We start from the raw sequence: 72089 nt of genomic DNA, 5'->3' as shown, positions 1-72089 counted from the left end.
AACAGTGTTGAATTACTGTGAATCAATATAGCTCACCTGAGTCATATTTCCAACATCAGCAAAAACCATCAGCTCTTTGCATATTCTTCTGATCATTTCATATAGACATATTGATGGTATTACTGTAACATATCCTAGAAACTTGTACCAATTCAGTTACTAAAATGAAGACATGCATCTTCATGTGTCTTGTTGGTCTGAATTCAGTTTGAAAACGCTATGTTGTGTATGTATCAGTTTTCAATAAACTACAGGTGGTATTTTTCTTGCAATGGAAAGTTAGTGCAGGCAAATTTTATTGGTTCCTGAGATCCCTGTAAATAATTTAAAAGGCCTTATAATGCTGACAGAATTGATGTTTCAAGTTGCAAATGTGATAAGAGTTCTGAAACCACCACAATGTAATAGATATGAATTCCTGTATTTGTGGGCTGCTTCTGTTTGTCTGCTCAAATATAAAAGGCATTGTGCGCTTGGAATAATAATATTGGCCAAGTTGTTAGGAATGTAAATTGTTCATTTCCAACACTTGTCTGCTTCAAACTTTTGCAGAATGTGTCAGCAAGTGCATCAGTTGAAAACATGATTGACCTGCTTTTCTCCAACAAACCATTTCAGTTCTAATCTTCATAGGTGAGAGGACATTGTAGATAACCATTTCACATATGTGGGGGTAATGGTTTAGTGTTTAGCCTTCCCTAAATTTTATAGTTACAAGCAGCCACCCTGTAATGCGAGGGGCAAAGCTGCATTTATGCTTAACAGGAGCAGCAGAGAAAACTTTAATTTTCCAAGTTCACATTTTTGCACCAATATACATGACAGAGGGGTGGCATTGGAGGAATTGTTGCAATTGTTGACACAGGGGAGGATTTTAAAAGATCACAAAAACATGTAAAACAAATAAACACACAGACTCAATTCTGTGGAAAAAAATGTCCAGCTCTTGTTGGCCTTTGGTTGTTTATTAGTCATGCCATTATTCAGTTACCATGCTCTTGATTCAATGAATACAGCTCCATTCATCTAGTCATGCTTCCGAGAGGGGAATGCATTGATTATGGTGACACGTCCAGTGTTCCATATGAAAGCTATGATTGTGACATGTCAATGATGAATTATTTCACCATCGTTCATACATGCAATTAATTGTGTAGCCATGGGCAGAGACATGTAATGGAACGCTAATATCCAGACAGATGGCACTTGTCTATGGCAATATGTAACACATCTCTCGGAAAAAAAAGTTGTGTGTACTTTGTCACACAGTCAGTATTTCCCTTTGGTAACATTAGTCAAGATGACTCTTAATCTGTACAGCTAGCTTTTGGGGCCACCAGCATGGCTGCCATGCTGCTGAAAGTGTTGTAAAATTGATTGTTTCCATCCCTGGCCTAAAGTATGAAGAAAGTTTCCCATATAAACAAAAGAAAAATGATTTTTTTTTGTTGCTCACAGCACAGCCCCTCTTGCTGAAATGATAGATTTCAATCTGTGAATTCCACAAACACATTAATCTGCCAAAGCAGAATAAACATTCATAGTCTAATGTTTCATCTATTCAACAAATAAAATGCATTATTTATTTGTTGGCTGGTTGAATAATTTACTTTTGAGAAATTTTTAGTTCATAGCATCTATAAAAATGTATGATTTCATCTCTCTCGTGCTTTTGTTGCATCAGAAGTATTTTAGAAGCTGATAAGAGAGGGACAGGATTCTATACACAAGGTTATTTCTAGTTTCATAAAAGTATTCAAAAAGATCTGAATTATAGCACTTGCCCACACTTCAAATAAGCAATCCTGTCAGAGGCTATTTAAAGAAAATAGAGTTGGTTAGATGTCTTAACCATATGTATATAAGGCAGGAAGTACATGCACACAAGAATCTTGCAGCCCATGGACAGAAGTGTTGAATCTATACAGCCAAGTAAGTGACATTCCTGATTTGGCTTTCTATCTATACATTCACAGCCTCCAACTCCCAGATTAACAAAGGGTAAACCCAGGGATCAGGGGCAATGTACTGAAGAGTTAAAAAAGCGGTGAAAAAAAAAATCTTATTTCAGATATCAAAGTTATTTTTTGTAGAGCTCCCCTTTAGAGTAACAGTACAGTGATAGACTTTACTGGAGTTGTCAACCCTATTTAGTGGTGATGTCAAACCATCTGTCACCTTTGGTTTGATGCAATGGCCCAAAATATCAGATGCAATTACAACATAATGACCTTCTTTGTGGTGAATCTTGGATATAAACATCCCATCCTAAAATTATCTGCAAATTTAGTATTTCAGTAATATGCCTTCTTTACTTGCATGTTTCAGGTTTTCAGAGATATAAAACATTGTATAATTGTATCTGACATCACTTTAGTTTAAGGGAATGTGGGAAAGGACTGATGGCATATTGCTAAATGTCTGTTTCAGCTGATGATTGTTTGTGCTAAGGGAATTCTGGAAATGATGACTTGACTAAGCCCCCCTCACAGGTCTTTTTCGTGTTCATCATGCATTCAAACAGCTTGAAAGCTCTGCCCCCAGAGGGTCCAGATCTAATCCAAAACACAAGCAGTTTTGACACTCAGAACACAATTGACAGTGATTGACTGGCCAAAAGACAAGGCCATTTTTTTTCCTACCCAGAGCTCAGGCTTTCGGTCAAGTTGGCAACCTCCCCTTCATTGTGCAGGAAGAATCCTGTCTGACTGATGGGGCTTAATAAAGATTAGAATCTCTGTGAGGTACCAAGTGCAATGTGTCAGGCCGCAGCAACCTGTGTCTCCTGCAGAGAGCACTCACCATGCCTGCATGAGTGCATCATAAAGACAGTAACCACAAAGCTGTCAGGACCTCTAATCAAAGGAATGAGGACATTGTGAATTTTTTGTTACCTCTGCACTCTTAGAGCAGATGCCTTGGAGTAGTCACTGATAAATTATGAAAGCTTTGTAAGTTCTGAGAAAAAAAAATCTATAAAGACCCCTTGGAAACACACCATTGCAGAAAATTTGTGAATATTTGGTCTATTCACACCCCTCTGTTTCCTGTTTCATACAGGGAAATTGTACTGCAATTATTCACAAAACATTTTAAAACAGCAGGTTATAACAATTTCTGACAGTTCAAAAGAAGTCAGACAAAGGAGGCTGATGTTCATATTGTTCTCTGCATTAAGTAAATATCCACATCCTGACTGTGCAAATTAATTACACATAATGCTTGCTGATTATAAAATGTACCACAGCAGCTTTTTTTTTTTGGGTGGGGGAGTTGGGGGGCGGGGGGGTGTTGGCAGATGGCAGATGTCCCTCATTCTGGCTGTTTGATTGAGTGGCTTCCACAAGGTAATGATTTTTTACAACTAAATGACAAAGAGGTATGGTATGAACCTACTACAGCAGTCACAGCCTGGGTAACCCAGTGGTGAACTGTGTATTACATACAACACTGGATTGGAGGTAGCTTCTAATGTGTGTGTGTGTGTGTGTGCATGTCCGTGAGTGCGTGCGTGTGAGCGAGAGAGAGAGAGTCTGCAAGCCTGTGTGTCAGTCTGTTTTTCAAGTTATCAAAGCAAAAAAAGAGCAAAAAGGTGCACACTGTATCTGTGGGACCCAAGAGTGTGTTCACAAAATTGAGACACAATGCAGTGGCATATCCTTCCATCCCCAGTCAATTTATTCAAGTAAAAAGGGACAAACATTTGTTTGTGCTGGTGCTGGTAGGTTGCATCACCAAGGCAGGGAGTGGGATGGATATTTGTCTGTGCAGATGAATTTATATCTTTTCAGTGGTAAGATGGATGTGTTTGATTGATATTATATGAGTCTACTTCACCTCATTAACACTTTATACCTCCTTTGGTCTTTAAAAGGGCACCATGATCTTCTTCTACCTTCTCAAGTTAGCCACATGCTACACAGAGCTTTCCCCTGAACTTTCCCTTCTTTTGCAGTCTGAAGTTTAAACAGATATCACAGTAACTTGTGGCAGAAATGTGCTTCCACAAAAGATATTCCCTTCTTAGCATCGTAACCGTAGCTATGGATGCCAATGAATGTGACAAAGCCTTTGTGCACAATAAAGTGTTACAAGTCTTCACAACAATTGAAATCAATTTGCTAATTTCACAGCAAAATAAATGATCACCATTAACCTCACTGTCTGAAGGTGTGGTTTGTCATTTAAGTGATAAAATAGCTCATCATCATGATAAATCACGAATTACAATTTGTCACTGTCTTTAAACAGGCTTCTTCTCACTGAAAATCAGTTACTGATATTGAACCAATCATGAGCCACTTTCCTTTCTTTTTTGTTTTTTTTTTCAGATATATACCCTAAAATCCAAATTTTTGCTATTGTGTAGTGCACACATTAATTATTAATATTTTCTTCATACTCACACCAATTGCATTTTATGTTTGCATATTTTTCCTTAGGTAAATGATAACTTACTTACTTATTTAATTTCTCTATAGTCATAAACACTAGTTGTTCATTGTGATGGCATATGTCTTTGTCAAGAATATTCGTTTGTCCTAAATAGACAAACCAATATCAGAAATAAAAAAAAAACAACTGTAAATTTGAGAAATAAAGTGGTGTTGAAATAGGCATCATCCAACCAGCCCTGACAGTCATACAGCAATACAGTCACTCTGTTCAGCTGTGCCCAGGACCTTAAATTGGTGTTACACCAGAGCCAACTACCTCATTTCCATTGTGTGGAAAATGATTTGTGTCCATATTTTTCCGTAATTATTTTGTGAAACTTCAATGTCAAAAACGGAACTCATTCATTACCATATTAGCATGCCAGTCACAGCAGAAAATGTAAGGCTTCATCAAATGCCATTAATGATGCATTCCTTTTTTTCTCCCAGGTAGCATGCGATAATGGTTTGAGACATGTTGACAAGGAAACAGGTGGCAAGTAGAGTCAAATTATGCAATCTGTCCCACAGTCTGCTGTGAATAAAAATAGGGGCTGTAAAAAGTGCTTATTATTCAGTGATAGAAGTTCAAAAGCATGGTGTGGAACTCTGAATCAATGATTATTTACAAAATGGGATGTTGGTACTGTACAGGAAGCTTTCTCTGTCATCAGAGCACATACTGCAGGTCTGGTGCTCTGATAACATAAGAATTAAAGACAACAGCAAATTCCATATGTATCCCCTTTCACTTTGAAGCTCTCACTACTAAATAAAGGTACATTGTCTAAAAGAATGCAGACACCTACTTGATTGCATGATGGGACCTCCACAAATTCAGGACACAAACTCTATGACAATCATGTCCAGATTTTCCTGGCAATATCAAAAAAGATTTGTTGCTCTGTGGGACAATAAAATTTGGGTTAAAGAAAAAAACAGTCATAGATTAGCTTGCTTTCTGACAAGTGGGAGAGAAGTCAGTTCCACTGAGGTTGTAATTGCCTACAGGATAGAGTTCCCCAGTTACCCAGGGGACATCATGTTTATTCAGTCTGCAATTCCTGTTTGCCCCAGTGGATGCTGTCATAAACCGTTTTTGCCTCTTTCCAACACGGTCTCACCCCGAGTCGTCAAAGTGTAACACTTGGTCAGGACCCTCTAGCGTCGATATGCGAAGTACCCCTTCTGCATCGTATATATATATATATATATATATATATATATATATATATATATATATATATATATATATTGTAGTATATATATATATATATATATATATATATAAAAATATATATATTCGTGTTCCATCAATCAGTCAACTGTTTTGATCAAGTATAATTTATTCAGTTCTGGTGTAGGGGTGCAGGCTTTAAAACAGTAAAAAGAATATATTTTATTATTATTTATTTTGGCTCCACTTCGTGCACCTGTATATCATGTTGGACAATCAACTACTACAACGGTCACACGTCACTGTATGTGACAATCCAAAACACCATTGCGCTTCTCGACTTCATTAAGTAAGTACACCATGCCCACCAGAATTGGAAAATAGAGAGCTTTTACTTATAAAAAAAACCATCAAATTGTGCAAGAAAGCTGTTGTTGCGTTTACTGGTGTCATTTTAACTCCACTGTAACAATTTCAAGGGATAAAGACTGCTATAACTGGTTGCTGCGCCAAATGAAATGTGCCAAGGCTACACTGTACATTAGCTAACCGAGGCTACATCGGGCGCAGAACTGAAGCGCAGCATTTCCGGAAGGAAAAAAATAGAAGACGGGTCTTTTTTTCTGAATGTATGCTCCGCTCTCATTTCTTGCATAACCACTCCCATTGTTTATAATGGAATCGAACTGTTGCAGGGGTTCAGTTCCACACCCGGTGAAGCCTTGGGGTTAGCTGCTATTAGCTAACATAAATCAAGTTCAAGTGTTGCAAGGTGATAGGCATGTCAGTGATCAATGTTATATCCACACACCCTGTTTTTATGATTGATTGATTGATTTTACTGGCTAACACTCTTGCAGTGTCGTGTCTACAAATGTAACTAATGTACCATATATGTCAGCTGTAATATGTGTTGTGATCATGCTTGACTGATGGATGGAATTCTTGGGCCTCTTTGGAAACACTCTCCCAACTCTCTTTCCTACTTGCTTTACCTTGATGTCATTGGCATTGGAATTGGATATTTACTGATGGCAGTGGCTGATATGGTGTATTTGCTTCTAAACAGCTAAATTCTTCTGTGGCGAGTGTGATGTCAGTATACACCGAACACAGGTCTTCCACAACAGGGATGCAACGATACCTGGGTTCTTTCAGCCATTGCCTCCCACGTGGAGAGGGTTCTTACCCAGTGTGGCAAGTTGTAGTTTTTTAGAGTCCCATTCTCAGATATTTTAATTTCAGTTATCCCCTGGAGAAACGCAATACTCTCTGATTGACTGATGAGGTGCCTGTTAAGTCTATATAACGAGACACCTAAGTAGTAGATCTCATTAAAAAATGTATCACACACCATATAAATGCTGTTTTGAATAGTAACTAGTAAGAGTAAATGACAGTTGAACTTGCATCAGCCTTCACAACATTGGAAGTTACTCTTTATTTTCTGTTGTCAGTAACCAAAGTACAACTTTGCTTTATGTCATAGAGTTCTTTGCCTCCTCCTCATCCATTAATTCCATATATCAGGGCACCTTAGCAGCTGTTATCCCTTAGTAATTACACTGTATGATAGGCTTCTAAAGCATCTTTGAGTACTTTATCTGAAATGCAATGGCCTAGCCTGTTATCTTATAGATTTTTAAATCAATGATTTGAAATTATTATCGTTGTAAGACTTTCTAGTAAATACATATGATATTGCAACATATCGTTCTCATATATGATTTTTCTTTCAGCGCGTTTTGTACCTTTGGAGATGCCCAAGAATATCTGTCGTTGTCCACCAGGATCGTTGAATGTCAACACAGGAAAATCCGTAGCTGTGGTTACAATGAATGGTAAGAACGAAATGAACTTGGAGGAATACTGCGGCTAAAGTGGCTGCAGCATCCATGTCTCATTGAGATCCAAGTGTCCATAGGGCCTGGGTTTGGAATTTAACCCAAATTCATTTCCTGATCCCACTCCATATGTCTACTCTCCCACTCACTTTCTCTCACTCTTCACTGTCTTATCTGAATAAAAAAGGTAAAAAAGTATGTGTATAAACTTACCAGCCAAGGTATTAGTTACACCTTGCTAGTACAAGGTTGGACACCATTTTGGCCCCAAGAACTGCCTTCCTTCTTTGGCATAAATTCAACAGGGTGCTAGAAACATTCCTCAGGTGGCAACTTGTGGCTGTATTAACATGATAGTATCATTCAGTTGCTGCAGATTTGTTGTCTGCACATATATGATGCGTATCTCCCATTCCACATCTCAGAGGTGCTGAACTGGATTGAGACCTGGTGACTGAGCACAGAGCACATAATCCCAATAGATCAGCAATTTCAGAAATACTCAGACCATCCCCTCTGACTACAACATTGCCACAGTTAAAGTCTCTTAAGCCACCTTTCTTCCCCATTTTGATGCTCAGCTTGAACTTCAGCTGATTGTCTTGACCATGTACGTTCCTAAATGCATTAAGTTGCTGGCATATGATTGGCTGATTATATATCTGTGTTAATGAGCAGTTCAATTTAGGTGTATCTAGTATTTTGGTTGGTGAGTGTTGTAAATATGCTGTAAAAAAGAAGGCAGTGTTATTGTTTGTGTGAATGAACTGTGGATATATTTCTTGATGTTTCCAGGGCGATATGATCTCAGCTTGCCTGAGATGAAGTGTGAGGTATGCCAAGCCACTTGGAGTGCTGGAGTGGATGACTTGGTCCATAATGACTATTGGCCTGCTACCCTGCACTTTTCCACAGTATACTCTACTGATGTCTTTTTTTCATTTGAAGAGTTGAAGATGGCAGCACCCAGGCTGTCTTTCCAAGCACTTTTAAGAATGCTTGATCAACGGACTGTTAGTCACCTCCGAGAGGAGCGAAATGAGTTTTATTCTGACAAAGAGGCAGATCCGATGTTCGTAGCAAAAGACAGGTAGGTTTATTTGCACAGCCAGCCATGGGAACATCAGCATTGAGCAGAAGTTCAACTAGTATAACATTTCGTTCTTTTTTTTATACAGTTAATAGCAGACACATTTACATATGAGTTATGATGACCAGCAGGGGTGCTGTTTCTGATTGGTTTTTGTGGAGCTGTGCATAGCTAAACAGCTCCCTCTCTAATTGGGTATTTCCTGAGCCCTGTAACCTAATTGGCTCCGTAGGGTTCACAAGAGGCGCCGTTTGGCTCCGGTCAGATGTAGCGACATGTATTCGAATACACATCGCTTGTCTCCAGTGTTTGTATTCGAATACACATTGCATGGCTCTGGATCAAACGCCATGCCATTCCACAAAACTGTCTCCTAACAGGACTTTCCGCTTTGGCCGTGTAAGTATTAGTGGTGATGATGATTCAATGTGGGTGTGGTGGCGCAGTGGTAACGTCACTGCCTGACAATCAGTTGACCTGGGTTTGATTCCCAAGTCTGCTGTTGTGAGTCTGTGTTGCTTTGGATAATAGTGTCTGCTAAATACCAGTCAACTTTAATTTTATAATCACAGAGTCAGTTAGAGTAACTCAAAAAACAATACTATGATTATAGTCTGGGTGTGATAATGATAATATCTCAATATAGCAATCAAATTACAGTACATCGCATGAACAAAAGTTCATCCATTTAATTCAGACCCATTGTCACAGGTGGATAAAAAAATCATGTCATATCCTAGTCACGTGCTAGTCATGCAGTCTGCATTCTCAGACATTTCTGGGTAAAAAAGTGTCATTCTGAAAAACTTCAACTCCATTGAACACCTTTAGGGTTTAGAGATTGAGATCTTCTCCCTCAATTTAATTTCTTGATCTCATAAGTGTTCTTTTAGATGAATGGGTCAAGAATAATACAGACTCACTCCTAAATAGGCTGGAACTGCTGTAGCCATTCTTTGCCTGTAGATTTGAGTATGTAAGAAAATGTCCTGTAGGTTTAATGGCCTTGCGTCCCAATGCCATAGTATGTAGTGTATGTATTTGTACATGCTCCATTTTTTCCCTGTCAGTATCTTCTTTAATGTAAGTATTTTATTTCTTTCATATATACCACAAGAAGTTATGAAATTAGAAGTTGCATAAAAATTCAGCAATTCATCTATTTAGAGTATCATATTTCAATGTTCTGTTTCTGTTCCTTGTTTTGAAACAGACTGGTACTATCATAGCAGACAGCTTTAGAAAAAGCTTTTTGGAGTGGGAGGCTGTTCGATTTGAGGTGGACAAAATATGTAGGGAGGAGTATTTTGAGTGTCCTGCATGCACCCCAGAGATGCTTGCAGTCTCTGTTGATGGAAACCGTAAGCATTATCGTTTCAAGAATGCAGCAAGGTACTTACCACATTTCCTGTGTTTGTATTGATAGCTCATCATTGTGCACTAATAACCTTTGCTGTGAATTGAAAGTCAGTATCTATCTTTCTTTTATTTAGATCTGAGGAACAAGCCATGTTTGATGACATTTTCATCGCTAAAGATGATGAAGTTCAAAGATTTGTAGAATATATATATTCATTCCACCACCAACCATGTACAATTATATTTATACTATACTGTATTTATATGTACTATATTTATAAAAACCACCCCACCCTACAGAGGACTTTGTTTGGAGGAGTTCATACAATATGTAAATCATTTACCATGTTGTAGGTCTCTGGAAGTGGTGCCTGTGGAGGGCAGGGGTCAGCAGCCAGGGAGACATCACAGAAATCCTCAAATAAAATCGACAAGGAGGGACTAGAGTTTGAGGTGTGTCGACACAGGGTTCTGGTGTGTGCCCTGAATATGTTCAGAGGAGAGATTTTTTCTTACCCCCTCTACCTCCAGAGAAAACTGGCAAACAAGCCAATAACATTTTTTTGCCACGGATGAAACTTGTAAATACTGGCCTTATCTGAAGAAAGTGACAGAAAGCTGCCCAGAGCTTCAGCACCTTCTCAGTATGAGGCCATTTCTGTCAGTCTTCCATGCCAAAGCCCACGATTTCAAATGTGAGGTAAGAAAATATGTGATTGTCTTTCCCTGAACACATGCATATGATTGTTGACAGCTTTTCATCTTATTTTTTAGGTAAAATAAAAGGGCGGCAGTGTAGCATAGTGGTTAAGGGGCAGCAGTGTAGCAGCACCTCTAACCGAAAGGTTGCCGGTTCAATCCCCGCTGGGACACTGCTGCTGTACCCTTGGGCAAGGTACTTAACCCACAGTTGCCTCTGTGGTAAATATCCAGCTGTATAAATGGATAACATTGTAAAGAACTGGAACCTGTGTAAGTCACTTTGGATAAAAGCGTCTGCCAAATGAATAAATGTAAATGTGGAGTGGAGCTTACCAGCAAGGGGCTGGTTTGACACTTGGGGAGGAGGTGGAGCAGTGCAATGCCTTCCTCTCTAGGATTGCTGTGACCACCAAACATATGTCAGATGCAGGTAAGGTTACCACACACAGCACTAATTAGATAGGAAGTGTTACAGGAAAAGTCTAGTAACTGCAAATCTTCACCTCTGTCTCACACCATTAACAAAAGTGCTCAAACTTCTGTACATGCTGATCCTGATAACCATGGTGAGCTGTGTTAAGCTTATGTATATTGCTCTGTATTAAACTATATATGCTATCTATTGTCTGAAAATATGAAGTACACCAGATTTAGAGTGTGTAATGCACAGACAGATGGACAGATTACAATACCATCATCCTATTTGAAGTGAGGATAATAAGAAGAAAAGGCAGTAGGACTGTATTCCATGCTGCTTGCTTACTGTCCTTCCCTACTATCCTGTGCCACTCACCTACTATCCTGTTCTGTGCCATTTGCCAATTGTTCCAACCTTAACCATAACCCCAAACCTAACCGTAACTCATGGAACTGATGGAAAGTGGCACAGGAGAGTGTTAAGGAACAGTAGGCAAATGGCATGGGACAGTAAGCGAATGGCACAAGACAGCAGGTGAGTAGCATGTGGTACAAGACAGTAGTGAGTGTCCCAGAACAGTACATTGTACCCAACAACAGGACACTGCAGTTTTTGCTCTTTCTGCTACTGGAAAGAAGGGTAATAATTTTTTTTTTCCATTTGCAGGATGTACAGATATGCTCACAGTCATGGCCATGCACTGGAATCAGCAAAAGTTTGACAATTTGGCTACTACACTTGCCCGCCAATATCACAAGGTAAAGACACCAGTAATGTCATTTTCTTATACTGTAGATACTTTACATTTCATATCAACAATATTCTAAGCTGTAGACATAACAATTTCTTTGTTTGTCTCTGGTTCATTGTCTTTGGTTATTTGTTTTTGAAGGCCACAAAAGCCCTGCAGAGCCAGTTACAGAACCTGGAGGCCATGAAAACTCAAATGGAAGTGACAGAGAATCAACTTGAGGGCTGGGTTAATGATATAAAGGAGTGGGCAGAAGGTGAGATAATTAAACTGTTACTGGTTGATGTATCACTTCTGTTGTCATAGACTTATAGGTGACACGCTATTGTTGTCTTTGAATTATAGGTGACTATGCTAATGTTCCTATTTCTTCTTTTCTTCTCAGCAACAACATCCCCAAAGAATGCTGATGCCGACGTTGTTGCCAACAGAATTGAGGTGCTGGTGGCAAGTATCAAGAGAAGGTCCCAGCATCTTTACAAAGACACTGACTGAAAAATATGGTTCTACATCTTACCCCATTCATCTTTCTTGCAGTAATTCTGTCATATAAGAACTTTTTGTCTGCTACATTTTCAGCAACCTTACATCACAAAGGCAAAAAAGTTTGTTGAACAACAAATGGCAATCAAAAAGTAGTTTAAAAAAATTGAATGTATGTATGCATGTATGTATGTATTGCAAAATCTAAGACCAACATTAGCCATAGCCCTTGTGCTGTGGTGCAATAGGTTACAGTGCTTCCACCAGAAATGGGCTAAGTACCCACGGGAACCCCCTAGACCCACGGGGAGTCCGATCCACTGTCATTTCCTGATCCCACTTCTCAAAGAGAAAGTACATATGCACATTGTCTTTAGTGGGTAGTGTTTGAATGCCAAGCTAAAACAGCAAGGTGAACCTTAAACTGTAAGCAAACATTGTTTTATGTTATACGTTTTATTTCTCTGCAGCCTTCTGTCCACATATCATACTAGCGACTGTGGGCAATTGAAGGTTATGCATCGTACAACTTGCTTTCTGTGCATACACAGACAACACAAAGCACCCCTGTTCAGCTTTGCTCATTGTGCTCTACTCTCTACTAATATTTGCTCTCTGATCTCCACTAGAATGTGTTGACTACTCACAGGTACATGAAAAGCAGAAGTCTAATTATTGTGTATATCACACTGGCAGTTGTAAATTATGCTATACTAACTAATTGAAAGAGATAGATGAGATAAATTGGTGTGCAAAGAATATGGTGTGCAAAGAATTTTCACTTACCCTTTTTTCTTTTCTTGGCAAGTGATGGTGGCTGAGGCTTTTCCTGTACTACTTCCCCAACCTCTTCCAGTTGAGGAGACTGTTGAGGTGGCTCTGTGTGCACATGGAAAAGATCAAGAATAAAGTACTGGTCTGGGTCAGCTCCTTGGGCCTGAGTCTGGAGCTGCTGATCATGGAGCTGAGGCTGTTGAGCCTGGGGCTGAGGCTGGAGATGGGGCTGCTGAGCCTGGGGCTGGAGCTGCTGAGGCTGGAGATGGGGCTGCTGAGCCTGGGGCTGCTGAGCCTGGAGCTGGGGCTGCTGAGCCTGGAGCCGGAGCTGCTGAGGCTGGAGATGTGGCTGCTGAGCCTGGGGCTGAGGCTGGAGATGTGGCTGCTGAACCTGGGGCTGAGGCTGGAGATGGGGCTGGAGATGGGGCTGCTGAGCCTGGAGCTGGAGCTGCTGAGGCTGGAGATGTGGCTGCTGAGGCTGGAGCTGGAGCTGTTCTGTTGTGGAGATCACAGGTTAATGTTACATTTAAATCTGTACACACCATCAAAGATAATACATTTACAAGTATAATGACTTCTGAATAAAACTAATCTTACCTTGTTGCTTCTTCAAAATGTACTCGTATGCTGTTTTCATTGTTTTCAGCAATTCCTGATTTGTATTTGATAGTGGTAGACTAGTAACTATATCTGCCACCCATTTTCCAGAGGCCTTTTCCTTCTTACCCATAAATAAAACAGGTGCATAGCCCAAGGCGGCAAGTTTCTGCACCTGAAATAAACAAATGTAATTAGCCAATTCCCACTGTATCTCCTCTTCCCACTGTTTCTCGCAAACCATTTATCAGAGCAACTAGTTAACACTATTGGGAGGCTAAAGTCATCCACTTTCACATGATGTGCATATGTTATCTGTGTGATGTGTGGTGCAAACAATTTAACAGAGACGAATGGGTTTGATTTTGTTCGCAATTTGCGTCCATCCAACTGCTGTCCTGTTTATACTATGTGTGCCAGCTTTAGATTTAGGTGGCACAGGCACATCCAGGCTCATCCATGACTACATGCCTGGTACAGAGCACAGCATGGCTGCTACGGATGTCCTGGGTCTTTTCAGTGTGTTGGTCATGCACTTTGTAAAACATCAACACAGTGCAAGGCTATGCAAGAGTGAGATGTAATATTCAAATGAATGCCAGGGGCAGTAATGCAGGAGGGGAGAATGAATTTTATCTACGTAGATAAGTATGCATACCCTTAATAACACACATAGTACCCATGTAGTACTGAATCAAAGTTTCAATCACAACACAATATACATACAGTCATGTGAAAAAGAAAGTACACCCCATTTCAGTTATATGGTTTTGCATATAAAGACATAACAAAAAATCATTTGATCCATTTGATAAAATTATGTAAATCTAACCTCAGGTGTAAAGAAACACAACAGATTCCACCTTGTCATTATATACTTATGAAAAATTAAGCGAGAATGCAGCATCCATGTGTGAAAAAGTAAGTACACCCCATGATTCAATAGCTTGTAGAACCACCTTTACCAGCAATAACTTGAAGTAAACGTTTTCTGCATGATTTTATCAGTCTCTCACATCATTGTGGAAGAATTCTGGCCCACAGTTTTTTGCAATATTGCTTCAGTTCATTGAGGTTTGCAGGCATTTGTTTATGCACAGCTCTCTTAAGGTCTCGCCACAGCATTCCAATTGGGTTGAGGTCTGGACATTGACTTGGCCATTGCAACACCTTGATTCTTGTCTTTTCCAGACAATTCTATTGTAGATTTGCTGGTGTGCTTTGGGATCATTATCCTGTTGCATGACCCGGTTGCAGCCAAGCTTTAGCTGTCAGACAGATGGCCTCACATTTGACTCCAGAATACTTGGGTATACAGAGGATTTCATGGTCAACTCAATGACTGCAAGGTGCCCAGGCCCTGTGGCTGCAAAACAAGCCCAAAGTCACCGTGCTTGACGGTTGGTTCAGTTCAATGAACTGAAGCAATACTGTATAAAATAGTGATCCAAAATTCCTCTACAAGGATGTGAGAGACTGATAAAGTCATGCAAAAAACATTTACTTCAAGTTATTGCTGCTAAAGGTGGTTCTACAAGCTACTGAATCATGGGGTGTACTTACTTTTTCACACATGGATTCTGCATTCTCGCTTAATTTTTCTTAAGTAAATAATGACAAGCTGGAATCTGTCGTGTGTTGTTTTACACCTGAGCTTAGGTTTACATAATTTTAGGATCTGGTATGGATCAGAGGATGTTTTGTTATGTCTTGATGCGTAAAACCATGTAACTGAAAGGGGGTGCACTTTCTTTTTCACATGACTGTACAGGCTTGTGAACGTGAAGGCTTGGTCAAAAAGCAAGTATATTCCAGGCCTTAGTGTGTCAGCCAAATGAAAAAGATATATGTGAAGTCAATGGCAGAAGCATCTTTGGCCTACCTACCAAAGTTAATATTTGTTTACCAAATTAAACAACTTTTTTCTGTTCTATGCAGTTAGAAATGAGGTCCTTACCCAATCACACAATATTAATAAAAGTGAGAGAATCATGCTGGAGGGGTATATGGGGACTTTCTACAGAGAGACATAATTATAATACCAGGGCTGATGGTAAATATAATCTTAGGACAGACAGATGGCAATACAGGATCCGATCATATTGTCAATAGTTTGACAATCTGTGTGTGAACATGAGTGTTAATGTGTTATGCATTTTGAGTTCCACATTAACATTCACATTGATTGACAATTAAATTATGGAGTATGAGCATTTTACTTACTGCAATATGGGTTGCAGAGTTTACCACTCTGGCTGCATTGCAATTCTTTAAGACACCTTGCCCCCACTCACTGTCCAAACGATCTTGAGTTTTTTCATTTTTGTGTTCGCTGAGAGGTTGGCAAAGCATGCATGGCAGGTTTTATGATTTGCCTGTTTGGGTGCCTGGCAAAATGTACAGGGACGGATCTTCGTTTTCATCATGAGGAAATCTACAATACACAACACACACACACACACACACACACACACACACACACAGAAAAAGATCATGAGATTGATGAGACAGCATATTTGAGAGAGAGAGAGAGAGAGAGAGAAAAAAAATCTGATGAGAACTTTTTTAGGGTAAATGATAGGGGGACTAAAAACACATTCAGGATTGATTGAAATTCAATTTTTATAGACCGACCTCTCATACCTATTTTTGTGAATAGCTTCTCTGTTGTCCCACTATGTATGATTACCTATGATGAGAGTACCCTATATGACTAAGTTCAACTTAATTAGCTAACAGCGGGTAAATTTTAGCTAAACTACCTTTACAGCCCATTTCATTAGGTTCAACAAGCTACAGCTAGCCTAATTCAATGTCTTGAGTGCTTTTCAATGCTGTTAAATTGCCATGCTGCGCTCTATACCATCCTAACAAACAAAACAATCTCTTGACCTGACTATTTTATTACATGCTATCTAAATTCTAATTCAGCTTTCTACCTATCCAATGTGGATAATGGTTGAGCAGCTAGGCTAACTGTTAGCTAGTCTACAGAGTGCAGCACTTGATGCAAAAAAAATGACAGTTATGTCAGTCTACATCACATGAAATTGCTACAGTGCCGTTAAAATGGCACCAACAAACAAATCAACTACTTTTTGGTATAATATGATCATTCTGACGAATAAATTCTCTTTATTTTCTAATTCTGGTTTGCAGACAGTACTTACTTAGTAGAGTCCAGAAGCGCAATGGTGCTTGGGATCGTCGCATACACGTGATGATCATGGTAGTCTGGTTGTAGTAGTCGATCATGGTAGTCTGGTTGTAGTAGTCGATTGGCCAACGTGATATACAGACACGAAGTGGACACAAAATAAATTATAATAAAGTATATTCTTTTTACTTTTAAAAAGCCTGCACCCCCTACACCAGAACTGAATAAATTATGCTTGATCAAAACTGATGACTGATTGACGGAACACGAATATATATAGGCTATATATTTTTTTAATCATAGTAAGTAAGTAAGTAAAAATTTATTTATATAGTGCATTTTCTAGTACAATGACTACTCAAAGCGCTTCACACAGACAAAGACAATGACAAAGACAACATCAATTAGGCTTTAAATCCATAGGCAATGGTGACTTCCTCATTGAACATCGGCATGGTGTTAGGCTACCAGTCCAACTAAAAAGCCGTCTGTAGAAATTTCAGGGCAGGATGTTAACCCACAAATCAGCAGGGTGGTGGAACGACAGATCCTCAGTCACTACTGCTGAATTCCTGTACATCCTCAATCCAGACAGGTCAAGGCAGACAGCATGGCAGTTTAGTAGCAGTTCAGTGGACATCTGACAGCAAGCAGCAGGTCTTTCAAACCCACGTCGGTGCAGTCCCAAAGGATCTCTTTGACCAGACACTGGAGAGGCAGCCATCAGGTCTTCAAATTACAGGAACATCAGCGATGAAGTTCATCCAAGACTCTTTAGCGATTAACATTACCGTAAAGCACTGCTGACAGCATTAGCCAGCTGATAGGCTATGTTATTTAAATGATGGCCAAAAGGACTGAAATTAACGCCCATGGAAAGTGCCTATGTTTAGTTTAAATAGTACATACAAAGAAAGGACAAGACATTACATCTAGTTACGAAAAAGACAAAAAATTTAACAAAAACAGTATGCTAGATGGAGCGGCGTACTCGCCAGCGTCCCCCTATCGTAGCAACCATCATGTCAATAATGTAAAATCATTACCCACAAAGCATTACATCTTCTGTCATTCTCTTATAGAGAAATAATAACTTAATATTAGGCTAAAATATGAGCAAAAATGTGCCTTACTGTAATCAATGCATGTAAAACTATTAAAAAGTATATCATTTATTGTGTTGTTTCATTCTGGCATCATTTAGCAAAGCCTACAAAGAGATTCCACTTGCACGGGCTATCATCAGCTTCTAAAACCGATTGGCTAGCTTATCTCTGGTACAGAGAAATATCTACCACCTTCTGTTATACTTGTTGTAAAATTGTAGCACAACGTAGCATCCAATTATTTGTTGTTAAGAACGTGAAAACCAGACCTCTCCCTGCTGCAGGATGGCAGCGCACGCATATCGCTCGTTGATTGACGTCCTTTCCTTTTGGTCTATAACCGACGATGAGGGATTTACATGGAAGTCTACGAGACTGCCTCCTACGTTGGAGAACGACGCAGAAGGGGTACCTCCTACTTCACATATCGACGCTAGGGGGTCCTGACCAAGCGTTACAATTTGACGACTCGGGGTGAGACCGTGTTGGGACAAAATTATTCGGACGCCTGACCATTATATTGTAATGACATTGTATTCAAATACATATACTTTAATATGGAGTTGGTCCCCCTTTTGCAGCTATAACAGCTTCCACTCTTCTTGGAAGGCTTTCCACAAGATTTTGGAGTGTTTCTGTGGGAATCTGTGCCCATTCATTCTGTAGAGCATTTATGAGGTCAGGCACTGATGTTGGACAAGAAGGCCTGGCTCGCAATCTCTGTTCCAGTTCATCCCAAAGGTCAGGGCTCTGTGCGGGCCAGTCAAGTGCTTCCACACCGAACTCATCAAATCATATCTTTATAGTCCTTGCTTTGTGCACTGGGGCACAGTCATGTTGGAATAGAAAAGGGCCTTCCCCAAACTGTTTTGCCAAAAAGTTGGAAGCATAGCATTGTCCAAAATGTCTTGGTATGCTGAAGCATTAAGATTGCCCTTCACTGGAGATAAGGGGCCTAGCCCAAACCCTGAAAAACAGGTGTGGCCAAATACTTTTGTCCATATAGTGTATATTCCATGTGTTCATCTAATAATCTGGAGAAAGCATGGGTGAAAAAGATCTCATACAGTTACTGTATGTAAATTTTGATTGTGCTACAAAGTTTAATCAAATGCTTCCCATTCTGAACCTCTTTCAACTAAAAGCAACTGTATAGGAGGAATAGGTGCAGCAACTTAATTAACATACTAGTAGTCAATCATAACCCTAAAGTAAAAATGCTTTGTCTTGATTAATTCTTACACAATGAATCTGTTAACTAAATTAAGCCTGATGTGAGAAAAAGAGTGAGTAATCCACATTCACAAAATCCCAGTCTTCTCTGGTGCAGTAAAAACTGAGCTGCAATTAGTTGTATATTAGCACTCTCAACAGTGTAATTTTGCAAACAGGACTGTGAAACACAACATAAATGCACAAATTAACTATATCACAATCACATCATCCAATCAATGTTAATGTTTAAAAGCGTCAATGAAAACACATATTTAATAAGATGTATGTATATATCTATATCTACATTGCAACAGGCTGAGCCTCAAAGTGCCAGGTTGTGTGTGATAATATCACAAGAGCACAGCAAATATGATTCCCACAGTGCAACCAGTGGGTGTTTAATGGGGGGGAAAAGGAAGAAAAATCAGGCACACAAGTCCAACAGGGGGAATTGAAAAGCCAGGTCCAAACACAGGTGGAAACTCAATCCAAGTCCTCCTCCAAACAGGGTCTTACACTAATGTCAGTTCTTTCACTGCTCATGACAGCAAATCCTCCTCGCCCTAACAACTGGTGTGAGGGCTCCCTTTTATCTGTGGTTGACAAACCCAAATGTCTGTCATGTGTGTCCACTAGGAAGGCATGGTGTGAGCTGAGGAAGGGGCGGAGCCACCAGTGGGGGAAGTACCAGCCCTCAAGCACATCTCCCTTTGTTGTGCTCTTGCTGGAGCATGCCAATTTTTTTTGTTTTGTTTTTTGTTTTTGTCAAATTGAAATGGGGAAATATAAGTTCATTAAAGTCAAACTGCAATGAATTGAGTTAAACCTATTTTAAATAGTCAAAAGTTATTAAATTTGGAACAAATACTCATTAGCAATAATTGCATTCTGAGAAAAGAAAAAGAAAAGTCATTTTATTGTTAGCCATCTGGTCTCAATAATATGTTGATAGGTTCCTTCCTGAGGACATAGGGTATTAAATTAGTTTTGTTTGGAGTCCATTTGAAGCACATCATAAACCGCTTTTCACTCTTTACAACAACCAAGCCAATAACATAATCATAATTGGCAAAGTAACTAAAAGCAGGTCTTGAAAATGTTCTTATGGTCCATAGAAAATAAATAAATGGATGAACAAGTTCTTAAACTAGATTAAGTGCCAGTCTTCTCCCTGAAGGGTCCAACAGAAAAAAGCCACAGAAGTGAAGTTTATAAACAAAACGTGCCCCATTGGTCAATTAGGATAAAGTGGGCAGGGAGACAGTAAACAGCGTGTACACCATTGTCTTATGGTACTCAAATAAATGAGATTGCAAGTTCAAGCCAAGCTCTATGGTGATGCATGTGCACTAAAGATACATAATGAATGATATAAAAAAAACAGTTATACCCAATTTCAATCAATTTCACTTTGTTCACTTTTTTTTTTTACTTTTGTTGCAAGCATTTTTATTGGATTAAATGCTGGATGTCATGTGTCAGATCTGTGCATGTGCACCTCCATGTTGGAAGTAGCTGGGGACGTGCTAACCTGTAAGAATCTCCATGCAGTTCCTCTTTTAGTATAAGAGTTGAATGAATTCCAAAGCCTGCTGCATTCCCACTCTACCCACGTTGTCCCATATGAGGGATTGTTAAAATCACTCTTGTTCTCCCCTTCCAATAGCTTGAATTTAGCACCTAGCCCCCTTTATGCCCATATCTAATTATTTTCTTAATTGTTGCTGCGGGGTTTAATTTTGGTGCTAATTTTGGTGCTTTAGGTGTTAATTATATGGAAGTACTTAATTACCTACTTCATTAAATTGGTGGCCTGATTTGTAAATGCAGTCAATTTCCCTGATCATGATAAGGTAGAGAAACAGACCTACTCCATAAATCCAGTATGACTTAAATTTTCTTTCAGAATTATAAGCTATGGCATAATGTCTGATCCTTCCACCACCCCAATTTTCCCTAAAAGTAACTAAAGTGTAACAACTCAAGCTTTATAATTTTGGAGTCCTTTGCAATGCACGTAAACTATTTACCACTAAGACAAAGTTATTTTGAGTTATTTTAAATGTATTAAAAGGTCACTGAAAGAACATCTGAAGGTCTTGCAATCATGTGTCAGAGAAATGCATCAGGATAAAGACTGACTTATTCCTTTAGACTGCCATTCTAACTTCTGAAATAGTACAATTTGTGAAACTACTGAAACCATTTCATGTGTTTCTTTCCTTGTGATAAAAATGCAGGCTCTGTCACTGGTGTGGTCCAAGAACTGTGATATGGGGTAAATTAAGCATGAAATGCCCTCTTTCATCTTCTTGCAACATCTCCCCATAGATTCCCATCAGCAATTTACCGGCTAATTAAGGCTGAAACTCAGACTTGTCAAGGTGGAGTGTCAGGCGACAAGAACCAGAACTGTCATGCTTGTCTTCTTGGGTCTAAAAGCAAGTCTCACAGACTTCTAATGGAATTGGATGAGTAAGGTTGGTACGGTCAGTACCCATGACAAACCTGGTGGGAGGGATGCAAAATGCAACAATTAATGAATTAACTTGAGTCAATTGATGAAACAAAGCTCAACATCAAGTTGCATCCAGTCACCAAAGGCTGTAAGTTTCAGCTGTGAAGCGTAAAGCTTGTCAAGCTACCTCATGTGGCTTGCTTGCTTTCATCTGGGGCCATTGACTGTCCATGTATTAGTCAAGCATAAACATAAAAGGAGCTTACTTGAATACACTTCCTGGAGTAAATGTGTCAGCTAAGAAATACTATGTCAGAGGGACATTCAGTTGCTTTATAATGTGAAAGGAGAATTAGATACAAGTGCTGTTTTTAATTGAACCCATCACAAACAAATATTTACATAAATACTGATATAAAATCAATACAAAACAAGAACACATAACTACATATATTTTAAATGATTGCAGTCAAATAGATATAATAATAAATTCATTCATATGTCAGTAATATTACAGATAAAATTGAAACTCCTCAATAACCATAAAATTTGCTGTTATCTGTGTGGTCAGATGAGAGAAGCATGCCTCTGAATACACTGCTGCTATCAATAGCTGGAGATTGCCTCTTTGTTATATGAATTTCCTGTTGTTTACTGATTAAGCAACATGTAAGCCTGATATTTTTGGTCCATTAAAAAGAATCTTTCTATGCCTTGAAATGATGGGGGTATTAAATAGAGCTAAACTGGAGCTGTTTTTCCACCAAAAACGAGAGAACCGTTTTTGATGCAATGCAAAAGGCAGAATTAGGACTTAGACATAGGCACATTTTGCATTGCTTTTGCAGAGCAAGTTTTTTGTTCACTGATAATGTATTCTACACTTTGAAAGTGACAATCTTCCTGTACATGACAAAAAAACTGACATTTCTACACAGAAGACTGAACAAGTTATTCAGCAAAGAATGAGATAAACTAATATGGTTGCAATTTGAGTGAGCATATTATTCTACATAATCCTGTTAGACCCCTGAAAGAGGGAAAATGAGGGAAACCTACGAAGATCAGATGTCATCCTTCTAGTGTCCACAAGAAATCAGGTAGGATTTAGAAATTATCTCTTGAGGAAGTTTGTGTGGGATTTCATGCATGTTTTTAAAGTCATTAAAGAAACCTACTGAGCTGACATGTAGAGACAGCTCTAGGGATGAGGCAGTGGGAATAAACATCATTTGCCTACTTCATCTTTGAAGACAGTACACCTTCTATATATGAGTGCTTTTAGTTATTGGTGGGGTTTATTTTTTCTGACATGCCCTTAAAATTCTAAATAACATTGTCAGGAGTACCTTGATATGAGAACCCTTGATTTCTTCATTTGCACAATACATATTAACATCACTAATGCCAGAGACACTAGATGAAGGAAAGAGAGAAGATGATGAGGACAGTGCAACAATAAGACATACAAGAAGCTGCTGCTGGCCTTCTATCACTCCTCTGTGGAGAGCATATACTCTCTGGGGGTGTGGTACGCAGGATCCACAGCTGAGGACAGGAAGGGTGTGCGGAGGGTTATTAACACCGCCCAAAAATTTATCGGCTGCCCTCTCTGGACGACATATCCAGATCCCGCTGCCTCAATAAAATTAAGGCCATCACAGGAGACCCCTCACATCCGGCCTATCACCTGGTTGAACTGCTGCCATCTGGACGGCGCTTCAGGTCAATCAAGTCTCACACTACCAGACTAACCAACAGCTTCTTCCCCTGGGCTAACAAACACTGAAATTCAAACACTGAAATTCTTGGGTCCTCACATAAATCATAGCAAATGTGAAAATTTATTTGGAATTAGATTGTATCTTATATGCAGCTAACATGCTGTTACAGATCAATCAAGGTTAGCAGATTTTGTGGCTGATTTTTTAAAATCAGGTAAGAGTGACAAACCCTGTGCCTGGTAGATTGCTGATATTAACCACAACAGATACCACATCTTGTTTGTCCTTACATTTTTGAAAACCTTACTGCAGACAAAATATTGCAAATCTACAAAAAATGTTGCTCAAAACTATCTCAGTGATATTTTTTGATTGAAAAACATGCTGATGAAGTCCATAAGAAATCAATAAATATCCTGCCATTCTGGAAAACATAGGCAGTATAGATTTCTACTAGATTCAAACTTTGGTACTCCTCAGTCAGCATAACCATGCCACCTGCTTCTCCATAATATTCCCCATGTGGAGTCCTGCTGTACCTGTGATGATAAAGGACTAAAGGAGTATGGAATATATTGCAGGTCATAACTCATGCTTGAGAAAAAATGTCAAAAGACTGCCATAAAACTAGCTTATATAGTTGCAGAGGGTCCCGATTGTATCTTTTTCACTAAAGGGGAACCGCAGTCTTTTCACCTACTGAACTGCACAAGAAATATTTGCTAAAAACTGTGAAACATTTTCAGAAAAGCCATAATGTCGTGTGACAATCTAAAAGTAAATATGTACAGTGCATTTAGAAAGTATTCAGACCCCTTCACTTTTTTTTTTACATTTTATGTTGCAGCCTTATGCTAAAATCGTTTAAATTCATTTTCCCCTCATCAATCTACACTCAATACTTAATAATGACAAAGTGAAAACAGGATTTTAGAAATGTTTGCAAATTTATTAAAAATAAAAAAACTGAAATATCACATTGACATAAGTATTCAGACCCTTAACTCAGTACTTAGTTGAAGCACCTTTGGCAGCAATTACAGCCTCAAGTCTTCTTGGATATGATGTGACAAGCTTTACACACCTGGATCTGGAGATTACACTTTCCTCATGAAAGTTAGACGAATTAACAAAAAACGACTCTCAGCCAAAAGTTCCAGTTTTCTGTCGTTTTTGTCCTTTTTTTAAGCTCAAGTGAGTCCTTTGATTTAAATAATCCAGATCCTCTTGGAATTAGAAAACAGTATATTGAGGATAAAGTGCAAAGGTGTTGAGGGGTGTTGAAACGGACAGTGGGCTAAAGCAGGTTGAGCATGATGACAGCAGTGTGCTCAGCTGAAACGTGTTCTAATTCTTTACATTATAAACAAACTTTAGCATCAGATACAATTTCTTGTGCATCCTATTATTACAGGGGAAATTGATCTAAAAAGTTCTTCAAGGGTACATTATAGGATTAATCCTCTAGGAATGTGCCACATCTTCAAATCTTAGTGGACCACTAACAGCCTGTATTCCATTCATTTCATTGCATTTGAGAGAGCTGGATATCTTAAGTGGTCAAGTAAATGCATGCTGTAAAAATATTTAATCATTAATGAAACTGAAAACCTCATTATTTCAAATGTCAAAATTTTAAGCAAAAAGACATTCAGATTTTCAGTCTTGGCTACTGAAAATCACTCCTCCACTCTGTTGTTGTGCTGATTCCCAACAGTATATAGAGTCAGTAGCTGACACATACTGTGGACCTGAGTGAGTTTCCAGTTTCACAGTTACAGAACACAATCTCATGGATTGCGTTCGTGAGTTTCACAAGGACAAAGAAATGAATATGAACACAGCAACAATATATATGGACCATAAGCACTCTGGGGTAATGTTGTATGTTGATGTGTGATTATCATCATTTTGATCCAAGAAAACATCCTTTTACTAGTCACTGGTAAACATGACTCAGTCACAAGATAAATGATTCACTGGAAAATATATATTTTCTGTATTTTGGAAAAGAACGGGGCCTACCTGCTGCCTGGGTCTCCTTGGTGCTTGTTGTGTCAGCCCATCCTCGCCTGCCTCGGCGGCCAGCTCTGCGGTCTCAGGAGGCGTCCCATATTTTGTTCGTTCAGGTTTTTTTTTTCTTTTTGTATTTTTCTTAAAATATCCCATGCTTGACACCTGTGTAAGTACCTCTTCCCGTGGACTTGTGGATGGCGCCAGCGACCAACCCTTCTTTTTCTGGTTAGCATTAGGTAAATGGTTCTGCTGAATTTATTCTGAACCTACATGCACATAACTCAATTACTTTTCACCATTAGCTTGCTGCAGCCAGAACCCAGGTGATCAGTCTCGCATCATCCTTCTCTGTAGAGGCAACCACAGCTCAACTCCTGGTGGCTGTTGCTGTCGCCCTTACCACCATTTCCCACCGGTTTTCCACACCTCCATTTGATCACCTGGAGCTCCGTATAGCAATCAAATGACAGGCAGCCCCACCTTCCGAGGAACCGTCAGCTGCGTGATGACGTCAGCAGCAGGTGCCAAAAGAAAATAAATAAATAAACCCAAAACACTGTGTGTTTGTGTGTTAATGGCGGTCTTCCCACTCCTAACACTGTGTATGGTATACTCCATTAAGAAGTGTAGGGTCAAGGAGAAGGTTCAAGTCTCAGGTCGGACACTAACCCTGCGCCTCAATCAAGACACTTAATATGAATTGCTTCAAAAAGTAACTGTGTAAATGGATAATGTATAAAATGTGGGTTGTGCAAGCTATATAAATTGCCCTGGATAAGGCTAAGCAAATAAATCCTTTGAGTCCTATCCTTCACTCCTGGCCATCTACTATCAATATGGAAGAAATTTCTATCCTACATCAGTTTAAATGTCAGGGCTCCGCCCCCCTAGCTGTAGTGTTTTTGTTTTTCCCTATCCATGTGCTTTTTGTTTTTCCTTGTGTTCCAGCCCCGCCCTGCTCCCCGCCTGGTCCCCGCCCACCTGATTGCCCCATTACCTTCACCTGCCTGCCTGCTCACCTGCATCCCATCTCCTCATCAGCCCAGCCCTATTTCTACCCTGCTTGTTCCTGTCTTGTTTGCTAGTTCGTCTCAGTGTTGTCGTACCTGTTTCGTTCCCGCAGTTTTTTGGATGTCTGATTTCTCCGTGTTTGACTCTGCCTGCCCTTCGTCTTCGTTTTCTGCCTGCCGTTTTGTCACGTTGCCTGATCGTTTGCCTGCTCGGTTCCTGACCCTGCCTGCTTCTGTTACCGACCCTGTTTTTGTCCACGGACTGCCTTCCGGTTTTTGACCCTGCTTGCTTTTTGCTTCGCAACTTGCCTGCCGTCATAAATAAACCCGCCTGGAACCTGAAGCTCTCTTGGTCTGCGACTGAGTCCTTGCCTGAGCCCTTATATTAAATCTGGCATGTTCTTCCATTTTAACTGGTTGTGCAGCGGCCCAACTTTGACATGTAAGCACAAGAAACCGCTTGGAATGACTTATTGAGCACTAGTATTGATTCCAAAACATCACTATTAATATATAAACTAAACAAGCTAAAATGAATCTGGTGCTCAAAGTATCATGACCCTAGGGATTAGGATCAAATGTGTTCAGCTACACACTGCCTTTGAGTGGCTGCTGTCATTGAGCATTCTCTATCCTGTGTTCTCTATCACAGGCTTTTACTTTGATCTCCAAGATACCAAGATATCACTGTCTTTTTAAAGATACATGTAAAATCTTAAGACTCATATCCTAAGGAGCCAAAGGAATTTAAAAAATCAATACAATTCTCATCATTCACTGAATCCAATCTAAAATGGCTAAATAGCTACCCAGAATGTATAAGTGAAATTGGTTTTTTATTCAGTTGTAAAACCAATTCATCAACAATGCATGGGGAATAGCAGCTGTTCATACTTAGATGAAACTAGATTTGTGTGGAAAAAGTGCATTTGAATCTTGTTTTGGTACTTCAATGCTTTTGGTTAGTCAGTGTGTGGGAGTTCTGGCTGCCCCCGAAGCTTGCTTCACCCTGAAACATATTGTCCTGTATAGCCCATCCAAGGTCTGGCATCATTTTTAAACAATTACAAGGGGGACTACAAAATGGCCCACGAACTGGCAAGAACACTCTTAAACCTATTTCCCAATATTGAAAAGCATGCCACTCCATCTCAAAAGCAGCAATGCATTGTCTGGACAATTTGTTCCAGTTTTCAATATCCCAGTATTAACTTTCAACTCGGGTGTAAAACAAACTGCTCTACATCTATTTCACTTCCTCTGTATCTGATTCACATCAGCTAAAATAATTGATCCTATTGTTCAGTGAAATTTCTGCAATTGATCCTATTGCAATAGTAGCTGCATTTGGTCTCAAATCAAAATTCTGAATAAAGCCATAGTATTCCTAAACCGAACAGTAGAGCAGAGAATAACCCCCGTTCTTGAAACTTATCCATGCATTTATTTTTTTGACATCACAACAGAACATATAGTTAGCTGGTTGGTTAGTTAGCTAGTTAGTGTAACAGACTTGGTTATATATCAGGTGAGTAGGGAGATTAGAGTGAAATGAATGTATTTTATCCCCTCAGGGCTTTCCATAAACGGTAAAGTTTATTCCTGTACACTTGCGAGAATCCTTTTTGTTGCTCTAGTGAATGATATAAGTAAAGCCAAGTTTGTGACTTTTCCCCAACTTTGTCTACGCAATTCTTTATTTCATACAAGTGCCAATGCTCGGTTACATTAGTTAGGTAAGCTAAGATGGGCAAGTAGACAACTAGCTAAGAGCTAACCAATTTACAGGTATGTAGCTGATGCTAGGGTGGAGGTTACATTTGCTAGCCATATTTCCAGACACACATATTGCTATTGATTGCATATGTTGGGTTGCAAAAACAGACCTGCAGAGCTGAAGCTAAGCTCAGTGCTAATTTATTGCAGTCCAATGCAGGCAGATCATGTGAATCAGTCAGGTCATAGCAAACAGTGACATTGGCTCCAGTTCATTTACAGATCAATAATTGTGGGAAATCTAACTTCACAGTTTAGCCACATTGTTGAGAACTGTATTAGGTGCCTCAATGAGCAGAGTTTATCCAACTTAGATTTACATACAGCAAGAGTATCCTAGGCTCGCACACATTGCTCATTGAGTCACCTAATGCAGTTAGATATTTTTCTGAGGAAAATAACTAACTAGCAATCTATCATACAAAGATAACTAGCTGGCTATAACTCCATTGCAAGCTGGCTATAGTAACCAGCTAACCAAGTTTACATTTACATTTTACATAACGTTATCAGCATTTTAGCAGACAGTCTTATCCAGAGTGACTTACATAGATTATTTTTTACATGGTATCCATTTATATAGCTGGATATTTACTGAGGCAACTCTGGGTTAAGTACCATGCCTAAGGGTACAGCAGCAGTGCCCCATTGGGGAATCAAACCAGCAACCTTTTGGTTACAGGTGCTGCTACACTGCTGCTGTAATAATGCTCTAATATAATGAAGATACAGCTATAAAATTAGATAATTCTTATTTCAGAAAACAAAACACTGACTTCAGACAGCAATTTTTCCAGGTCATAGGGAATAAGCCACCACCAAGCAACCAGGTCCTATTGTTAATTTTGACATCTTGAAATGAACAACTGCTAGCTATCATAGTGAGCAAGTTAACTCAGAAATCTTGTATATGTAGTGTTACTACAATTGTTTACAATCAATAATGGAAGTGTTTCCAGGACCATTGACCATTGACCATCACATCTTCAGCTCTTTAATTTGTGCTTGAATAGGTCTTGATAATCATAGATGACATATGTGTGGAACAGAACCTAGGATGTGTTGCCATGTGATAGCAGTGAAATCAGTTCTTTTGTTATGTAAAATACATTCGGCATTGATGTGTGCCATTTAATTATGTTACTGAACAAAAGTGAATAATAATTCTGGTAGTAGAAACCATCCTAAAGGTATGATTCTTCCTCTACCAAACAGATTCAAACTGATTTATCTCACCCCCAAAATTATGGTAACAATCTAATTGCATATCACTCAAATTTTCATGAACGTAAATTTGACCATAAGTGATTCCAATAAAATTCAAATCCACTACCCTGAAGGAATCAGATGAGAGGCTAGTCACAGGAGTGAAGCTGGACCATGGTGGAGAGTCAGCAAAACAGGTGACATTGGCAGGACAAACTTCACATGCAACAGGATTCTGATCATGTAGATGGTGGTGGCAAGAATGTGTGTTTTGTAAACGTTTCATCCTTACGCAACTCTGTTTTGGAATTGCTAATTGTACATTAAGCTTGTCTCACCTTGACAACCTCATTCACACAGGAGCACTGGAGCAAGACAAATGTAACCCCCATGCAAGCAGGGAACATCTAGCGTTTACACTGCACCTCACACAGCACACTACAATGGAGTATGAGTGCTCATTGGAGGATAGGGAGTAATCCAGGATAGGATATGCTACTTCAATGATGTCATCCAAACAACCTGAAGGTGTCTGACAAATCACTGGATGTCCGGGGTCGTAATATGAAGAAACGCTAGCCTGACTTCCCACCCCTATCCACAGCTGCACAAAGCCAATTGGTTCTGCCACCGTAGAATCCTGGTCATTGTTGGAAAATGACATGGCTGGCTTTCAACCAGGCCCGTAGGGTTTAGTTTTCAGCCAACTGAGCCATTTTGGATCCCTAAGAATATGTTAATGAATCAAATTCATTCTGCACTGGCCTACCCTTACTTTCTGGCTCATGGCATCACTTTAGATTATTTTCAGGATGGGTGATGGGAGGGCATTTGTATGTATAACAGAAGAGGAAAGGCAATTACATTACTGGTAATCCAAAATGTATGAATAATAACACAATAACCCTCCTTGTTTGTTTGGCATCAATCCTCCTACAACTACAATTAACTTTGCATGGCACCCACACACTAATATTAAACATTTATTTAGTCAACGATCCTAAGATTATATTATATGTGTGTTGGCATACATTGATGAAAATGGTGCCTATAACTTAGTAGATATTTCATGCTCTGTACAACTCTGTAGGAGCAGTCATATCCCAGTCTTGCTCAATTTAAAAGGCTTCAAAAATAATTTCAAGGAGAGGAATTCACAAAAGAATCAAAATGTCAGGGCTCCGCCCCCCTAGCTTTGGTGTTTTTGTTTCTCCCTGTCCATGTGCTTTTGTTTTTCCTTGTGTTCCAGCCATGCCCCGCTCCCTGCCTAGTCCCCGCCCACCTGATTGCCCCATTACCTTCACCTGCCCACCTGCTCACCTGCATCCCATCTCCTCATCAGCCCAGCCCTATTTCTACCCTGCTTGTTCCTGTCTTGTTTGCCAGTTCGTTGCAGTGTGTTTTGTACCTGTTTCGTTCCCGCAGTTTTTTGAATGTCTGATTTCTCCGTGCTTGACTCTGCCTGCCCTTCGTCTTTGTTTTCTGCCTGCCGTTTTGTCCCGTTGCCTGATCGTTTGCCTGCCCGGTTCCTGACCCTGCCTGCTTCTGTTACCGACCCTGCTTTTGTCCACGGACTGCCCTCCGGTTTTCGACCCTGCCTGCTTTTGTTGCGCAACTTGCCTGCCGTCATTAATAAACCCGCCAGGAACCTGAAGCTCTCTTGGTCTGCAACTGAGTCCTTGCCTGAGTCCTTACACAAAACTTCAAAATTTTGACAAAACATACACAACAGCAAACATGGAAGTAAACCCATGCAGAAATGAAATATATTGTAATATTTACATAGATTAAAAATATTGATTATTGATTATAATTATATTCTATGAAATATATTCTCAATACCTTTTGTATGAGAAAACATTATGTGCTGTCAAACTGGATGTGCTGACTGTTACACCAGACATGTAATTTGGTGCTGAGTGCAGGTCAAACAGCTCCTCAGCAGTCTGTCTGCTCAGGTGAGGCAGTGTGTCCATCTTGTAAAAAGATTCTGTTGGAGTCAGGTACAGTAGGTCACCTTTCACACTGAAGTGAACATGGTTAGAAATGTGGGTGAAGCTGGCTTAAAGCCTTACCTTGTATTATTAAAGGGGCTTTAGAAAAGCAGGATCACAAAGATATAATCACATTCACTTTAACTGCCAGCCTCAATTATAATAACATTCATGGCTACTTTGAAATGCTTTGACCCAGGTGCTTGTCAAGGATATGTTCTGGTTAGGATTGATTATATAGTCACTGACATTTCATAGATAAATTTTTCACATTCTAAGATTTTAATTCAGTCAGATCACCATGGTGCTTTTTAAATTCACTTTAAATTTTTAAAATTAATTACCCAACCAATCATTTCTTTGTCTTATGAGATTTTTTTCATGAAAAGTGTCATATTAACATCAAAAAGAGCCATATTGTGTGAAGTGGGAGTCTAAACCAAATAAGAATTCTGAAGAAATTGCTCACTTGCTTAGATACATTCACAGAACAAGTGATTCAGCTTTCTTGCCAAAGAATGACATTAATGAAGGATATCAAGCCCTGGCAGTAAACAGACCTGTATGTGGTCCCTGCAGACCAGAGCTGCCCACCGATAATTTTAACTCATGTTGCTCTTGGCAGATTGTGAAAACCATCTGCTTCAATGTGTTTGCATCAGAGGTTACCACATGTTTGATAATCTGTGCTTGTGATCACTATTCCCATTGTGGGGAATCCATGTGATATCATTCCTCACAACACCTGTAATCCACATAATGTACAAATACACAAATTTTGTGGAGATATAAAATGCCAAGAAAAAAAAAATACTAAAGATTTGGTCCTATAAACTCCTACTGCCTGCCAAAATTGCATACATATAACATAGTAACACATAATTTATATAACCCTACCATGCATTCATTTTTAACATGCATGTATTCAAGCCATTTTAGCAAATTTAGATGCTGGATATGACATCATTACTAGCACAGAACCTTCAGGCCTGATATCGAAGAGATCAATGTTTGCATATAGTACATGTGTACATGCATAATCCATCCTTAATTACATATACATAGGCTCTCATTTGTACTGCAATTTGCTCAGTTGTGTATGCTTTGTGTTTTATTTAACACATCTTAAGTTTAGTGGCCACTGAAATTATTGAAAAATATATTAGGAAAATGACATACTAAAATTTTACTTAAAGTTAAGGATGAAGTGCCACAGCAATTTGACTGCATACCCCTGACTACCTTTGTAATTCTATTACTGGTTACTAGAGGCTTCAGGTGGTGGACAGCTGGTCCCTTGCTAATGATAGAAAGTGTCAGCTCCTCTCCAGATGTTGTTTAAAACATGGGGTAAGCCCTCCCTTATGTGTTGTTCGGTCTGCCGTTCAGCTGTTAAGAAAGAACTTAAATGTCAATTGACAGCTAACACAAGCATTTCTACACACTGACACAATAAATACTTTCAACAAGAGGAACTAGAGATCAGTTCATCCACAATTCTAAAGTTATTTCCAGGTTGAATATCAAAGTTCTTCTTTAGAAAAATGCAAAGAATAAATTGCTGCAGCCTTTCAAAACTCTTCCAATTTTGCCAAGTACTCAGATTGTCACAACCTTGTGACATAATATACTGACATGTCCAAAAAGATTAAAAATAATAATAAAGGATTTTAATTCTGATGGCATCCCTGGGCAGGTCCTCAGAGACTGCACAGCATGGCAAAGGTCTTTGCTGACATCTTCAACCTCTCTCTGTCCGTGGCTGTGGTCCCCACATGCTTCAAAACATCTACCATAATAGCGATACCCAAGCAGTCAGCAGAGACAAACCCGTTACACCAACCCCTGTAGTCACAAAGTATCTTGAGAGACTTGTTATGACCAACATCAAGAATGTCATCCCACTACCCTGGACCAGCACCAGTTTGCTTACAAGGCAAACAGGTCAACCGACGATGCCATCTCCATCACCATCCACACTGTCCTTGGACCACCTGGGACATAAAAAAACACCTATGCCAGAATGCTTTTTTCGACTACAGTTCCACTTCCAATACTATAATTCCCAATAAACTGTTCTCCAAATTACACAATCTGGGTCTCAATACATCAGTTTGCAACTGGATCCTGCACTTCCTAACAAACCACCCCCAGACAATCAGAGTAGGCAACGTACTCGTCATCCACCCTGACCCTGAACACCAGAGTACTTCAGGGATGTGTACTGAGCCTGAGTACTCTATGCACTTTTCACCCATGACTGTGTAATGGGGTTAATCATTTCACATATTAAATGTAAATCCTGCATAAATGGGTTCGGCGACTTTTATTTTGTATTCGTTCTATGCTGTAGGAAATGCATTGTAGGTAATCCACAGCAGGAAAAGAGACTACTGCTGCGGGTAGGTTGGGCAAATAGCGGGTCCGCATTAAAAGTTATAAAAATCATATTATCATCATATGGAATGTTCTGTATGTCATTTGTTTTTGCGACCATTTAAACAAAATTGTAACTTTTATTTACTTTTGTCTTGTCAGTTGACTGTGAAGCATGCTTTCATGGCGAAAATTTTAATATGATGTAAATGTATTTCATTTAGGCTGACCAGATTGTTTTATGCCCTTCCCAAACATTGTGTTTGCTGACCCTTTATGCAGGTAACCAATATTGTTCACTGAATTGTATGTTTCGTGCATGTATTAACTTTTACTCGTTGGCATGGCTAGCATGACTAGCCAGTAACGCCATTTTCGTGTTTTTTAGATGTAATACCTTTTTATGACCACTAGAGTTTACCGTTGAATGAGAACTGTTTTGCATGAATGTTATTGAAAATGGAAGGAGTAGATTTGTAATTTGTATGATGACCTATGACCCTTTTTGGAGTTTCTCTTGAATATTTTATTGACCCACTTCATATTTTTATACTAGTAATTGTACTTATCAGAACTGCAATAAAATAGTCATTTTAACTGTAATAATTTTAGTAATTGTAGTAACCTGTAATATTCAAGTATTGTAGTATTGTAAGCCTAGCAGCAGGAAGAGAGACTAGTGCTGTGGGTGGACCAGATTGTCTTATGCCCTTCCCAAACATTGTGTTTGCTGACCCTTTATGTAGCTAAATAAATGACACCATCCTCCATCTGAGTCCTGTGTGCTGATGGAAGGCAGATCTGGATTGGGATGGTGTAGTCTACACAACGCAGGTTACAACTGTGCACCTGCTCATGCCTCCAACACCTTTATCAAGTATGCATATGACACCACAGTGATTGGGTTAATCTTAAACACTGATGAATTACCATACAGAGAGGGGATGCAGAACCTGGTTGGGTGGTCTACTGACAACAACCTCTCATTTAACATCAAGAAATGCAAAGGATTTCAGGAGAACCAGGACGAATGAACAGGTTCCACTAATCATGAATGGAGAAGCAGTGGAAAGAGTCACCAGTTTTAAGTTCCTGGGAGTAAACATAACAGAGGACCTCTCTTGGACCACCAACACCTCCATGATAGGAAACTAAAGAGATGAAATCTGTCCCAAAAGTTACTTATGAACTTTTACCAGTGTGTCATAGAGAGCATACTGACATACTGTATAATATGCCAGATGCAACAGGTACATCCAGAAAGCAATACAGCGAGTAATCAGGACTGCACAGGACATTATTGGGACACAAGTTCCATACATCAAGACCATTTACAGCTTACGCTGTCTAAGATGGGCACACAACATTGTCAGGGACTCAACTCATCCCAGCAATCACCTGTTCAATCTCCTCCCATCTGACGGGAGATTCAGAAGTATTTCAGCTCACACAACCAGACTGAAGAACAGCTATAATGCAGCTGAACACATCCCCCCGACTCCAACTTGCATAGAAGGCGACAATGAACCATGGACTACCTCACATGCAATAATGACATTATTATGTGCAATGCAATGCAAACTACCATTTGTGCAATAATTTGGACACCATGTGCACTGCACTTTAATGCAATGCAAAGTAATGAAATAATCTGGGCATGTGCCATAATCAAATATGTGTGCAACAGAGATTTTTATGGTAACAGTTATGGAGTATATTACTCCCATACCACAACTTCAGGTGTGTTACATGGACACTTCTACATACTCTGCTGACTGGCCCTGTCAATGCACAGACACTTCATTATTATTATTTATTTATTTTCCATGCACTCCTCATATTTTATATATTCATACATTTTGTATATATTCTTGTTGTTTTTAAGTTCTTGTTATATGTTGTCATGGCACTGACATGGGGTAGCAACTGTAATTTTGTTGTCCTGAACAGTGATAATAAAGATCTCTTATCTTATCTTCTGATTGGGATGATCTGAGGCTGAAGAATACTAATGTTTCCATCTGTTTAATAATGGGCATAGCGGTTTTCAGAAGGTTGAAGCTGCTAGCGTTCTGCCCTCCTGGAGGTTCAATGCTTGGTGGTAAGTTTTTTTAGCTACTCCTTGAAGACTAATTTCAACTTGCAAGTTGATTTGGGCAGCTCGTCCTCCCTTTCCCATGGGCGCCCACCTGTCAAGTCTGCTCCTCTGTCCATCAATAAGTGTGGCTGTCTGGGTTTGCTGTAGATGGCTCCTATTACATCATTAACCAATGGTCTCAGAGACCCTTCTGGCTGTGGTGATATAAATGGAGACAGTCATCGGGAAGATTCACAGTTCATTACAGATCGCATACTTGTTTTATGGGCTCTAAAATGTTTTTGATTCATGACAGCACTGACACAGAGACTAAATTACGCAATTTCAGTCTCCATTCATTGATTTTTTTCCTTTTCTTTCACCAGACAACTGGCTGTAGGTGACAAAGCTCCCTTTGTATTTTATGTTGCAGGATGTAGCATAATATTTCATCTCGCAAGGGATGAGTTAATATTTAGGTACACCTTAAGAATGGAGAATTCTAAATTTGGACAACTGAATTTTCAAACAGATACATACATGCATATAAAATTAGGCATCCATTCTCTATTATTACCCTATATCATGGCCTAGAGAAAACAAAAAATGTCAGACCTGGTGCGGCTGGCCTGGAAAGAGCTCAGCCTTGAAGCTGTAGGATTTTGCACTTGTCTCTGACCAGGAGAGTTTTCCTTTCCTGTACTTTCTGTCCAAAAATAGAAATATTTTTCCCCACCAGTTATTTTGTTAGAAACATGCAAGTATCCATTCCTACTCATCAATCCTCTTAATGTTTCAGTGTTCTCTTTGTAACACCATTTTGCAAGGAATATCCATAGACAGATTTCCAATACTAATTTGGCAAGTAATTTAATAAGAATGTATGCCTACTGATTTTTTTGTTTATTGTAACTTGAATCATGTTTTCATGTATTTCAACTGCAAAAAGTTATTTTGTTAAAATGTAACTTTGATACATGTACAGAAAGATAAAATAACCATCATCTTGCTGAAATTTCTGTGCTCGTGTACACAGTCTGGAGCAGATGTGAAATTCGTTCATATGTAGGAACAAATTGCAGGTAAGAAAATATGTATTAATTCCAAAATGTTTGGAAAATTTTGGTCATATACACACTATATGCACAAAAACATTTGCATGCATTAATAGTGAATCTGGCCTACTGAGTGAAAAATTCCAAGCAGTTTTTTTTACAGGTCAACACAAACTGTGTATCCTTCCTCCTCTGACTAAGGCTATGCTTCTGCACTTATCCTTTTAAATATCAGATGCAGCAGTTGATACCAGTGATTATCCAATACGCATGAAAATCAACTGTCTAGCTGGTTTACAGGACGACGCAGTGTTGCAGTTCAAATCATATCCATTAGACACATTTCAGTTTGTGCAGATCAAAGAGGTTTTATCAGATTACTCCAAAGTCACTAAAGACTCTGTACTACCTGCAAATGTAACATCATCCCAGAAATGTAATAAACCACAAACGTAATACAAATCTGCAGCTTTTAATATAATAATCCCACAAACGTAATACATTTCCCGCAAACGTAATAGCAGTTGCCTACCACAAATGTAATACATCATTTTCTACAAACATAATAATAATTACGTTTGCAGGGATTTGTTACGTTTGTGGGAAGGTGAAAATCTTCAGTTTTCAAAACTGTAATAACTTCCCACAAATGCAATAAGTGTGAACACAGTTGTTTTGTCTATCATAACAAACGATGCTGTAATAATTTGTGTAAGTCTGTTTGGAGATGAAGAATAAACAAAACAACTGTACTGGATCATTATCATCTCCCGCCTTGACTACTGCAACAGCTTTCTGGCTGGCTTACCGGCCTGTGCTATTAGGCCACATCAGCTGGTTCACGCCTGGTGTTCAACCTCCCAAAACATTCTCATGTCACTCCGCTACTCACTGCACTTCACTGGCTTCCAGTAGCAGCCCGCATCCAGTTTAAGACACTGGTACTGGCTTACCAGGCCACAAGAGGCTCTGCCCCATCCTACCTTCAGTCTCTGATTACTCCATACGCTCCAACCAGATCTCTCCACTCAACCTCATCTGGGCAGCTGGTGGTCCCCTCACTTCTGGAACCTGGCAGCCGTTCTACTTGGCCACGTCTTTTTTCTGCCCTCGTTCCGTGGTGGTGGAATGACCTTCCTCACCCAATCAGAACTGCGGAATCACTGTTATACTGAAGGAGTAATTTAATGTCCCTGTTGCAGACATGATGAAAAATCAACGGTCAGCTCTGGGCAGATTACGGAGAAATAGGCACCAGTATTCCTTAAGTGATGACAGAGAGTCCATTTTGTGTAATGGGAAATTTGTGGTAAAGAAGTCTGCTATCCCCGAACTTAAGAGAGAATTTGATGCCACTAAAGGTTCTAGTGCACAAAAAGTAAACATCAAACTGAGGGAGAAATACTCTGGGCTGAGTGAGAAAGCTGTTCAACAACCATTGCGTTTATCCAGACAGTGCCAGTTGCTGAAAGCAAAATTTCCAAATAGGCCACCTTTGAAACCAATTAGAGCTAAACAGGTTCAGGAAAGACACCAAATAGACCTACTTGACATGACAGGATGGAAAGCTACACATGCACAGCAAATGCATGAGTGTTGAAATTTTGGGGACGGTGTTGAATAGGAAGTGTTGGTGTGGTTTTAACAACTCACGGTTATAAAATAACATTGCGAGCGTTGCCTATGACACTTTTATGTTGTCAAATCAGAGTGTTTTCTGCACTGATGTTAAATTTAACCCTGATTGGGGTAGATGAAGGCCACACCCTCACGTAACGGTTTTAGAATGCATAACCAACTAGATGAACTTCTGCCAGCGCCATTATTTTTCCCACGAACAAGACCTAAACCCGATTTCACAAAGTAAGCAAAACCCTCTCGGAGATGATATTTCATGCGGAAAATATATATTTGCTTCATAACTTGTGTGTATTCAAGTTTTAACCATCTGTTTTGTATTGAAGTAAACAGGTAACATTAGCCAACTGAACAAGACCCAGCGGCTTATCCACCTTTTGCTCACATCTATCAGGTAAGTTAATGATAAAGTTAATGTTAATTATTTTATAATAAACACTTTTCTCCCCAATAATGAACCTATTGTCTAAATGGCAATATAACTATTATTGAGTATTTGAACTAGCAAGGTTAGCAGGCTATGTTATTTCAAATTTGATCGTTGTGTAATGTTAACGTTAGTGTGCAGTCTTTGGCTAAGCAAGTTGACGAGCCACACATGGTTGCTGCAGACTGAGACATTAAGATGTGTACGTTAACTTCATGTTAGACATTGGTGATACTACCGGTACGATTGACGATTAGTCTGTCTGTCAACAGTTTCGATGGTTTTTAGAATGTGGTAGCCTAACGTTAACATTGTCCATCTGGAAAAGTATCTGTAGGCTATGTTGTGTAGTCTGAACACAACTGAACAGCTGTCAGGTGATGAATGGAGAGAAGCGATGTCCATGATGAAGCATTCAACAGACCAGTCAGTCTCATCCTAGATCAATTTCCTCGATTCTTGGATACACCAGGCTTGGTAAGAAATGGAGACTAGCTAGATGTACCCATTATTAGATGTGTGATATTGTGTTTTGATATGATTTTTCTGTGTGTTAGATTGACCAAGATTTCACAATGCTCTTTGGAGAAGGCATCTCGGGTAAGTTTATTGCAAAATGGTCAACATTCTACAAACCAAGGGTCATTACTCTCTGCAAAGATCTTTGTCCTGGTGCTCATCTGGATGACCTTCTGTCTGCTCAGGAGGAATGAAATGATTATGGTAGGTGAACATGGATGTTTGCATGTGCCAGTTTTCTATATTTTGATTGGATGTCTGTGTTGCTGTTCTAATCCACTAGGATGGGACAGTCACTTGGCAGCTATTCTCCTGCTCGTTCATCTCTTACCTCCGACTGCAAAAGGAAAAAGACATGGGAAAATCAGTGCCTCTGAAGCTGCTGACCATGTGATCAGGTTCATGAAGGTATGTTCTTGACAGATAAAGTTGCTTTGCTTCTTATAACACTTCATTGACTGATTGTTTTTCATTTTCTTGGTCAGCTGTGTGATCTCTCTCACACAGCTGTTAAAAGGAAACACCTCTTAATGAGGAATGGAAAGAAATTAGTAATTTTACATTATTTAATGTATTCTTAATTATTCATGTACTGTTTTAGAGTTGAAAACTGGTGACCAAATGGTTCAGGTATTTTTTTAATGTAAAATAATGCTCATTAAATCATTGAATGAGGCAAAGTTCATATGATACATTTTTCATTCCATTCATGCAAACCCACTCCAGATCCCATAAAGCTATGCCTTGTATATCCCGTATGTAGATGTGTATAGATGCTTATATCCAGCTGAAGGAAGATGGAGATTGTTTTTAGCTGTCACTTGGGTGTGAGCAAACACAAATCACTGTTTTAATGTCCTATCCCTCAATCTTAGGTGGGGACAAGCATGGTGACATTCCTTGACAGAGTTGGATCAGCACAGCCCTTTCTCCTCTGCATTGCAGAAAAGAAGAGTAGTATTCAGAAGTTCTACATCATCCTGGACCAGAGGGCCATTCCCTGCGTGGCACAGATGGCTGTGGCTGCCTTTGACGAACTGTTTAAGGCGCACTTTGTATTTGCTGTGTCCTATGATGAGGCCTTGTTCAACCTCTACACATTCATCCAAACAACTCTGTATGGCATTGATGTGGCCACTGCAAAGGAGAGTCCAAGGGTCAAGGAAATCAGAGTGAGAATTCATAACATTTAAGTGTGTGAATGTTCACTTGTTTCATTTGTAGGGTACAGCACAGAAGTTGTTCAGTTTTTTTCAGCATTTGAAGTTTAGTCATGCTTTGTATCCAGGGCTGTTTACAGATAAGAGGCCCAAAGCATCATCTGATGATTCATTATCCCAGATGTATTAGGAAAATAGGTCCACTCATACATATGTGGTGTATGAGGTTCGAAGGGAAACACATTTTTTTTAAAGAAGTCTATAAAGAATTTTAAAAACATAACCAAATCATTAGTAAAAAAAAAACATCAGCCATGGCTTTTCATTGGGAGAATTTTTATTTTAAAAGATTTCAGTTTGGTCCTGTTAAGCGTGTCTTAACTAGTGATCTAGAGGGCAGTGAGGTCGTGAGGTCTTGTCAAACACTGAACGAGTCTAGTGTCTCCACAAATTCCTGGGTGAAATACTATGGAACAGAATACCAGATTGGAATGTTTGTCTGTGCAAATACTGAAAATGAAATGCTTGTTTTCCAAAAAACTGTCAATATCATTGTCAAGGATGATGAAGCATTTCTTTTGACCACTAAAGTTATTACAGTGTATTTTGATGACCACCTTAATGCATTCAGAATTGAGGAAGTGGATGATGTGTTCTCTGTCATTTGTGTGTCTGACCTGATATATTATCGACCTTATGACAGGCAGTTTTCACCTGACAGTGATGAGCTAACATATATTGTGTCCTACTGCTGTTTTGAATGAGCTGTGCATTGATGAAAGTCTGAAATATTGACTGTAAACATGGATTTAATACAAAGTTCATCATATGTTCAATTTCTGCATTTTGTCTTTTATTTAAGTCAGTAGGGTATGGGGAAACTTTACAACCAATAGTGTTGGTACTCACACCCAATAGTGTTACAATTGCACATTTTCAATCCTACATTTTGTTGCCTTCACACTACACTGGTGTTAGTGTAGAAAACACTGGTGTTAAAAGTAACACTGTATTTTAACACCACCACCAGTGTAGTGTGAATACAACACTTTTAACGTGTTGTTTGGTGTTAATTTTTAACAATGAAGAGTGCTAAACCAACTAAAATTTGGTGTTAAATTTTTAACAATTTCAAAAGTGTTATTTTAACACTGTACAGTGTGGATGCATATAGACACTTTGCTGGTGTTAAAATGAACACTGTGGGTGTTAAATTAACACTGGTGATTTTGCTGGGTGGGAGAGCGATCTACAAATATGTCCTCATTGTACAGGATGTGTTCAGCAGATATGTGTGGCTGAAGGCATTAAGGAGGAAAAACAGTCATGAAATAGCTCAGCATTTGGCAGATATTTACATGGAACATGGACCACCTAAAGTTGTACAGCATGACCAGGGATGTGAGTTCAAAGGTGCTGTGAAAAGGTTTATGGAAAGCATGAGGGTAAAAATAATCCAAAGCTCACCATATCACCCTCAAAACCAGGGAAAAATTTAGAGAATGCACAGGTCATTAAGAAAAAAGGTATTGTATGTATATGTATTGTATCTAATAAATGTACAGAAAGGAGGGGTGAACTGGGTCAGTCATGTATCCAAATATGCTCAAGTCCTTAATGAAGATCCCAAAAAAATGACATCATTCCATGTATATTATGGCTGTAAAAGCAACAACTTACTCCTGGCTCAAAGCACCCATCCATCACCCGGTTTCATAGAGGACTATACACATAATGCAGACAAGCTTTTCCCTTAAGAAAACAAAGGGAATCATTTGAAAAAAAGAAACAGGTGAGAAGAAGAGCAAAAAATGCAACTGAGTGCTGTAATGAACAAATGGTTCGCAAAGTGTGTACTGCATATCCTGCATCCATCTATAATATCAATGATAAGGTTTTGTTAAGAATTAGGTGCAAGACCCACAGATTGACAAAGAAACATGCTGTTTTGAATTGAGTAATTGTAAAGAGAAACCTGAGACTGTCAAAGTACAAGGTCAAATTTACATCTCCTGGGAAAACAGATTTGAGGCTAAAGTGGTTTTCAGTCAAAGACATCACCAGTGTCACCAGAGATGAAGAACGCAGGCGACAGAAGTCAAACCAAAGAAACTTCTGGATCTCTTATACACGTGAAGACTGGTTAGAGTCATTTACTTCTTCCAATTTCTGCATACAACTGGATCCACAGCCCAATGGTGATTGCCAGTTTGCAGCATTAGCTGAACTTTGGGATATTTCAGTCAGCGACATACCTTAGGCAGGAAATTGTCATGGATATGCGATCAAATCCGCAAACAACACATGGAACCCCACCTTTTAATTACGTGAAAGGTAACTGGGATGCATACTTACAGAGCATGGGTCAACAAGGTACATATGGAGACCATATCACACTGCAAAGAGCCTTTGAACTGTTCAATGTTCAGGTGCTAATAATTTCAACTCTTGTTCCAGATGCAACATCTCTCATAGCACCTTCAAACATTTACAATGAGAATTTGCCCCTTTTAATTCTAGGCCATATTGCTGAAGGACATGGAGTGCATTATGTTAGTCTAGGTGGACCAGTTTGCCAGTACATTGACTCAATTCAGCAGGTAGAAAGAGAAAGATTGTCCTGTCACAGCAGAGCTCAATATGGTAGACTAAGAGAGGGAGAAGAAATTCCTCAAAAAGACCCTTCCAACCCTGCTGATCCCAGTAAATTCCGAACTCTTTGATCCTGATGAGGCCGAACTCTCTGATGCTGTTGAAACTGAACTCTCCAATCCCAGTGAGGCCGAACTTTCAGATCCTGATGAGGCCAAACTCTCCAATCCCAGTGAGGCTGAACTCTCCAAACCTGGTGGGTGAACTGTCTGATATCACTGAGGCTGAACTTTCTAATCACAGCAATGAAGATCACAGTGATGAAGGTAATGCAAGCCTTTCTGATCATGCTTTTGGCATTCCTGAAGAAATTATTTCCATGATTATTAGACACACCCTGGATTTAGACATGTCCACATTCAGTAGAGTGTCTCCATTGTTTAGAGAATTAACTACAAGACACCTTCCCTGGATCTATATCAGATATCCGTTGCCTGAACATCTTGATATAGACAAAAATCATGAAACTGTACAAAGCAGCTGGTCGGAACAGTGGTTTAGCGTAATGTATCAAAGAACTTTTTTCAAACAATAATAGGTGGATGAGAGCTTGGATGACTCTGACATACTTAACTTTTGGCCACTACATGGTGAAAGACTTTTTTTGTAAGTAAATGTAACATGTAAATTATCCTTTTATTTTGTCTGGGTCATTTCAGTTAGCCACTGGATTGGGCACCCCGGACGGCAAATGACCTGGCTTCAACTAGGATAGCCCTGGTAAATGCTAGATCTCTAGCAAATAAGACATTTATTCTGAATGATTTTTTCACCTCCCATGGATTGGATTTGATGTGTGTGACTGAAACCTGGCTGAGCGTTGGTGAGTCAAGCCTATTTTCAGACTTTTACTGCTGGATTGCATATATTTTAACTCCCCAAGGACAACTGGATGAGGAGGAGGAGTAGCTACTCCTTTTAAGAGAAATTTTAATTGTAGTCAACTGTCGTCGGTCTTCTACTCTAGCTTTGAGCTGAATACACTACCGGTCAAAAGTTTTAGAACACCCCCAATTTCTGTAAAGGAAAGACCTACACTTTTAAGAGTTATAATGCTCTGTCTGTCTTCCTTTGTTAATTGCCTTTTCCTCACCATTATGATAGCAATATATTACATCCTGCTGTGCAATATTGTCCAAATGATGCTTCAGAGGGTGTAGTAACACAGTCTGTAACACACACTGCTTTTATATAGACAGAGGTAATCAACAAAAGTCAGGACACCTGTAGGAATTGTTTTGCATCAACTTTCAAGGCTTAACTTACTTCCATTTCTGCAGAAAAGCTGTAAGTTGTTAACCCATTACTTGTTCCCTGAAAAATGCCTTTTTTTATAACTCTGAAATTTACATAATTTTCATAATCCTCTGGCAGTTTACTGCTTCCTTTTGTTCCATTTTAAGTCAAGTCATTTAATAAATTAGAAAAATTGAGGTGTTTCAAAACTTTTGACCGGTAGTGTATGTTCAAGTTGGATCAATCTCACCGGCTACTGTGTGCTGTGATATACCGACCACCTCAATATAACAATAACTTTATAAATGACTTTTTTGATTTCTTTGCTGGAATTATGCCAAAATATGATAGGGTTCTAATCATCAGAGATTTTAATATTCATGTCTGCTGTCCTACTAAGCCGTTGGTTAAAGACTTTCTAAATCTTATTGACACTATCAATCTTGTACAGTGACAGGTCCTACACATAAACATGGGCATACACTAGATCTTGTTTTATCATGTGGTCTCCCTGTTTTTAATGCAATGCGATGCAGTTTTCTCTGATTGTGTGCTCCAGTGTGTTGTTGTTGTATGGTCAGCCCCTCCACTGCTGTACATTTCTCTGCTGCTTTTAAAAATGTTGTTGATATTCACTCAGGGTCCTCCCTTTGTTTTAATACTAAGGAGCTAACCTCTCAATTTTATTTCAGCTGCAAAAACATCCTGGATACTGTCACTCCATTTAAAATCATGCGTTCTAAACCTAAAATTGAACCGTGGTTGAATGACACTACTTGTGCAGTCAGACAAGAATGCAGGAGAGCTGAACACAAGTGGAAAAAAGACAATTTGCAGGTGTCTTTTGACATGTTAAAGGACAACTGCTGCAGATATCAAAAAATTGTTAAAGCTGAAAAGACAAAATATTTTTCTGATATTGTTTTAAAAAAACATCATAAACCTTGTTTTCTCTTTAGCACCATTAAGGCTGTTTTTAATACCCCCCAATCTGCTGGGCTTGATGTTTCCTCAGATACCTGTGAAAAATTCCTTCACTTTTTTGTTGACAAGATTACAAGCATTAAAGCTCTCATCTCACCCCCCTTCTCATGACCCATCCATCACTGTCACTCGCCCTTCTGTTTTTAACCAGTTTGAGCTTGTGTCTCTTTCTCTCCTAAAGGACACTATTGGTCATATGGAATTATCAGCTGCTCCCACAGATGTTGCTCCCCTCGCCTTTTTAAAGAGATTTTTGAGACTATTCTTGAGCTGTTCCAGTCTGGTTTTAAAACCCTTCACAGTACCGAATCTGCCCTGTTTAAAGTTTTCGAGGATCTGTTATTAGCTACTGACTCTGGTCACTGGCGTAACTATTGATGGTGCAACCGGTGCAGCCCACCGGGGCCTAGAGGCTGTCAGGGGCCCATGTAGGAAGGCAATTTTTTGCTGCTTATTGTAGTTGGGCCCTCTCACACATTGACTGTTTCATGCAGTCTTCATGACCATTCAACAATATCACTAAAATTTCTTATAATTGTGTCAGCTATATATACTACCTTCCCATCTTCTGTATCACACTTAAGGTTTTGAGTCATGGCCTATTTTTAAGTATTTTTATTTGTCCTTATTGAAATGTTCCCAAACTGCAAACTGTTTTATTAAAAATAAATATTATTTCTACCCACCACTTATTTAATTTGGTTGCTTTCTTCTCAAAAGTTACAAAGGAAGAAGGCTTGCTGGGAAATACTAATTTATTTGTCCAACGACCTTGCTCCCTGTCATTTGTGATAACTTGTGTGGATGTCGTGACTTCAATTTTTTCTCAAGGTTCAACCTTTTAGCAAGAAGCAAGTGTTCTTCATCAAATCATAAGTTAGCAGCATAATAAATAATGTTTAGCAAGCCCAAACAAAAAAAGCGGCGGTCAAAATAGGAAGGAAAAAAGAGAACAGGATGAGTATACTGCTAAACTGACGAAATTAGATGATTTGATTACAAAACACCACAGATTGTCTGAAATTTGTGTGCTATTGTGAAAGCTACAGCATGAGATTGTTTAGTAATCCCAAATCTTTCTCTTAAATGTTTCACATTATAGCTTTCTTATGTTACAAAATTCAAATTACAAAACGGAGCTAAATTTAGTTAAATCAACTGAAATTACTGAGAATAAACTTTTAGGTTAGTTTGAGTGCAATGAACATTAACGTTTAGAACACAGACCTCACAAAAGCTGTGATGTGTCATGAGCATTTTGGTTTTGTGTGTGTGTGTGTGTGTGTGCGTGTCTGTGCGTGTGTGCGTATGAGTGTGTGTTTGTGTTGGGGGGGAGGGGGCAATATTTGCACTGGGGCCAATCACAGTTATATTATGCTAAAATTCAGTGATTAAATCCAGCTTTTTCCAAATGAGGCTCTTATCTAAGGTCAAGCCCTTTTTATCATTTAAGAATTTTGAAAGGGTTATACATGCTTTTATCTCGTCCTGGCTGGACTACTGTAATGCTCTGTATGTTGGTGTTAGCCAGGCCTCCCTCTCGTGCTTACAGTTGGTCCAAAGTGCTGCAGCTCGTATTCTAACAGGAACACGTAAGCGAGAGCTCATCACTCCTGTACTCACCTCCCTTCATTGGCTCCCTGTATGTTTTAGGATTAATTTTTAGATTTTATTGTTGGTCTATAAATTGTTAAATGGGCTTGGTCCAACCTATCTTTCTGACCTATCACAGCCACATGTGCCTTCAAGGTCACTCAGGTCCACTGAGCAGTTCCTTTCAGTTGTCCCAAAATCAAGGTGGAAGCATAGGGGAGATTCTGCCTATACAGTTATAGCCCCTAAACTCTAGAACAAGTTGCCTCTACATGTAAAGCTGGCCCCAACATTTCCTGTTTGTAAATCCCATTTTAAAACACGTTTTTATTCCTTAGCTTTTAATTCAGTATGAGAGTTGTTTTTGATTTTTCTTTGATTTTATTGCTATGGTCTCATTGCTTTTATCTATTGTCTTTTTGATTTTTAACTGGTCTCTCTGTCTTATTGTGTTGTGTTATGGCTTTTGCTATTCCAATTGTACAGCACTTTGGGCAACTGCTGTTGTTTTAAAATGTGCTTTATAAATAAACTTGACTTTTGTATAGGATTACTGTGTTTGGTTATATCTATTTCATTGCTAGAGTGACATGACAATGTTTTTGCCCCTCCTGGTTTTTTACACTTGGCTTTGTAATAAAACCTTGAATAAATCTGGAATTAATATGATTGGGATTTATTGCTCATTTGTATACACAAAACTTGATCAGTCTAAACAGGCAAGAATCTAAAGGACAAGAATATGTGGGAAGAAAATCTAATTGGATGTCAAAGACATTTAGAGTTAGCAACTTTTATAAACTACAGATTTTGATTATGTCATTATTCTTCATCTCTAAACAGACTTACACAAATTATTACGGCATCATTTGTTATGATAGACACTTATTACATTTGTGGGAAGTTATTACAATTTTGAAAACTGAAGATTTTCACCTTCCCATAAATGTAACAAATCCCTGCAAATGTAATATGTACATTTGTGGAAAATGATGTATTACATATGTGGTAGGCAACTGCTATTACGTTTGCGGGAATTTTATTACATTTGTGGGATTATTACATTAAAAGCTGCAGATTTGTATTACGTTTGTGGTTTATTACATTTGTGGGATGATGTTACCTTTGCAGGTGGTACAGACTCCTTACAAAAATCGCTTCTTTTCTGTCTGTATATGTTACCCTTCAGATGTTTTATTTCAAACATAAGCGTGATTTTAAAAATTGTGACAAGCTAGCATGGAAAAAAATTGGAACAAGCTACCATGATCATAGCTTATTAGCTGTACAGGAATTTGTTTGTTCCAACTGACATAACTATTCCATGATTTGAAACAAGATACTGTTTGAATATATGATTTATGAAGCCAAAATATTACATATCCCATTTTCTGAATCCAGGTCACCCATTAGAGATTACTTTGGGTTAATCCAGTTTGGTGCTACACCTATAGCTATGTTGTTGCTGTAAGAGCAGGGAGAATCAAGTCAAGTGAAGAGTCAAGAGGGCTTTATTGTCAGCCCATCCATATACAAGTACACAGTGGGCTTGAAATAACCTTTTCCATGGGACCCATGGTGGTACATTTAGACATTGCAAGACAAAGACAACATAACATGAAGTGCAATGGGAATGTGCCTGTAGTGACTTTCTCTCATCACAATAAAAAGTAAAAATGTAACTTTTTTTCACACGTGACATTTTTCAACATCCAGGTAAGATAACAAGGTTTGGCTCAAAATTGAACACAGTAATGAGCACATGCTATGCACCAAGATCCCCTGGATAGACGTTATGTGATGTGGTCATGTATATCACACACACACACACACACACATACACATATATAGGTTATTCTGAAATATATAAAGGTTATTCTGAAAATGAGTATGTACAAATAACAAAAATAAAGTGGCCATTTATGCAGACACATGAAAAAGAAGTACGGTTTTAATTTGGTTTAGTGTTCAATCTTCTAACTGGGACATACTGCCCTTTCACAAGTAAATCCTATAATTTACTTATGATTCTACTAATATATGGTTTCAAAGTTAATAATTTAATCTCCTATTTTTTCAAGTGACTGAGCAAAGATTTTCAGCCATTTGGTGTTAAAAGTAAAAACAGTCTGTATTCCTGTCTCAGAGGTGAGGCAAGGATTTTTAGTGATGAAGGGTCTTAAGGAATAGGGGAACCTCAAGTCCCAAGGAAATGGGTAAAGAAAACACCTAAAGAGACAATAAGGTGACTGACATGCCACAAGTATATCCTTGTGTGAATTCAGGTTCACGCTTTTGGCTGTTGGCATTGTGTCAAAGACGTCTGGTTACAATTGAGCAAGTGAGAGAATAAAGTTGAAGAAGTGCAAGATACGATATGACCACTACTTCAATCAGACATTCACTGCTTTACTGTTGGAAATGGGGTGGAAGCACAAGAGGGCACAGGTTATGTCTTCCAGTTGTGTAGATATAGGGGATTGAGAGCAATAGATATAGCTAATTAAAAAAATACTATTTTGTTCAGAACTGCATTTGCTGATGGAACAATAATTTATGGTCATGCCAATAATCACCCAAAAATGACACTCAAATTTATATATTTATATAATGTGTCATGTAGTTTATATTTAGATTTACACTGGGCAATTCCCTTTTAATAAATAAGATGTGAGGAATTTATTTGGTAACTTCAACACCAGCATTAGTATATGGGCAATATATTCAAATGGATTTTTGTAGTCTGTTAAGAATCTATTCATGTTCAAGTAATGCAATCAAACTGGTAGATATAAGAAAATATTAGAAACATTAAAATGTCAAAATTGCGTAGTTGTGTACCTGTCTGACACATTCTGAACTGAACACACTGAACTGAGAATGAACTGTTGAGGTTTTCTGTTAATATTCTTCAGTTTTTCTAACTTTTGTTTTAAACCACAACAATTATAATGATGCCTATGAAACTGTTGTCCACATTCTTATAAATTCCTTTTTTTTAATGACAAACACCTCTTAGAAAGAAACTTTCAGAGTTGTGAATTAGTTTTCACAAACCTAATTATGGGCAAATCAAGTCAAGTCAAATCTACTGTATTACTGATGCTAATCAAAGTTCATTGCAAAATACTTTATTGGTTTAAATCACAAGTTATGAACAAAATATATAGCTCCACTCATTTTGGGTTCATGTCACTCCATTCTCCCATTAATTCCCAAGCACAGAATATGAATATGCAAATTAAAAATGATGACTTCAGTCTTTCCCTTATGGTGCTTGTAGTTTTAAAAAGGATCTTCACTGTGGATGGTGGATGAACTGTGTATAATTTATGAGCAGCAATTTATTTTAATTGGTCTCTAAATTATTTAAACTAAGTCATGGGGAAACAATATGTAGACATATTGTTGCACTCTTTATGTAAGCACTTTCCACGGTTGTTGTGTGTTAAACAAGTGCTGTGTCTTTGCAACATCAGTTGAAAATGATGTACACAACCTAACTTTAATTGTTCAGCCTTTCCACACCCAAGTAATTATTTTGCTACTCATGCACTGGAGACCTACAGTCCAGCAAGATTCCCACCTTTTTTAATACCTACTAACATTCTTAGAACTAGGAAGGGAAGTAAATTGGTTCAAAACACAGTTGGTTGGCTGAAAAAGTCTGCTTACTCCAGGTGGGGGAAGTTTTTACTGGATTAAACATCTAATTGGTACACAAGCACAGTTTGTCCACCCGGAGTATGCAAGCATGCAAAAAAATAAATAAATAAATAAATAAATCCACCCATTGTCTCACAACAGTACAGTATCTTTCACTGCCTTTGAGTTGTCAAAGGTGTCATGAGGAGTAGTTTGGATTTAGGATTGCCTCACTACACTTGTAATGTTACAGACTGACTGTACACAGTCTGTTTATATTTTTTCAGATAGTATTTAAAATTTACATTTAACATTCTTCCAAGTTTCCACTGAAAAGTGAGGCATTTTTCACTCATCAATGTCTTTGGAGTTAATTGCTGTGGTTTGTGATTTCCCCTTGTTCCACTTTTCATAAAATGCTCTCCTTGAGGTCATCCAGTACATCCAGTACAACAAAAATGTAACAAAGGATGACCACAGTGGAGATTAAATAGTAAATAACTGAGAAAAAATGCAAGTGAAGAATCAATGCTGTGCAATGAAAACCCCATCCATTTCAGATGAACACCATGGAGACAGTTTACTATACTATATACATAACCTGTCTGACCAAACCAGTCCAGTCTTATTTAAACAGGCCACAAACAGCCCAGTGAAGACAAGGCATATGTCACCTGAAGGTAAATAGTTGCTGTAGCCTTGGGCATGTGCCTTATTAAATAACCTATTTTCATATTTTACATATTAAAAATAGTGTCAACAGCTTCTGAAAACATGATATTCTGCAATTTGAAACCACTGCAAGCTCACTTTGCATGTGATAAGGCAACTGCCTATTGTTGCATGAACTGTTGTACTGTGTTAGGAAAATATCTCTGAGCAGGAACAGAAAAATATATGAATTTACATTTTGATTCCATAATGATAGATGACAGATAGATGTAAACAACTGTCAACATATGTCATCTGGCAGAACAGTGTTGAACAGACTAAACAAGAGAATGCAGCAATCCCCAGTATTCTGCACAGCCAAGTAAATCTGATGCCCTTCTGACAAATACCAGACACACATGCACACAGCTGAAGCATACCGGTGTTTTTCAACCTACAGGCTGTTTGGAGGTCCATCACTACAGTCTGCAAAGGGTATGATGTGTACAAAAACAGGATATTTCGCTAAGTATCCAGATCCTCTGACAGCAGTCGTGTGACAGATGAAGTAACTGTGAAGAATCTCTGCATGTTAGAATTTGAGGACTTCTAGTATGGTGAGAAACAAGGGTAGCCTGAAGAGGCAATGTAGTTACAACATGATGTGGATGAATTTTAGCCACTGACGAGGTTGTTTTTATGAGTTCTGTTACTTTTTTAGTTCTGTTATTTTAAGTGCAGTTGAAGCACCAAGTGTCAAGCTACAAACTAATCATCTTGTACCATGTTTTACAGACCCCCCCCCCCACACACACACACACATACACACACACACGCACACACACATACAGACATATACAACTGCAGTACATGTAAAATCTCCTTACAAGAATTGTGTTGTTCATTATGAGTTTTTCAATTTCAGACCACTAAAAATTCCTGAACACAATACTTAATGTTTAATGCTAACACTACATCTCACAATGTGCCCCCCAGGCTCCCCTAAAAAGAATCAAATGCAAGAGTAATTTCATCAAAAACCTTCAATGCTTCTTTTTTTTCTGTTTTTATACATCCTTAAGCAAATAAGTGTGCTAACTGTAGGCAAATATATGTTTGACTGGCTTCTTTATATTCGTGGAAACATGACGAGGTGACTTCAAACAAGCATGTAAAAAAGGCAGATTTATTTAAAGCGCTTTTCCCCAATATAAAAAATATGATTGATAAATCAACAGTAAAAGAGAGCCTAATATTTCTCAGGCTCTATTGGTACATACAGTAGTACAATCAATACCCACACAATACAGCAAAGGCACTAGCACTGACTGCACTCACCACAGGCAGGACCGGTGAAATGAATGATATCGTGGGGTTCTCTGGGGTATGATAAAAATCCTGTGGGAGTCCTCAGGTAACAGTAATAATTGCACTCCAGTCAATTGGCCTCAAACAAGCAATGTTATACATAGGTTCTTCCTGCTCTTAATGGTATGTTTCTAAATGGTAGAAGTCTTTTGTTAATGCAACTGCTCTGTCATGCTCTGTCAAGCAATACACATTTTAGATGTTCAAACTTTACCTATAAAATGGATTGGATTTAGGATTTTGGGGGTTAGAGATTGCCCATACCTATTAATTGGTATTGTCCCCTTCAAGTTTATTTTTTACAGTAGTTGGTGATTTATTCAGTTTTCCATATTCTGTGTCATATTTCTGGGTATTTCGAGAAAAGTGTGTTTCAGTCTAGCTGTCCTTTTCATCTAAAAAAAAATTATTTGTTTTGTCAGTTCTGATTTCTGCAGATTTACAAAACACTATTACTTTGTATCTTCCTTAAGTGATTTCTGCAGATTTACAAAACACTATTACTTTGTATCTTCCTTAAGTGACCTTCCAAGAAAGTGTTAAATTGGTATATGGAGACTGGAGAAAAAAACTGGAGACAAAGACAAGAATACTTCCATTTGTTTGTAAGTGAACAGTGCAATTCTTAAAATGTAAGGAATTGAGTCTGGATATCATTTGTGAACAGAGGAAAGGAGGCAGATGTAAGAGAGTAGATGGAAGAGGAAATTGGGTACTTTGCACTATAATGCAGCAGCTACACCCAGTGAATGCAATTTTACCCATCACACCTCACTTAAACCCAACAGAAGAGTGCATTTAAAACAAAAATATCCAGCACTTCTCACAAGCACTCACTCACTGACTCTGAACAGTGACATGTCTGTCCTGGCAAATAAAAAATGGCAAAATATAGAAATAAAAACAATGCAATTCTTACATAGCATTATAATTAAAACATACATCAGTATTGGTTTAAAATAATTGCTTACATAAAAAAAATAGCTTAAATATTTTAAATATCAAGGGAAATAATAAGGCTAAATGTTTTTCCAGATTAATGGACATGACACAGTTGTGATTTTATTTTCTGTCATCTCCCGGGATAGTCCAGTTAACAGTTTAAAGAGTCTTTTAGAATATTTCCTCAATTCTGAACTGCAGTGCCATGCTCTTAATTGCCTCCTTGCCTGTTTGATGCCAAATATTGTACCAACAATATGGATGGGTCTGCTTCTTGATAAAAAAGCTGATTGTCAAAAAAGTGATTATCATTATCATCATATTCAATGCTTAAAGCAAGTGGCTCACCAAAAGTCAGATAACAGCTATGCTTAGTAGCAGATAGGCTGGTCAACAACCCACTGTGCTGCATCCTGCAAGTGTCTGTGACTTTATTTTATGTGGATCTAGTTGAGAAAGCTTTTTTTTTACTTTGTGGATTATCAGGGATGAGACAGAATGCTGATTTCTTCTATGGGCCTCATGGACCTCATCAGAATAATGAATGGTGAACAGGCAGCTCCAGTACTTAATAGCCAGTTCCCTGGGCTTCATTCTGCCTCAGAACTTCAGTTGTTAAACTGACATCACTGTAGTTGTTGGGCATTGCACTATAGATTAACTGCTGACTGTAATATACTTACAAAATCTTTCCAGCCTCTTCATCATCATTCCAGGTAGATCATCTCTCAGAGTAGTAAAGGTCGATTCTCAAACAACTTCAGCAATGGCAAAGGATCAAAATCAAAAATAGCTGTATACCACTAAACACCTTATTCCAGTCATGGACAGCCTGTGGACCAGCTGACCCACAATGCACTGGTTTTAGATGTTCCTTTCAGCAGTGAGGTACTTGAGGGCGGAGGAACCATACTTTCGGGACAGGTCCTGGTGGAACTCATCTTTGAGCATGGTCAGGCAGTACCTGTAGCTGGAACTGGAACGGAACTTGGAGATGTCAAAGCTGGGCGCGTGGGGCATGTGGATCATGAATGCATTTGGCAAGACCACCAGATCATACTCCTGAGCAGGGAGAAGACAATAAACATTCTCAGTGAAGAAGTGAGAAGATCTAGACATACAAAGATTGTAGGTACTTAATTCCAGTCCATGAGCAACAAGCATACAGGGACAGAAAGGTAGACCAATAATGGAAAAAATGGCTCTCACAGTCACACTCCTGTTTACCTGAGCATCAAGCTCCATAATGTGGGACACCTTGTTCCAGCCAAACCCCACAAACCTCTGGTCGTACTCAGGACAGTCCCTTCTCACCACCACGTAGGGCTCAAAATCGGCCTCCCACTCCACCTTGTAGGGTGTGGTGGCCGTCCTCCACTTAGCATAGTTAGTCGGTGCATGGCCCTTGGTCCACACGTGGTACCTGATGAGCACATAAGAGATATATGGAGCTGATGCTTATTCCAATGTCAATGCTTCTCTTTATTTATAATGTTTCTCCAAAACACAATAACAGTAACTAGTGCTTAAGAATCAGTCTCGATGGTGTACATTTCATTCATTGACAGGATGATGAGTACCAGTTTTTCCAGATTCTGTAGATGTTTCTGTTTGGACTGTTCACAGATTGTGCACAGATTATACAGTTGATAGTGTCTTCAAGCTCTGTTTAATATTTTAGATATTTTGATATCAAATTTCAAATGCTTTTCTCTGATGCAACTTGCATTTTTAGTTAAAAAATCTTACTGAAAGGGGAAATGATTGGTTTACTCATGCTCACATTTGAGAAAGAATGTCTGCAAAGCTATTTCTGCGCTGCAGGCCTGCATTAACTGTACCCATACACCTGAAAAAAAGCACTGTGGTACTGCTAACTGGAAAGCTCAGCCTTAATTTAATGTTGACCATTCTTAGTTGTTTGCATTTCAGATACAATTTGAAATGTCTAATATTACTACATAATTAAATACTGTATTGATGTATTGTGCACTGGATGCTTCGGACAGCAATATTTTGGTGATGGGATAAGTTTATTTTCCGCTATATATAAGTCAGTTGCTGTTTTTTTTTTTTATTTGTGTGTGTGCCTATTTAGATTTTGAGAATTCAGGTAAATATATTTTTTTCTAATTGCATTTTCAGTCAAACCTTTACCTCCTCCAAAAATATCATAAATTGACAAACTCTTAAATTATACACATTAATATATATTTTAGGATTAAGGGCACACTTTATTATTAGCACTGAAGCTCTAAATTAGCACTCCAATCCATGGGACTGACCCCAGTTATTCAAATGATGTGATTTAAATACTACTAGTGTTACTATTACATCCAACACACCAGGTGAAAATAGGATTTTTCACACGATGAGCTGATGACATAGCAGTAATATTTAAAAGTTTCCAGACTGGAACTTTTACTGAAATAGAATTTGATTCTACCTATGCAGAACTACAAAGGGTGCTCTCACCTGAAGGTGTAGAGGGTCCCCACGTCCAGCATGGAGAGCAGCTCGGCTTTGGATTTGGGAAAGGAGAGGCGGTAGCGCAGGGTCTCAAAGGCTGGTACCACCAGCGCCTTCTTGGAGTGGGCCATGTCCAGCTGCACTATGGATTTTCTGAGGAGACAGAGCCCAACATGTAAGTGCCTGTCATTCAACAATCATGCTCAAAGCCCCATTTATGAGGGAATCAGAAACAAGGACATATACAGGTAGTTTACACATAAATATGGTACCATAGATATTGTATGGTGAGAAGATGAATGATGCAGTTCTATCTCACCTGAGGTAATCGTAGAGGCCATACATGGGCAGGAAGTCCACGTCTGCCAGAAAGATGTAGGGCGTGTTGGCATGGCGGAGGGCCACGTTTCGCAGCAGGTTGACAGGGTAGAACTGGCCCTCCTTGTAGACGATGTGGTAGCCCACGTTCTTGCGGTTCTTCAGCACCTCTGAGGCCAGGGCGTAGCGCAGGAACTGCTGAGCCTCAGCATCTGACATGTAGAGAGCCAGGCTGATGGGGCCCTCCCAGTGATTGCAGATCGCCTCCAGCATTTGCAGCCTGGCCACAGAGAGGGCGAGAAAAAGTTCTTTGCTGTTGCAGAGGTTACTCTTCATGTTACGAGAACCAGGAATCATCAATTTAGATGAACACCTCTCAAATACAAATTATTATGCATAATACTATTAGAATCGATTGAAGTATTTTACACAGAAATATTGTGATATTTGATATATACATGGTATATGAGTCTGTTAGCCCTTAATATTACTTGTGTTTTCAGGTTATTTCTCTCTCCAGATCCATATTGTTTTCAATACATATTCCAATGTAATAACCCAAACCACCTAAAATTCAAGCAGCTGCATGAATGATAAACTGCAAAAGTAAAACTGAGAAAGAAGAAAATGGTATTTCCAGCACCTGTCTATGGAGAGCTGTGCAACCAGAGTGACATCAGCATCATCCTCAGTGGGGGTGTACTCGTACTGCAGGAAGTACAGGTGCATCCTGTGCACCATGATCCTCTCCCGCCGGAAATCATAGCACTGGTCATCCTCATCCAGCTCCTCCAGCGCATCCTGTAACTGGCACAGGACAGAAGTTTCCGAAGGACTTCAGGGCAGACATCCAAACCAACACAGCCGCCCAGGCAAGATACCTGTAACTTTCCAAATGAGATCCACTGCCACTGTAATTTCTCTTACACTTAAATAGATCACTTCTCATTCATCAAATACTCATCACAGGACGCAATTATGTGTTTCATCAATTACATTTTATCTACAGAGGGGTGAGTTTTGACTAATTACACCATGTTCCTCGTGGGCATTTAATGTTCAAGGGTTTTCAGCAGTCTGAGTCTCAGTACTGGACCACCCACCACCCCTATACCCATTGCCAAAAGTGGAAAGAGATGTCCTTGAGTGAGCATGATGGCACCACTCACCCGGATGCTCTCAGAGTTGGGCTGGCTGGGGCAGCCAAAGAGCTCCCTGCGCAGCAGGTTACCGTCGTACTCCAGGAAGGTCAGGTAGAGGTTGCGGAAAAACTCCACGTGCTTGTTCTTCACCCGCAACTTCTTAGGAGAGTTCCAGTGGATCACCTGACAAAGCCATGACCCAGTGTGGCATATTGGTACACACAGCTGATGGAAATTATTCATATTCCTATAATAACTGTATCAATACAGGTAGAAAGATTTTGCTCAGAGACTGTTGAGCATCAGAATGCCATTTTGCAGAGGTGCTGAGACCTGTATGCTATCACCTAAAGCACATCAATACAGGTTCTCTGACACTCATTCCTTCTGTGTCTGCCAGCATTGCCTGTGAGAATGGTATTGAATAATTCATGAATTTCATTTAAACAATTATGCACATTAGCTGGACAAGTTGTTCCGAGCACACAGGGCTGTTGTCTAAAAACATATCAGTAATTTACCTTACAGATTTTGTAGAAAATCTAGTGAGAGCTTGAAATTATTATTATTATTATTATTATTTAAATAAAACAAATATCAAAATCAACCCAAGACAAAGCTCTTTGATGAATGCATCAAGCACATGGATCTTCTATATTGCACCACGGCAAATGTCTATATAGTTTACCAGCTTTGTGTTCAATGTGAAAAAATTCAGCATTAAACATTTCATCCATTTAATCATAATTTGTGCAGAGATTTAATACACCAGCTCTGACCCTGAAAACCTACAAACTGTGACCACAGCTGCAAAAATCTGTGCAGTAGTTTTCGCAAACATTTTCATCAATTAAAATACTAAGCAGGTTATTTCACAGTTTTGTCTTAAAATCTAAAATTTGATTTGTGAGTTTTTACAACTTAATAATTAATCATAATAAATAGCGATTGTATATTTTTATTAAAATGAATGAAATGTTCAGTTTACTCCCTTTTTGGATTTCATGACTGTTTGTATAGTGAAACGCCAACATTTCACAGGTTGAGTACCCACAGTATCAATAAAACTACTGATACTGTGCATGGTCAATTATAGTCATCACCACTGGCAACCAACAACACAACTAAACTGAAGGGAACTGGAATGCAAAAGCTACTTCTTAGTTGAAGCAGCCAGGGAATACAGGTATGAGTACATCACAATTATAGTCAAATTCCAATTATCTACAAAAGAGAAACTTATCATTAGAAAACTGATACATTCACATTGGTATTCAGAGCAGAATGGTTTTAAATTCATGACTCTCATTGGTTGAGGTCTGTAAATACAATGGGTCAATGATGAATAGCTGACAAAGACCGCAAAAAGGACTGACCGAAAAGAATTACAACACTCTGATGTAGGCAGAGTGTGTAGTTTGTTTTAACTGATAATAATTTTTCTAATAAATAGGTATTATCCATTTTAAACTGTATTTTGTTATGATTGTAATGATTATTTTGCTATAACAAATTACAGTAATATTAATGTTGCTCTCAATGCATTGCAATAAATGGTCATAAACACTTGTGATTTATGAGTAAACAGATACACATGCATGTTTCTTAACATGGCTGCACTGATATTAAGGACAATATGGACAACATAATCTTTGATATGGCTGCTAGCCAGCCAGGGGGTGGATCATGCAAAAGCTAGGGGTAGGATAACCTTTCCATCATTTAAATACCTTTTGTTTGATGATAACATGGCAAATCATATATACATAATCCAATGCACAGAAGAATGCACACCATACCCTCCACAGCAGTTGGAAATCTCTATAAAAGCAAGTGACTAACCAGCTAGCGAGCCAGCCAACCAGCTGTCAAGCATAATAATATTTACAGTGGTAGGCCAGTCAGTCATTTGATGTACCAAATCATTGTCATGTAGCTGATGCTAATGTTAGACCACTGTGCTCAACAACTGAAGCGCTCAGTTCTCTATTGCAATACAAATTGTTTCCAGCGGTTCTGACTGAACAACCCTGCAGATGACAGTAGAATTGCCCAATTGCCAGGCTAAGAAAATGGCCTTTGCATCAGTCATTTGATGTAATCCCCTACGTTAAACAGTGCACATGGTGCACAGCCCTCTACTGCAAACTCTGACTGAAAATTCCAGAAAATGACAGCAGTTGACTAACCAGTAAGTGAGCTAAATGGCCAGCAACACATGACAGCCATTTGTCTTGCTAGCGATCTATTTGCCATCATCATTACCCAACATTCAAAAGATTTAAACAGAACAGAAATAAGATACTATAAGAAGCATGAAGCATCCACATTTCAGGAACATAGCCAGTTGCCCTGCAATTCCACATTAATAATAATACATCATTACTGTTTGAAGCAATTACATCAAACAGACAATAGAGAGACCAAACAATTAGGTTACTTAGCATTTAACATTTGGCCTTAAGCCCTCTATATTTATATTTTATGTCTCATTATTATCAAGTCAGTCACATGCACCTCTGGGCAAGGGTAGGGAAAGGTAAAAATGTGTACAGTGTGATCAGGCTCAGTGTGATCATGGCTCAGAAACATTACCTTATCAGTTGTAGTGTTTCTTGCTGAACCATGAATATCTAATTTATGTCATAACTTGTAAGGCCAAACCGAACAGGTTCACCCTTGACAAGTAACTATCCTATCCTATCCTATCCTACTCTTTTGCTGGGCAGGCTACAGTGGCCTACCTTGAGGTCAGACACTTCGGTGTAGCACTGCTCCGAGCGGGTGTGGTCTGACAGTTGAACATTCCAGAAGCAGGGAAGCTGGTGTACAAGGACTGGATTCTGCTTTATAAATGCATTGAAAATGTCCTGCAAACAACCAAAAGAATTATGAGGTGTGTATTACACAAACAATGTGCTGTGCTTAAAAACAATGTGGTAATGCGGCATTGTGGTATTATAACTGCAACCACAGAAAGCCCACAATCCCATACTGCTGAATGCTGAATCAAATGTTAACATATCTGAAGTGATGCCTTTTCTGCTTAAAGGACAGCTTTTGAATTATAAGAGAGACCAGTAATGAAATGGGTAATGATGGCAAACAGAGAACATTTGGTAGTCAAAAGTTGGAACAGACCTGGTCAGCCAGAGAGGTGGAAAGCATGCTCATTAGTTCCCTCTCTGCTGTTAACCTCCACATCTGCTCCCAGCCAATTCTGCGCAGCTGCTCCAAGAGCAGGAGGATGACACCTGTATCAGACCAATCACAAGACAAGGACCACAATCCAAGTGAAACTGACTTAAAATATACTGTTTTGTACCATTAAAAAACATTAAACTTAATTATTCTGCTATTCTGTTAATATGTACTTGTTCGGGTTTAAGACTCAACCTGTGTTGAAGCCCCGCCCCAGGGCTGGCCAAGGCTTGTGGTTCTTCCACAGGTTCCCCAGGTACCAATCACTCTGGTTCTCCACTAGACCAATCACTTGCTTATCTACAATCCGAATAGGTCCATAACATTCTGTCAATGTTAGTGAACGAACCAGTAAATATTTTCTGTCCACTGCCAGAGGGGCAACAGTAAGTTGATCCCACACCTGTGAACTTCCTAAAGACAGCCCACAGCTCGGCGATGTCAGTGGCAAAGGTGATGTCTGTGTCCAGGACGATGACCTTGGTAAGGTCAGAGGGGAGTGCTTTGGTCAGGGTTAGCTTCATCAAGCCATATATTCCTGAGTAGTGCTTGTTGGGAATCCAGGCTACCTCTGACTACAAGGAAAGAGCAGAGTTGGGATGAGACCTTAGTTAATGACATAAAGTAGAGATAATCCCCCCAAACTGGGCCTTTTCAGAGTGCGTTTACCCTCCAGTGTTTATACCATGAAAAAACTTAGAGAGCCTGATCTCATGGCTGGTGAAGTAAAAATGATCTTCCTCCTTCCCTATACCCTTGACATACAGGGTTTAATAGGTTCTTCAAAACATTGAACTGAACAAAGCCCATGCACAAAGTCTACATACTGAAGAGAATTACAAATTACAACCTAGCAGAAATAAAAGCTCTTTAATACAGTAATTGCTTGTTTTTCATAACAGCTCTTAAACTGAAGCTGAGAGCAAGTAAGGGCTCTTGAGTAAGGCTCTCTTGAAAGAGGAGGGAAAGATATATCTCCGAGACAACTTGTAATGTATGGCTGAGACAAACTGTAATGGTCACAGTCATATATTGAGGGGCAAGCAAATGAAGAGTGGGTTACCTTCAGCTCGTCTGCATCATAGAAGCTGACTTGAATGGATGGCACCATCCAGGACTGAAAGAGAGAGCTGAGGATCTGATGGGCCACCATGTCTGTGATGAAGTGGAAATGAAGGGGGTTTCTCCTGGGACAGGACAGCATAGGGACAATTAGCACAGGAGTGGACAAGCTCAAATGTCCACAGTAAAGTAAAGTCCTAGAAGAGAAACTTCAACAAGTTTACTGACTTCTGGGAGTATCACTACTACAACAGATTCACTGTAGAGGAATGCTCTAAATGTGTACACCATAGTGTTCTGATCCTGCACGCTCACCTGTGGAACAGGATGGACTTGACCAGTGTGACCACGTCTCTACTGGTGTTGTGTCCAGCACACACACAGGCCACATGGATGAGCTGTGGGGAAACAAGAGGATACCATATGAGGGGAGTGAAAGAGGGTGTTAGTAGCCCTTTATAAAGGAATAATAGTCACCTGTGAAGGAATTTCTCTCATTTTAACAATCGTGTTGGCAATGAAATGCAGTTTGCTACTATTGTTTGTTTCTCTTCAGCACATTTCAGCTTGTTGAAACATATTCTGTGGCAGAAACTAAAGCTGTACTCTGTAAACATTCCCTGTGAGAATGTTCTTGAATAATTCATGAATTACATTCAGACAGTTATTCATATTTGCTGTGCTACTTGTTTAGCGTACTTACAGCTGAAAATTTATCAGTAGCTTTTACTTTTATCATTGTATATCTGATTGGAGGTTGAAATCATTTTTGGAACAAAAATTACTGAGTTTTAAAATTAAGGCAAAAGAAAGCCTCTGGGTGAAGTAATCAAGCAGAGTAAGTCAGCGTCCTGTACAAGGGTGTTTTCAAAATGTGAGGTTCCCTCAAACGCTTCCCCTGTGATTTTCTCATAGTGCCAACTTTTCAAAACCTCTGGACATTTTCACATTGATCTTGCCACCTCTCCACATTGAAGCAAAGTATATCTTTTCTAGGCATCAAGAGCTCAGATTAACCAGTGAGTCAGGTGTTGAGGTTCTTCCTCTTTGGCCTGTACCTCACACTTCTCCACCATGGGCCGATGGACACAGTCACTGTGGTTGCCCCCCTGATTGCTCCGCTCCTCTGCCGTGTTCTCTCCATCCTCGGGACCAGTGTCAGCTGACACCACCCACTGCTGGTTGCCATAGTTCCCATCTTGCACTTGAGGAACTGCCCCTTGTGATTGGCTGAGCTGCAGGCGTAATTGTTGGTTCTCCTCCACCACCTCTCGCATCCGCATCTCAAGCATATCCCGCTCCATGTAGCTTGAATCTGACTGTTCTACAAGGCAGGAGTAGAGCAGCAAGGACCGCCCATCTGTGGGTGGACAAAAATTTCATTTTTACCTGAAAATGTCACTTAAGGATGATTTCCTTTTTACTCTCCCTGAGAGGGAGAGACATACACACCAGAAAAAATACACAACAATTTGGCCACAATAGTGGCTGTTCGAGTGACAGTTTAGAGGCTGAAAGGGAGGAAGGAGACTGTAGAGAGAAAAAACAATTTTGGAAAAAGTTGGGCTTTAGCCAAAAACCTGAGCTTGGCATAATATAGGTGTGTTAACAGTGCTGAAGGGTTTTCATTTGTTTTCACATTGCTGGCAGATTACAGAAAATTTTTAGTTTTCTTTGGCTCTTTAGCTAAGGGAGAAACACATTAAAGAAACCACTCAGAAAATTAAATTTTCCTTAGGCTCTGAAGTGGGCCTGAGGGAAATGCAGGAGAGGTGTATATGCTTGAGTCTGTGTTCTCGTGCATATATGTGAATATGTGTATGTTTGTGGGGCAAGTATGTACATACATGTGTGTGCATGTGCCTGAAAGAACAATAGATTCACTCCACTGTCATATGGGGACTGCATTAGAGACTCACTATTGACTATAACATTCCCAGCAGAAGCCAGGTTTGCATAAGTTCAAGTGAACTGCTTAGTTGCATCGAATAGATCCATTACATGAGTAGTGTGTTTTCACGAGAAAACAGGGCTAGATATGTGACAGTGAAATAATCATAACTGTAATAACTAAATGGATATTTGGCTGAAGCTCTGCAGCTTTCATGTGTTTTCATAACAGCAGTTCATGACTATGATGTGTAATGATGTGCATGATGTGGACAATCACATTGAAATTAAAGTCAGACTCTAATTACCAATTATTTCCTAAAAGAAGAAAGACAGACAACAGAGGGATGTGTTTGTGTGTTCCAGTTTCAATGTTTTCACTGATAATGTGGCATCTGCCTCCTCTTTTCAGTTCATTAAGTTCGACCTGTACTCCTCAGTTTCTGAGGTCCTTGGATGAGAGGAGTGTTTCTCTAACTCACAGCATAATCCACAGGCACTCGGTCACAAAAAACTGGATGCATTTGACCATTTAATGAGAACAACCAAAGCTGTTCCAACACTTATTCACCAAGCCTGCTTGATTTGATTTTCTGCTTGGAGAACTAAATTGATTCAGAGTGGCACAGCTTGTTCACCAAAGTTTCCACTGAAGTGGTTTGTCTGGAAGGGAAGGAGAGAGAGGTGGGCAGAGTTGTCAGAGTGTAAGGAAGTTGGTTCCTTTTTGCCAGTTTGGAATGCCCCGCTCCTTAACATTTTAGTGTGACATTTCTAAAAAGGTCTTTCCTTTTCCTGCTTTTCCTGGGCTGATGGAAAAACTATGTTTGAGAGAAAACAATCAATAAAAGAGGTCTCTAATTAAGGATGAGACATTTTTGAATGATTGTAAAGAAGAACATCTGACATTAAGCTTGTTAACCTTTCAACAACTGCTATACAAAGGCTATGTAAGGTTGTTTTGGAAAAAAGACCCATAGCTACAGTTGATAATGATAAGCCATTCATTCAATAATAGATTATGGGTGGTTAAGCTTAGCTCCTAAAAGGACTTATTACGCTGCCATGGTTCACCCCAAATGTGCTTAATTAATGTTAAAGGTTGTAATCCAATCTAAGGATAATGCTTGTTTGATAGTTGCCATACCACCCTTAAAATAGCCCAGGGTTTATTTCAAAGATTTTCTCATTTATTTTTATCATCTTCAGAGGGCTGGAACTGGAGTTCAGAAAAAACACATGATGTCCCTGTCTGCAATTTGTTGACATGCAGTAAGTATTTTATTTGCATTGATCCTTAGAAACCACACACTGTATACATGAAGTCAACCCAAGGTGATACTCACTCTCCAAGTTCCCCACAAAGAGGTACAGCCATGTCAGAAGCACCACAAATGTCACGGATGCAGCAAACAGTTTCAGCTTCCCTCGGCAAGGGCAGTGCATTGTGAAAAGGGTAGGGGTAGTCAGGAGGGTGTTCAGGTGGGGCTCAGTCCCCCACTGGCTAGCTGCTGCATTCTGTCATCTGTGGGGAAGACAATGGGAGGATAGAGGGAGGCAGAAGAGAGGATAGGGGAGGAAAGAGAGAAGTAAGACAGGAGGTAATAGAAAATACAGACAGGAGAGAGAGAGTGAGAGAGAGAGAGATAATGAGTGAGGACAGTCAGTATTTCTAGCATGCAAAACAGTCCCTGTTCATGATAGGCTTAATGGAATAACTTTATTTCTATAAGGAACAAGTTGGAAAGCAATGTTATTATGTTGCCAAGAAAGTGTCAGATGTCATTCAAGAGCAGGTTACTTCACTCAGCTGTTGCATTAACTAAGGTGACATGGAAGGAAATGAGAATTAAGTACGTTGAATAATAGCAATCAATTGGACAGATTAGTGTGATTAGTTTTAACTGGAACAGTACAGTATCAATCTAAAGTAAGCCAAAGGTTATAGGCTTTTGTTTTTTATTTCAAAATTCCATGAATACTGAATCAAGAAATGAGCTTGCACATGAATCCCAACACTTTGATGAACATTTGCATGTTTATATTGAGGGGCAGGCTTGTCTGATTTTTATTTTTGCTCCATTGGTATGTGCTTGCTGTGAGATTTCCTGTTCTTTATTTAAAATGTACATATCTTTAACACCCCTGTGTCTGGCAGAGGGCACATCAGACTGTTTCATAAGTACATCATATTTCAATCCATAAACCTTCACTTATCGCCTTTTTTATTTGAAGTGGGTTCTGAAGCACTTGTGGGATGCTCCACTTTCTTCACCCCATACTAACCAACGGATGAACTAAACACTTAAACACTTACGTGAAGTAAACAGACCTTCAAATTGCGTAGATGGAGGCCACTCAAGGCACAAGTAATGTACAATGGATGCAAGGTGATAATTCAGTTATAAACCAACTGCATAACACCGGAATGGACTGACATGACAAACTGCTTCACGTTGGCCTATTCTGAGAGATAAAAAGAAGGGTTCTCATCAAGAATTACTGAAGGACTTGGAAATCTTACTAAGATGAAGTCTGCTGAGGCACTGACATTCAACATCTTTAAAGTGAAATGGAGGACAGGTTTAAACTACACTGCAGCTGGAGGAGTGGGTGTCCCTGTGAGGACACACCAAGGCACCACTGGGGACTATGTGTGAATTGTGTGAACGACACCTTGCTACAAGGGCTGGGACCACTCAGGAGACATGTTAAAAGAGGCCTCCAGTTTCCATTGGCATTTCTGCAACTAATGACGGATAATGATGCTTATAAAATTATCATTGATGTTAATGGTGATAGTGATTGTGAGTATGATGGCAATGACAATAATAACAACATTTCACAAATATTAGTTCTAAACATGGTAATGTTTATTATTCAATCTATCTCTTTCTTTTTTGTATTTATTGATTCTACTACCAATGATACACAGTAAACCTATGTAATGTCTTCAACAAAGTTTATAAGTTGGAATGTCAGGAGTGTTAACTTGTTGGCGAAGACAGTCAAAACACTCACTCACCTTCAAAATCTTGAAGGAGATACCTGTCTATTGCAAGAGACACACCTCATTAATTCAGACCATGAAAAATTAAAAAGTCAATGGGTTAACCAGGTATTTGCAGCATCTTATACCTCTAAGAAAAGAGGTGTGGCAATATTAATCAACAAAAACACACATTATACTAACAATTCAGTTACAGCAGACCCTGAAGAACGTTACATAATAATCAGTGGTTGCACTGGAGATGTCAAGTTAACAATAGCAAACATATATGCACCCAATGAGGGCAACCCCACATTTTTCCATAGTTTTTTTCTCTCAGCTTATGAACTTCTCTGATATCTATCATTTCTATCATAGCTATCATCCTTGGAGGGGATTTCAATACAATTATGGACTTGAACCTCGACCGCTCAAACACTACAAAATTCTCCAGACCAATGATATCCACAGAAACATTACAACAATACATAAATGACTTTGGTCTCGGTGATAACTGGCAACTACATAACCCCACTAGCAGAGAATATACTTATTACTCTCCATACCACAATTCACTGTCCCGGATTGATTACTTCTTAATAAGCAATTATCTAAGACAGAAAATGCAAAGATTCACCCAATAATTATTTCCGACCACACCCTAATCAGCAGGCCCGGCACCACAGGGGGGCGAAAGGGGGCGTCACCCCCTCAGATGGACTACCCCACCCCCTCAGTGAAGATTAAGGTCTAATTTGATTTTTTTTTTCATTTATTTCCATTTTAAAATACTAATACATAATTTAGCCCACCATTATTCGCTAAAACAAAAGTCACGTTTTAGCCTACATTTCAAAATCCACTTGATTGGTTGTCTGGGTGAGTGCGAGCTAACTAGCTAATGTTGCGTTGTGTGTGGACTCAGAGTTGACAACTTTCCCACGGTATTTCAAGAAGGTAGCTAGCTTAGTCTGTTATCTAGCTTTTAACAAACAAAATGGACATCCGAAAATGGATTAAAAAAAAAAACCACGATAGAGGACCCTGGGACTAGCGTATCAACCAGCACTGGCTAACCAGCCACTAAGGACAACACAGGCAAGCCAGAAAAAAACCACTTTGGGAGAACAGTCGCTCACTGACAGTCCTGCTCAGCCTGCTACTGGTAACGTGGGCGTTCAGCCAGGGGACCTTGGCTACGAGAAGCCAGCTCAGCCATCTCTAAAGCAATTCCCAAAGAAACAGCAATACAAAAATTATTGCTATCGGTCATTTTTAGCCACTTGGTACTGAGTATTGAAAAACAAAAACACAAATACAAAAACTAAAAATTACTAATCTTTATTCTACTCAAAATTGATGCATCTGTCTCTCTAGACCAGAAACATGTGCCTGGTAATGCTTGTATAGACTGAAATGACAGACGTCTCCTGTCAGTAACATGATCATATCCATGCTCCCAGCTCATTTGCCTCTCTCACACTGAGAGTATTCTGTTCAAGCAGACCCTGCATTTTCCATGTCGAAAATATGAAGGGAGTGACTCCGTGTTCACAACTTTGGGCTTTAGCAACTGGAAACATGCTAGTATCGCTAGTATGCACCAAATGCAGGATAGATTCTCAGAAATTCTCCTTTGCAAGGAGCCAGCATGTCAAATGTGGATAAGATGACTGTGTTTGTCCCAACTTTTTTTGCCAAATCTGTTTTTATTGACTGCTGTCATTTCGTCACCAGGGGAAATGTTCAAACCCTGCCCATAGGACCATTATTCTTTTCTTCTATTCACTTTCACCCCCGTTCTTGCCAAGAACAAAAGGATTTAATTAAATATTTTATCTGGGTGTGACACTGTGTGGAGCTATTCACCCCAAGCCTTGAGTACAGTGACTGGGAGTCGGTCATTCTATTCATAGAGATAATACGTTTCCCTACGTGTTTCAATTAACAAATGTACTCAACTAGACACATTATAATTACAGACACATTAGAGGGCAGATGTCACAGATCATATGTACTCTTCTTTCTAATGAGCCATTCATTTTGACATGATTCTATCTCCCTCACATCACATTTCACCATTAATTACAGTAATGACTCATCTATGTGCTGGCTATATGTATCTTGGAATTTTATACTTAAGTCACAGCCAAAACCCCCTCAGTGTTATCTGAAAGTATGCATGATAAAGAATATAATCAAATGAATCTCATTATGCATAGTTTCTGAATAATGCGTTTTCCTGTTTTCAATTACAGATACATTTTTCATTGCATATACAAGATAAAATATGCCCAGACTGGAATAATATAATATAATATAATATAATAAAATAAAAAGCAATATAAGGCAGTTGGTTGGCAGATCCCCTCCTGTATAAAATAAAACATGAAATTTAGAAAATTATGTATAAATTCCTAATTAATGTCACACAGAGAAATGGAGGTTGCAAGTAGCTTGATAAAGAAGCATAAAGAAACATTTACGTGGAGTTCCAGTAGAAGACATGCATCACTGGAGTAGGGACTGGAAACTACAACATCTCTCAGGGGTTTCTATGACCCTGACCTTTGATATGGCCAGGAATCATCAGTAGGGTTTGGTCAAGGGGCAACAATCTAGAAATTAAACATTCCGAAAGGGAATGGTGAAGTATATTAATCAGGCTGAAGCAAAATCCATGCACAACTGACTATGTTATGACATGGGCACCATTTGTGTCAGAATGACCAAAATATGAGAGCACAGAAGTTGTTCTCTGTTTGTGTGCTTTCTTTCCTTCCTTGCATTGCAATCCAAGTGAAGGTCAAATGTTCCTTTTCAAACCTCTTGAGAAAAGCAAGCGCTTTCAGGTGTCATTCTGAAATTCAATGAAATTCAATTCGCATTGTTGTTAAGGTCAAGTGCACAAGGAATTAATTGCCAAAAACCTGTGATATTAAATGAGGCTGCTATTGGAGAACAGTGATAATGCTAGTAGTTCCACTGTCAGACCTATTAATAACTCAGACAATCAATGTGCTTCATTCCCTTTGCTGAAGTCTTGAACAAAGACACTGTGCCTGAGTTAAGCAGATCCATGTCAATGCTCTCAACAATACTGTAGCTTCACTATAAAGAGAGAAGTGATGCTCCATTCTCCCTTGTTATTTTTTTTTTTTTTTATGGATGCACTCAACTAGTATTATTAATATCCTGTAATTAATATTCAATATATCTAATATATCAATATATCTAATATCTAATATTTTGCAGTTTGAGGCTCCACAGGATCAACTGAACTGGACCCTGAACTGGAATAGAAGCAGAAGCTACTTCCTATTTCAGGAGTTGAAGCAGCAAATATGGTATTGAGTGCAACCTGTCAATTTCCCATTGATTATATTGGAGAAGCTGATAGCAAACTGATTTTCTCCACCTAGTTGTAGTCACATTACTCATAACAATATGTGACATTTATCTTTTGTCTTGCCACAACTCCAAAATGAAGTTTAGACAATGTTTCCTTCAACTTCATACTCTGCAATACATGACTCTGCTTGACTAAGATCTCTGAATGTGATGGGTCAATCATGAATAGCCAGCAGAGCACATAGTGAGTTTTCGCTGATAACATTTTGAAAAATAATAATAAAAATCAACTGTAAATTGTGCATTTTGTCATGATTATAATGGTTAACAGAGGTGGACACCCCGGTTTCAGAAAGTAAAAGTCCTACCGTATATTTGTTCTAGCCATTCACTAAACAGCTCCTCTACCTGGCTGAAGAGTTGTGCTAATTAAATTCAAATAGTGTAGTGCATGGGTGGAACAAATACATGGCAGGACTTTCTGAAGCTTTACTTTCTGAAGCTGGGGTGTCCACCTCTGATGGTCAGTTTGCTATAACAAATTGTGTTGTGTTAGTGTATAGTATTAATGGTGCTCTCAATGTAATTATTGCAATAAATAGTAGCAAGCATTTGCCATGTATCAGTATATAGGTATATACATGTGTCCTTCTTAACATGGTCATACTGATATTATAAGGTCACTTGGACAACATAATCTAGATTTTGGTTGCTTGGGGTGGGGGTGTTGGGTGGTAACTTCATGATGCGGAATTTAATAATGATGACTGGCTACTGATGTTCCCTTAGAAAATGATTGCTAGCTAACAAGGTATACTCAGTTCCTCATTGTAAGAACATGTGTTAAAATACTTGATTACATGGTTATTTCTTTAATTCCTCTGAGGAAAATATACTCCTCCTGGCTTATCCTCAGAGCCTTGAAGCTTCACATGACTCTGTGTACTGAGCCCCCAGAACAAAAGGTCAATATACTCCTTTGTTAATGGTTCGTTACAGTCTGAATGTGCTTTTCCAGACCTGTTCATCAACAACCTCCTCCAAGAGCACTTCTGCTTAATTAACTGGAATTGTTTGTTGTTCCCCAAGAAGTTAAATATTACGACGGAGACATTCTAGATGTGCTAAGTGTGAGATCGATAAGGCAATAAATGTGGCCTGTTTCAAACACACGTGTAGCTATTGATTCCTGCGTTGTGATTGTTAGACTTGTAATTGATTTTTCAATAAACATGGGCCATTTTAGACAAAACTGTGCTTTTTGATTTCTGTAGTGTGATCATTAGATGTGTAAGTTTAAAATTTGACCAAAAAGAAAGCTTTCCTGAGATTGTTCCTAATCTTTTTGGATATTGACAGACATGTCAATGGATGTCAGAGCACTGCATCTGCAAATATTATTTAAGAGAAGTAAAAGTCCTGACAGTGAAATTACAACTAAAACTGCAAATCAAGATATGCAACGTGAGATTTAGTACTGCTTCCAATGAAGCACTGAAATTGTGGTGAAATTAGCATTACTATGCCATAACTGGGCATTATGCCTGTTTTGGGATATTGAGCATTTTTATTTTTAATTCATTGTTTATTTTTTTAATTTATTTTCACTGAGTAACTAAAAATGACCCCTTCATTCAGAAATCTCTCTCTGTGTCTCACCTGCTCTTTACACTCTTTAAGTCCTGTATTTGTACAATTAAATGCACCACCCTGTGAATCAAGCTCTCCAGAAAGGAGGATGACAACATGATTGCTGTCAACTTGTGTGATCTGCCAGCCAAAACTGTTATGTCAACATGTGCCACAAAATTGATTCTGCACCAGTCTAATGTTCAGCATTTAAGAAATGAGACCATGTTTGGCAACTCCTTCCCTTTCTCCAGCTCCAAAAGTCCAGTATACCAGCTGATTGACCATCATACTGCCAACATTTCTATGCATCTCCCAGGCTGGGGGTTATGCAAGTGAAGGGGCAATTCCACACACTTTTTATGCTGAAGAACTGGTTGAGAGACTTAACAAGGCAGAGAGAACGTGTAGGCTGTGTGTGTGTG

At 39.0% G+C, this 72089-nt stretch overlaps 1 protein-coding gene across 1 annotated transcript; it reads right to left on the bottom strand.

Moving 5' to 3' along the window:
* Positions 1-54259: 54259 nt before the first annotated feature.
* On the bottom strand, positions 54260-65141 carry LOC118782029 (LARGE xylosyl- and glucuronyltransferase 2-like). The gene is made up of 14 exons (XM_036535244.1): positions 65042-65141; positions 62867-63168; positions 62124-62206; positions 61810-61933; positions 61150-61321; positions 60942-61046; positions 60687-60799; positions 60290-60415; positions 57573-57728; positions 57047-57210; positions 56405-56683; positions 56092-56238; positions 54844-55039; positions 54260-54678 (listed from the first exon to the last, which is right to left on the bottom strand). Exons 1-14 carry the CDS (start codon positions 65139-65141, stop codon positions 54481-54483), a joined length of 2265 nt encoding a protein of 754 aa, XP_036391137.1. The 3' UTR covers positions 54260-54480.
* Between the last annotated feature and the right edge of the window lie 6948 nt (positions 65142-72089).

Source organism: Megalops cyprinoides, chromosome 8, assembly GCF_013368585.1.
Source record: "Megalops cyprinoides isolate fMegCyp1 chromosome 8, fMegCyp1.pri, whole genome shotgun sequence".
NCBI lineage: Eukaryota > Metazoa > Chordata > Actinopteri > Elopiformes > Megalopidae > Megalops > Megalops cyprinoides.
This window is presented reverse-complemented; position numbering and strand designations above follow the sequence as displayed.

Excerpts from the sequence above, each read along its gene's own strand:
- LOC118782029 (XM_036535244.1), bottom strand. The coding sequence starts at position 65,141 with ATGCACTGCCCTTGCCGAGGGAAGCTGAAACTGTTTGCTGCATCCGTG. Across the intron at positions 60,416-60,686 it reads CCACCTCTCTGGCTGACCAG|GACATTTTCAATGCATTTAT; the intron begins GTCTGTTCCAAC and ends GGTTGTTTGCAG. Across the intron at positions 54,679-54,843 it reads TTATGGAGCTTGATGCTCAG|GAGTATGATCTGGTGGTCTT; the intron begins GTAAACAGGAGT and ends CTCCCTGCTCAG.